At 40.5% G+C, this 72,089-nt stretch overlaps 1 pseudogene; it reads right to left on the reverse strand.

Moving 5' to 3' along the window:
• Positions 1-12,244: 12,244 nt before the first annotated feature.
• Positions 12,245-31,680, reverse strand: LOC100450622 (probable ribosome biogenesis protein RLP24; annotated as a pseudogene).
• Between the last annotated feature and the right edge of the window lie 40,409 nt (positions 31,681-72,089).

A 72,089-nucleotide genomic window follows, 5' to 3' on the forward strand; every position in this document is an offset into this window, starting at 1 on the left:
CAAAAATGAACATATACGTATGTTTATGCATATTTATTTATAGAGTAAATAAAGACACTGTCAATCTGTATATACAATATTAGAAAAGCTTAATTTTCATACTTTAGATAAAAATTAAATAAAAATATAATATCTATTTTTTTCTGTATCCCAGTATCTTATTTTTGTATAACTGTGAAGAATGTGTTCCTCATTTTTGAAGATCATTACACTTGACAGCTTCTAGACAATGCTGAAGGTTTTACATGAGATGGTTTTGGTTATATTGCATGGTATGATACTGGGAAGCTTTTATGTTAAGTCCTGTCCAGAATATTACATTTGGAAGGTGTCTTAGTTCCTTTGTGTTACTATAAAGAAGTACCTGAGACTGAGTAATTTATTTTAAAAAAGAGATTTATTTGGCTCACAGTTCTGCAGGATGTATAAGAAGCATGGCGCCAGTATCTGCTTCTAGTGAGGGCTTCAGACTGCTTCCACTCACGGTGGAAGGTGAAAGGGAGACAGAGTGTGCAGAGATCATATAGAAAAAAAAGAGGCAAGAGTAGGGGGAGCTGCCAGGCTCTTTTGAACAACCAGCTCTCGTGGGAACTAACAGAATAAGAATTCACTCACTACCACAAGGATGCCATCAAGCCAGTCATAAGGGCTCTATCCCCATGATCCAAATGCCTCCCATTAGACCCCATCTTCAACATTGGGGATCAGATTGCAACATGAGATTTGGAGGGTCAAATATCCCAACTACAGCAGAAGGAACTGTAGATTCTTGGTGGTCCACTCTCACAGACAAAGCATTACCTCTTCTGTAACATCTGTCTCCTGCTTTCATCAATTTTTACTTCATAGCCACTTCCTTAATGTTTGGACAATTTTACCACTTAGAAATATTTTTCTTTTAATGAGTTGAAATCTGTCAACCTATATCTTCCAACGATAAGACCTAAATTTGTCCCCTTGAATGCACAAATCAGTTTCCTTCCTCTGGCCTATGATGACTCCATATACATGTGTAGAGAGTTATATAGTTGCTTCCATGTCCTTGACTTTAAATTTTTCCAGTTATTTCAAGCACTATTTTCAAAGGCTTCCTTATTTGAGGATTGTGTCTTGGCAGCTCAAAAGAGAGAACATCTTTAAACAAATTTCATGGGAGCAAAATGACAATCTACAACAAATTGGCCAGTGAATACAGCTGAACAACTTTTAAAGAACAGATGTGTTCATTATGTACAATATTAATTAGAAAAATTTAAAAAATCTTCAAAAACAGCAACAACAACAACAACAACAGAATAGTTGTGTCTAATGTTCAGTTTTAGGTTGTTTTCTTTTCTATACTAGGTAGTAATCACTTCTTCCACCCCATTATCTCCAAACACTCCACAGTTTATTGTACAGTAGTCTTGCATTAAACGTGCCTTTGGTAATACAGGAGAAGAGATTGGATTACAGAGAGATGGCAGCAGATGCAGAGACAAAATAATTAGTATAGTGATAGAGAATTCAACAGGAGAAAAATTTACAGAGTATTAACAAGGGGATCACGAGCATACAGAAAATCCAGAGAAATTTTAGGAAAGTTGCACGGAAATTTGAACTACATCATTTGGATCCTAAAAGACAGGATATAGTAGATTGATTGCAAAAGTGGCCATAATGCTTTCCTTCCCTGTATGTATACCCTTTCAATGTGACTTTGTAACTACTTCCATTGAGAAGCAATATCTATTTCCCATCTCTTGGATCTGGGCAAATCTTGTGACTTGCTATTGCCAATAGAATGCTTCCACAGCAATGTATACACCATTTGCACTGCTTCCATTATTCCTTGTCTTACTTTCCTTTTACCTCAGTTTACCTGTCCTGTGTTTACATCTACCAAATATAGCATCAACACTTAATTTCTTATCTGTTTTGCTTTGCAGAGGGTCTAGATTAAGGTGTAACAAAAAATTAAAAGGAGATAGTTCAAAATTCTACCAGTAATGAAAAAAACCCCAACAGGAATATCCAGTTATCCTCTAAAATCCCTAAATTATAGAAGGCAAGCCAAACCATCATTAATGATGTTTAATTGATGTTTAGTATAGTTTGAATTAAACTTAGGTCAGATGTCTCATAAAATAGAAATCTTTTTATTATGGGCTCCTTGTTTATTTGACAAAACTCAAGAAACCCTCTTTTATCCATTTGGTCATTACCTTATGTCTATTTTGTGAATCTTGGAATATAATTTTACTATTTTAATGATTATGAGAATGCATAGATGTTAGAACTTTCACTTCTGTGGCATATATTGTTCTCCAATATTTATGTTAAATGAAACTATCCACCTTCGCCCATTAAGATATAATTCCATGGGACAACAGTATCCATTAAGATATAATATATTTTATCATGCCTTTAAGATATGTGTAGAGTAAGAATAGATTTTACCTATAGTGGTAGAAAAATGAAGAATGCAACTGCTATTATAAAAGTATTGTCTTCTTTTTGTATATAATTTTTCTTTTAGTTCTTGGTATCATAATTTTTTAGTGGTTAGAGGAAAAAATCCATCAACTGTTTACCCCTACCGATGCTTATTCTATCAATAAAAGAGCAAACATACCTTCTTTTTCCAAAGAATTCGGTATTTCCCATGTGGTGTCTTAGAGGGAAGTACAGCCCTTCTCTGGTGGTGAATGTTTAGGAAGGGTTGGAGAAATCCTCTGAGACAGTGGGGACCCTGGGGGCCTTGAGGAGGGGTTGAGCAATAGGTCTGTGCTAGGGAAGGAAGGGGAGCAGTGGACATGTGCTTGTGCAAGGTGAAGGACAAGAGAGAAAAGAGGGAGAATTGAAGAAGAGGGAAAAACAATAAACAGCAAAAACGGAGAAAGAAAGAGACAACTATGGAGGAAAGAATCCCAGTCTTAGCTCTCTCATGAGCTGTAAGCAGCCTTAAAACATCATTTGTCATGTTTCCATACTGGGGAAAGTAAAATCATTATCCTCATTTTATTGGTGGTGAAACAAATGCCTTTTTGATAAAGTGACACATGACTTCTCCTGCCCCCTAAGTTTTTTTTTGCTATGGTTTCTTCTTTAACATAGAAAGGAAGAAATGATACCTATATCTCTATTTATCTATATCTATATCTATATCTATAGAGAGAGTGTCTGTGAGGGCACATTCAAGGGATAGCTATCTAGGAATCTCAGTATTTATTCTCTGAGGCTTTAACTGTAAAATCAATTCAAATCAACAGATATTTATTTAGAATCTATAAAGCACAAATTCATTTAGTAAGGAGTTAGGAGGTTATAAAGTAATGGAAGTACATATCTCAAGCCCTAGATTATCCAGAGAAGTCCTGATATAAAACACTTTTACTCACTATCTCCATAACTGCATCTGTCCCTGTCAGCCTAAGTAATCAGTTTTGGTTTAAAAAACAGTTAAAATCACATAAGACACCACCTCTGTCTTTGAATTCATCTGGGGAACATCATACATGAAGTGCTAAAGGACAGAAGAAGTAATCTGAGGTGGCAGCCCCACGTGGATGGGTGGGATTGGAGAGTGGAACAGGCTAGTTCTCCTGGAGTGGCAGAGTCTCTCCTTTCCAGCCCTGAGTGGAACAGGCTAGTTCTCCTGGAGTGGCAGAGTCTCTCCTTTCCAGCCAGTGCTGAGCAGTGGGTGGTTTTGGTTGCAGCCCTGTGGCTTGACTAAAAGTATTCTGTAGTGTAGGTAGGCATTCACCTTTGTTAGAAGCTACTGCTTGTCTTCCAAGATGGTTCCAACATTTTACACTCCCACCGGCAATGTTAGAGAACTTCGCTTACCCTACATACTCACTAACTCTCATACTGTCATTTTAAAAACATTTTTTAGCCATTCTGGTGGGTTTGTAGTAGTATCTTACTGTGGTTTTAATTTGCATTTCTCAGATGAACAATTACCTTGAAAAACTTTCTATGGCCTTATTGGCCATTTGCATATCTTCTTTTATAAAGTACCTGTTTAAATCTACCACCTACTTTTATTGAGTTACTTGTCTCATTATTACTGATTTGTAAAAATTCTCTGTATATTATGAATACAAATCTTCTGTCACATATACGCCAGCCATACTTTTGGATGCAAAAAACAGAACTTGACTAGTGGTGACTTAAACAATGACAATATCAATTCTTTGATATAACAGAAACTCTAGAGCCATGCAGCCCTTGGCTAACTAAGCAGATCTGCCATCCTTAGCAGTTTGGCTTTTCATGCTTAGCTTGTGAGCTCATGTTGCAAGATGGCTGTAATTGCTTCAAGCGCTATGGCTGTGATTGCTTCAAGCACTATGCCTGAATTCAAAGGCAGGAAGAGTGAGGGCAACAAGCAGGCAATATGAAGAGGTCCTTGAGTGATCACTCCTTCTTTCAGTGGAGATAAAAATTATTTCTCAGAAGCACCCTCAAACTTCCTCTTAATTCTTATTGGCCAGAATTAGGTATCCTGCACACACGCATACCAGCAATAGGGAGCCTGGGAAATAAGCACTGGCAATGGTTTACTGTACTGTAGCCATGATTAGATTAGACAATCATGATTCATGCCCTGGAGCTGGGATACTGCATTAACACAGGTGCTATTAGCTAGAAGAGAGGAATGCTTGTTGGGTAGGTACAACCTAACATGTAAATATTAAATGCCAAAAGCTATGTGTTACTCTCCAATGCAGTGAGAGATCCTTTAAAAAATCTGTAAGCCCCTGGTAGGCTTATCGACAAAATAAAAGTTAGGAAACCAAGTTCTTCACTTAAATCCATAAAACAATGCCACCATCCCAAACTCCCATTAAATAGCTGATTGTAGAGAAGCCCTGCAGGCTTGAAGAGCTACATCAAGTTGTTAGTTCTGATTACATGTTATTGCTGCAATAGGAAGGCAGAATTAATAACTACATTGTCTAAGGGACAAGGCCAAGTGACTCCAGTAGAAGAGTTGAAGGCAAATGGAGGTTAAGAGCCATTTGCTGGGTTTCCCTGAAAGTAGAGCCTGAGCCAAGGGCATTTTAGGTAGTTTATTTGGGAAGTGATCACAGGAAACAGTAGTAAAGGGCTGGGGAGAGTGAAATAGAGGCAAGGAAGGCATTGCAAAAACACACTAAGAGTCGGCCATCTTTGTGGGTGACTATAGCTTAATTGTGCTGGGAGCCTCAGGACCTGAACAGAATACATGGCAAAATTTCATGCCCCAAAGTTCTACAAGTGTAGATCAGCTTTGTTGGCATCACCTTGACTGTGATAGACCTGTAAATTCATGGGCCTCATCCTGACATCCTGAATCCAAAATGTGGTGGGAGTGGGGAGGGGGGTGGGTCAGTATATTGTATTTCAACAAGCTCATCAGGTGAGTCTTGTGCATGTTCACATTTGAGAATCACCAGTCTACTCCCTAGAGAGAGTGTTGATTAATTAGCTCATGTGCCCACTGGTCATACCGTGGGGGGTTAAGTCCCTTCTACTTTCAGATTGCTCGTGCATTACTGTATCCCTTACCTCTCATCAGAGAAGCCCCCAGAAGAAAATAAGAGATTTCAGTGCAGCTTAGGCATGGCCCTTCAAGGTACACCCACAGGGTGCTGGTTTCTACAGCGGCGGCTGGAGTAAAAGGTGGGTCAGAAGAGTGTTGCATGAGAGATATCTAACTCAGGAGAGGAGAACCAGATTTGGCCAGCTTAGATCATGACAGCTCCTTCAATTATCTGAACTTCATGGAAGGAGTCCATGAAGTTTTTAATGCATTAAGCTCTTTCTAAAGGGCCCTAAGCTCCTAGGAGAAAACACACTGTGTAATTGCACAGGACTTCAGTGTACAGAAAACATTAACAAGACACATGAGAAACAGTACCTGTTTATGCTGTGGTATATCCTTGAGGCAGGTGGAGTGTTTCCATCTGTTGAAGTAGCCTCTGTGATGTCCCCCTGTTGGGATCAGGTTAAAGAGAACAGATTTCTCACTTTATTGGGAAAAAAGCTTCTCAACAGCAGATATTTATTTGCCCTCCCTCAATTTCTTTGGGAATTTAAAGCTGTGCAGTTTACCTTCTCTATTTCTTTCATATTGCCCCAAGAACACTTGATTCTCTGCCAGCCATTTGCTTTTGTTCCAGTTTTTTCCTTTCTGCTTTGACCTTAAAAAAGTCACTATGGTCATAATTTTATTTGAATCATTTGAAAAAAGGAAGAAAATTTTACCATAAGACTAGAGTTAATATGGGCTGGTGGGGCAGGGATGATGAACTCAGGTGTCAGGTGGAGAGACTCACCCTATAATTCCTCTGTAAGTGATGTTTGATTCAACACCTGGAATTTCAGATTTTTATTCAGAATTATCATTAGGCTGAAGAGGCAATAAAATGAGTTGCAAAGATTAAGACAGTAAACATATTTGCAGGCTTTCTCTATTGTGGATGGCAGGTACATTAAAACTCAATTACAAGATTTCAGCCATTGCAATATGGATCTTAAGAGTCCATGTGAATAGTGGTTTCCCTGGGGAAAGATGGCCAATCTTTTCTTTATTTTCCCCATCTTAGTTCTTCCATTCCAGTGCACAAGTCCTAAACACCAACTGTGTCTGGTGATGATGCTTAGTGGATACCTGTCACTAGGTCCTGAAAGTGCCCACTGTACTGGTCCCCTGGAATGGACTGACTTAGTGCCTGAGAAACCACCACCACCACACACTCTCTTAATTATAACTCAAGGAACTCCAAATTCTTAGGTTTTATTTTTAGTGTCCTTTTCAGACGTTTTGACATTGGCATTGGTGCATATTTAAGCCTCATTGTAATTCTTTATTTTGGTCCAGAGTCTTGTACTGATTCTAATGATCTCCTCCTTCTGCCTGGCTCTGGCTCTAGAAATTTTTGCTTGTCTCTGTCACCTTCAGTTTATGCTTATGGGGGAGCCAGAATTAAAATATGATTGTTTTGTCATCAAACAGATATTTATTGAGTGCCTGCTATGCTCCAAGCATCATATTAGATGTTAAAATATAAAAATGAACAAAACGTAGTTGCAGTTTTGATGCAGGATTTTTCTTGGCCACTTTGCCAGCCAGGGACCTCCAGCCAGAGATGCCCCTGCTTGGGCCTCCCTAAGCCCTGGGCCTGACTCAGGAGGTGGCCTGCCTACCAGGCCCACCAGGCTGCATCTGGCTTGTGTGCCAGCTCAGCCCACTTGTGTTATAGCTTATACCTGTATTCAGTGGTTCTGGCGTTCTTGTCCCATGTCCAAGAAGAATGAGGTTATGCTGACAATTCAAAGGGTGAGAAGGGCAGAAAAGAATTTTATTGAGCAATGGAACAGCTCTCAGTTGAGAGGGGATGTGGGAGTGCTCCCCTACCCCTGCAGTGAGGTGGTTTCTCTCTCACTGTGGCTGGGTCCAGGGCTTTTATGGGCTCAGAATGGGGAGTATGTGCTGATTGGTGTGTGAGTATGCAAAAAGGCTAAAGAAAAGGCGTCACTCAAAGGTGGGCATGACAGTGTAAAAAAAAAATTAGGGAAGGTTAAGTATATGCAAAATAAGTAAAGGGTGGGGATCAGTCATAGGAAATCATGCCAAAGAGGAAGGCAGTTTCTCAATCCAGTCTGTAGATTTATCCAGGACTGTCTTCAGCTTGAAGATAGGGTTTCACCCGGGGACCTGCCCCTGTCTGCCTAGGCATTTGTCTGCTTCCTGTTGCTATCAGTTTTAGAAAAATTAGAATGTAGGAAATAAAGATCTGAGCATCACTTACCATCACAGACCAATGGAAGTTATACAAGGGAGGAAACAGCATGGTGCTTTTGGTGCACAGAAAGGTGTCCATTCTTCATGGAAGAGGAGAGGAAGGACTTGTGAAAAGTTCACAGTGAAGGTAAAAATTGAGCTGGGCTTTGAAGGATGAGTAGGAGATTGTTGCTTGAACTACAAGGGTAATTTTTCAAGGAAGGCAGATCAAGTGCATAACATCTTTGGCTGATGCAGAAGAGTCCAGCAGTGTTGCAGTATATTGTGCTTTAGGAGGAATTGAAGGCAGGGAGACCTGCAGGGCAAGTCAGTGGACAGGGTCTGAATCTCTTCCTCCAGTAATTAAGAGGTCTGTAGTAACTTGGGGGAGTGGCTGAAAGACCTAAGTCATAGAATTTTGAGGAGTGAGAGAGGTAGAAAAGTAGACAGAGTAAATATAACTTACACTTTTACATATTTTAACAGAATGGAAGAAAAATGGATGGTTGTATTTAGGGAGAATATCCAAAAGAGTCCTCCTACCTCTTTTTTGATGGAAGAAGGATTTAATAGAAAGGGAATATTTGAAAGGAAAGGAACTAATTCAGTGCATGAGTTCCAGAAGACGAGGAAGAAAACTGGATTGAGATTAAGGGTGAGTCTTAGAAAGAATTAGGAAGTACTTCTCCATGTAGAAATTGAAGAAAGGAAGAAGAAGTTGTGGATAAATGTACTTATGCTTCTGGAGGGGAGGATGGAAGAAAAACAAGGGAGTTCATGCCTGGTTACTTCTATGTTATTCGAAAAGCAGGAATCAAAGATGTTTGGGGTGAGAGTTGTGGAGGAGAGTGTTAGCATTTTAGATCTGCTGCTGTTACATAGAGGAATGAGATCTGTATAAGGGAAAGCATACATTTAAAAATTCTAGAGCCTTCACATTTTAAGTGTGAGAGAGCAAATCTTCATATGAATAAGGGAGCTGAATGAGAGAGACTTGGCCATTTTTCCTGAGTTTCAACTTCCCTGTGGGATGTGTGTTCATTGATCTCTGCCTCCCCTGTCTGGCTGGCCTCTAGGAAAGGGCCAGCACTACTAGGGTTGTCGTCAGATCAGGGATAAATCTTATTCTCCAAACTCCCTTGATCACAACTGAGGCAAGTCAGGGTTTTCAAAATGGATGGATCATTCATTTACAAGTGAGATCCATTTTAGAATGGATCATTCGTTTACAAGTGAGACATAAACAGAGACATACAGGAAAATATTAGAAACAAGAACAGGTTGCAAAATTGAGGTTTCTGAAATTACCTTTTTCTAGCTCATTCCTAGGCTCACAGGCTCTTTCACCTTCCAGAGCTTATCCTGGAAAACGAGTTTGCTGTAGTCTAGCCTCCAAGACTGGCTTCTTCCCTAGCTCCAGCTTGCCTCTATGGATTCATGGTTTCATAGAATGGCCCACTGTGCAGACCCTGTTGCCTGGACCCCTCAAATGTCCCCACAGTCGAGGTGGCAGAGAGACTCACTCTCTGCTTCCATCTCTTCCCATCTTCCACTGGGAAGTTTTCTCTTTAAGAAGAAGTCCCCTTTCCCTGTTCGCTGGCAAACCTGTTGAGACTGAATGAAATGAACGAGATCAACATTCTGAGCCACTTTCTAGACACAGGGAATCACTTGGAACTTAGTAGAGGCCCAGTGGTATAATGCTATAATAAAAATATTACCCAAACACCAAGAGCTGCGGTGAAAAGATTTTACCTAGAAATCCAAACATTGCAATTTTTATACAATGAAATTATTCTAAAAGGCTTTATAAATAAATTCTCTACTTTAAATCATACCACTTTAATAATTCAAGGTTAGTTTTTTAGTTTACGTCCCCTAAGGTTGTGACTGATCAGTCTATGCTTTCACGGTTGTTCCATCTGACAGATATGTTTTGACAGGAAAATTCTTTTTGAATAATAACTGTAAAAATATAAACTATTTTTCTTATTCCTAAATCCTACACAGTAAGTAAACTACAGAACTGGACTGAAACTCAGCTTTGTTTGGCTTCAAGTTTGGTTTACAGTTAAGTTAAATAAGAAGTGCTTCTACCAGAGACCACGGTCCACTGCCAGCAGCAATAATTGACAAACATCCCAGCCGCTTTGGGAAGGTTTAGTGTATTGTCTCAGCCATTGCTCCCAGTGCATCATTCAGACTTATCAAAACAGTGAAGTCCTTGTCCTCATGGAGTTGATGTTCAAGTGATGATGACTGTGGTCCCTGGGCTTATTCAGGATTTGCAGTCAGCTTCCTGTCCCATTCATTTCCCAACCAACCACAACCAGGACTTACTGTATCTGGGAAGTCAAGTCAGGTTCCACAGATTACAGACTGGGACGTGAGAGGAACAGGGCTAAGTCTCTTATTGTTTGAAGATTATGATTAATGCTTAAGGCCTAAGAGCAGATTGGAGGGATGGAGCTGATGATGGGATAGAAAACTGGCACTTTGCTGAGCCTGGACCAGGAAGCTCTTCTCCTGTGGTGCAGAAAGAGAAATTACTATGGTCTCAGTTAGTAGTGGGATTTTACAATAACTTTTATGTAAGCAGAAAAATTACTTGTGTACCATTTTTATTTGATTTCTTGGAAAGCACAACATTCTAATTTTAAACATCGTTTGCATCAATTTTCTGAGTCTCTATAATTTTCTGTTTACAAATTTGCAGATCCTTTTAAAAATATTCACTAACAGAAATAATCTTGACCTGATTTTTTTAGTATCATGGTTTTAATTGTTTAAACATTTCAGGCAAATTTTGAACCCTGAAAGTTTAGTTCTGAGGAAAAAGTGAACACACTAGGAATCAAGAAAAAAAAAGAAGAGGAAGAAAAAGAGGCAGCAACATGACAAATACAAGATCAGTAATATGGGTCCTGCTGCTAGGGTGTTTTTGTTTTTAGGATATGTCTCACTCTGTTCCCCAGGATGGAGTGCAGTGGCATGATCACGACTCACTGCAGCCTCGACCTCCTGGGCTCAAGCAATCCTTCTACCTCAGCCTCCCAAGCCCCTCGGACTATGGGTGAGCACCACCACACCTGGCTAATTTAAAAAAAAATATTTTGTAGAGGCAGGATCTCACTCTGTTGCTCAGGCTGATCTCGAACTCCTGGGCTCAAGCAATCCTCCTGCCTCAGCCTCCCAAAGTGCTGAGATCACAGATGTAAGCCACCATGCCTAGCCTATGTTTTCACCCTGACTCTGAGGAGACAGTGCTTATGGAGAAAATAAAAAATTTCTGGGCTCTAAGTCTCGTTGGTTATACCTTTTAGCTTTCATTAACTGATTATGTAACCAATTTATCTGAGTTTCAGCTTCTTTATTTGTGAAATGATGGAGCTGAACCATATGACCACAGAACCCTTTCTCTTTTCATATACAAGAAATTTGGATAATTCCTCTTTGGGCCTGAAATAACAACATAAAGTGTGAAAAGTATTTATGTTTAATTAAAAAAAAAACTTAGTTGTGTTTAATTCCTCAATTTAATTTTGGTTGACTAAAACCTCTTAGCTTTGGATTTCCTAGGGCTCTGGAATAGTACCTGATAACAAGTCTGTGTAAATGAAGGTGAAACTATGCGGTCATTAGTGGCCTAAGGCTTCCTTAAGTGAGTCAGACAGTCCGGGGACCAAACTGCTCTATACCAGACTGGCTCTCGTGTTAGGTATCAACTCCTAGAACTCACCTCCTGTGACAGAGGGCCAGATACCTGCCACTATTTCTTAATCATTGACTTAACCTATAAAGACACTGGAATGGAACCAGAGCATTTCTTTCCAGAGGAGAGGCACTGGCTGTAAAATTAATCAGCAGATTTGCTTTGTGACATGCACCCCTCCCACAGGGGAATACAGTGCCAAATACTCTTCCATATTACCGTTCCTGATGCCAAAAGCCAGGTAGGCTTCCTTTATGAGTGTGGCCCAAGGATTACTTAGTGGAGAGAGACCTTGGCTGTAAGTCCCATCAGGTTCTTGGCCTAATTGATGGATTAACTTGAAAAACTCCCTTCTCATGCCTGGGCTCCAACGTTTTTTTCCCCACCAACTAAATGAGGAAGTTGGGCTATTTCAACGTTTTCCTAAGTAGATCAACATTTTCCAAAGAGTGTTACACTTGAAGAGTTAAATAAAATAAATCTAATAAAAAAGGGTTCCATGGTGAAATGTTTTGGAAATAGTGCATCAAACAATGTAAACAGCTTTATTACTACAGAACTTCTTGTGTCTTCTACTGTGCAGATGTGATTTTGACTCTCATAAGGGAGTTAAAATGAACCTTTCCCAAAATTTATTTGAAAATGATTTTTATTGTTAGTGAGGGAGGATTGTGTGACAGGTACTGGGGTTCACCAAGGTTGTTTCAGCATTATGAATCCAGGAGTAAAAGGTGGTGCAGTAATCATTTTAGAAGAGGGGTTGAAACATCTATCAAACCCTAATATCCTTCAAGGTCCCTGTGAAGATCCACATCTTCTGGGGAGCCACTCTGTATTTCTCTGTTTTCCAACAGGAACCTTCTTCTCGACTCAATGAAGAGTTCATTGTCTATGACCAAATGAAAAGGGAATTATCAGAGTACTTTCGAATAATTTGGTGCAGTTTTTCTTTGGCTTCTATTGACTCCCCAAGCTTCATATAATGATGTTTTTTATTCTCAATTTTCTGAAGTTCAGCCGCATGAAAAAGTCAATACATAAAAATCCAAACATATAAGGCATAATAATGAAAGGAGAACTATTCATATCACAGAGAACTCTTCACTTTACAAAATGATTCCTTTCAGGGTTTATTTTAAAGAGAAAGGAAGTTGGAGACACTGAAGGAAATTCATTGATTGTACTTTTTTTTTTTTGGTCTAAGTTCTGCAGGAACTAGCCTTTTAGTAACTTTAGGCTTTAAAAGTATTTTCTTACATGACTCTGTTTGGCCTCCTATTAAGATTGAGGCCCTATTGAAAGCCAGTTGTTGATTCAGCAAATGGAGGCTTAGAGATGGCATACCTATATCCTCACACTGCCTCTGGCCTGCTCTCTGGCTCCCTGCTGAGCAAAGAGGACTTTCCCACCGGCAGAGACTACTGTTTGAAGGCAGCCAGACTCTCCTAGAACTTCATTATTCATTTTCCCAGTGTTGCTTGCAGCCTGGAGACTTATTTATTTTTCAGATATTATTATACTTAATTAAAAACCTTGGGAAATAATTTTTTTTGGCCATGCATCTGAAACATATGTTCTATTTTGCCAGCTGTCCAACTAGCTAAGACTTTCTATCCCCTAGTTGGGAAAACTGTTTCTACTTTAGACAGCTACAATGAATCAAGATGTACACAAACTTGATTTTAAAGGTGTTTCCTGCCTTGTTAACCCAATCATTATAAGACAAAGGAACAGTTGGATCGTTGCTATGTTGGCAAAATGCATTAGCTTTCTTGTAAGGGTGATTTGCCACTTCAGGGATAATTAGGCCACTTAAACGCTTATCTTTGTTAGTCAATGGACTGGGAAGTCTTTATCCTTATCATGAGTGATGTGGTTCAAAGAAAATCTCAGTTCTAAATGGAGAGGCTGTTTCAGCACAAGTAGTACCTACTAGGTTGCTGGACATTTTAATCTTTAGAATTTACCAACAGCCTGGTTTATGTAGCCCCGAGACTTATCTCTAAAATATTTCTTCCTTCTCTCATTAAGTAGAATCTTCTGTCACTGGTTACTCTTGTGTGTGCGTGTGTGTGGCAGGGGATGGGGAGGTTAAGCAATGGTGTTTTGTAAATTCATAAATTTAGGGGAGGAGTAACCAACTGAAACACAAAATCCTGAAAAAAAAATGTCCTTTCCTCGGTTCTCTTCTGCTGCTTTTTTGAGAAAAGGGAATGTAGCATTGAGTAAGGGGTGGAGAGGAGACCAAGACATCCCTGCATCCCACCCACTTACCCCTGTAGCTCAGACTTGAGGTGAGATGCAGGTGACAGGAGATGGGTGTGCTTGGCTAATTTCTCCTATGACTGTGAAACATTATTACAGTCCCGGGGAGTAGGGGATTCCCATCCTGGCCCTGGGTCTGTGATCATGAGGCTAGCTCAACTTCTCCATTTTCTCATGGTAAAGTGTTGCTATATCCCTGCCTTGCTTGGGTTACATGTGTCAATGAAGAGTCAAACTTTGTAAAACATTTAAAGAAATTTATTCTGAGCCAAATATGAATGACCATAACCCCTGACACAGCCCTCAGGAGGTCCTGAGAACATGTGCCCATGGTGGTTGAGGCACATTTTAGAGAGGCATGAGGCATAAATCAAATATATTTAAGAAATGCATTGGTTTGGTTCAGAAAGGCAGGACAACTCAAAGAGTGGGGGCAAAGGGGGGCTTCCAGGCTATAGGTAAATTTAAACATTTTCTGACTGACAATTGGTTGAGTTTGTCTAAAGACCTGGGATCAATAGAAAATAAATGTTCAGGTTAGGAAAAAAGATTGTGGAGACCAAGGTTATTTTGATGTCTTATAGTGGCTGACCTTAGAGACAATAGATGACAGATGTTTCCAATTCAGACCTTTAAAAAGATGCTAGATGCTGACTGAATCTCTTCAGGATTGGTAGGGCCTGGAAGAAAAAGATCTAACTATGTTATTAGAGATTCTTTACAGATTCACATTTTCCCCCACAAAGGACAGCTTGGCAGGGCCATTTCAAGATCTGGCAAATAAACATGTTTTGGGGTAAACTATTTTGATTTTCTTGCTTGTCTCATAATGTTATGCCAGAGTCAGGATAGAAAGAAAGTGACAATATATAGGGCTAAATAAAACCTATCTGATGAGAATTTATGGTTTGTAGGGCATGACTCCCCAGACCTTTTAGATAGGAATTTGGGCAAAATTAAAAAAAAAAACTGGAGCTTAGTCCTCACACAGAATGTTGTAAATATATGTTAAAAAAAATATATTTATACAATACTTTTACAAAAACATGTATTGTAAATAAAGCTGGCATTCTAGTGAAATTATATATTTGAAAATTATAGATTATTATGATTAATGGGCAAGGAGCATGAATTTTTCTTTGCTTCTTTTATATTCTGCTTGACTTACATGCAAGGAACACAGGTATTAGAACTGGACCCATCTGGTTTTGAATTCTGACTTTGCTAATTATAGAACTCAGTTTCCTCATCTATAAAACAGAGATAGTGATATCTCTTTCATGGGGTTATTATGAAAACTTGGAAAATTCTATTGCTTTTAATTGCATTCTCTGGATTTGTGACAAGCAACATTTTCCTAATATCTTTTCCCCCACTTTGGGTCAGTGGGAGGATCTGTGGTGATGGTGATGTTTTATATCTTGATCTGAGAGGTGGTTACATATGGAGAATTTATTTTATAAAAAATTATTGACCTGTACATTTAAGGTCTCTGCCTATATGTTATTTGTAGTAAAAGGTTTGCTAGATAAATACCATTTTTATTTAAAAAATTCAATGCTGGATGGCTAGAAAGTTTCTGTAGGCCATAATTGAAAGACACATCATTATTCCAGAAATCCTAAAATGTAGACAAAAGAAGAATACAACTTACAATTCAGCACTCATGTATTCGTGCATTCATATATTGTTTTCATTGTGATATAACTGATAAACAAAATGTATAGAGTTTAAATGTACAATTCAATAAGTTTTGATACCTATATACATTCATGAAATTAGAGCCCCAATCAAGATATAGACCATTTCTATCACTGCTTCAAGTTTCCTTTTGTTTCTTTCCAGCCAATGGCCTACCTAGAGGAAACCAATTGTTCTTTATGTCCCATTGAATTAGTAGCGCTTGTCCTCATACATCTTAAGTAGAATAATGCAGCATATATATGCTTGTATTTGTCTTCCTTCACTTGTCATAATGTTTTTGATACTCATTCAAGTGTTGAATGCACGAATAGTAGATCTTTTATTTTATTAATATACCAAATTAATTTATCTATTTCCCTGTTATTGAATATTTGGGTTGTTTCTAGTTTGGGGTTATTATGAAGAAAACTGTTCAACATTCCTGCACAAGTCTTTCTTGAAATGTGACTTGTCTAAGAAATCTTTGCTTAACTTCCGGTGATAAAGATAGTTTCCTGCATTTTCTTTTAGAAGCTTTATCTTTTTCTTTTATGTTTATGTCTATGATCTATCAAATTAATTTTTGTGCATACTGTGAGGTAGGGATCAAAGTTCATTTTTTTCCAGCTGCACTTGTTGGATGAAACCTTTTCTTTCCTCATTGGATTACCTTGCCTCACCTATTGACTGTCAACCAGCTGTAAGTATTTAGGTCTATGTCTGGGCTTTCTATTCTGTTTTGTTGATCTCCTTACTTACTCTTATGCCAATAATACATGGCCTTGATTACTGCAGTTTTAGTGTAAGTCTCATTATGTAGTGAATATCTATGTATGTATGTATGTATGTATGTATGTATCTCTCTATCTATCTTTAGGTAATGCTAATGCATTTATAAACCTCTCTACAATGGAGATGAACTGCATCTAGCGTCCTAGGTGGTAACTTAATTTTATGTTTGATGAGAAAGAATCACTCATATTTCAAAAATCTTCTAGGGTAATGTACCTTAAAATACAGAAGTGTGTATGATACTCAATAAAAAATGTAATGCTGTTTATTAGATGAATTCCTAATGGCTTTGTTGACATTTCTATCCTTACTAGGAAGGCAGTTCTGAGTGGTAACTCTGACCATATCAAGTAGTGGCTTTGGGTATAGAGTAATTCGTGACTGTGTTTTTATTTATTTTACATTTTGGTCCCTGGTGGAACTTATAGCAGACTTGGTTGCCTTCCCAAATATCTGTCTTTCCCTCTTTTCTTCTTTGCTGTTTTTTATACTTCATTTTCTTCTTTTCTTCTGTACATTTTTTTCAAAGAAAGTTATGCTACAGTCTCAACCCAAGGTAAATACAACTAGCCTTAAGGTAATTAGGTGGTCCAATTTCCCTTTTGTCAGTGATTGGTTGAGATATGGGAAAGTGATGCATTTCTAGCCAATGAGAGGTGATGGAGAAGCAACTTTGGGATTTTTGTGAAAGAATTTCCAGGTGACAAAAAGAAAACTGGAGGTTGGGGGCAAAGTAGTAATTTATATGCTGCTTCTGTGGCTTCTGGATGTTGTTATGTCAGACTATGCTGCCTGGAACTGTTGTAGCCATCTTATGATCATGAGGTCTACAGGATAACTTGCTGAATTAAACACAATGGAGAGAAGAAAGAAATCTGAGTCCTCAAAGCCATTTCTTGGAGCTAAAAATCATGTCCTAATCTGTCTCCGATCTTCCAGTTATGGGAGTTAATACATTTTGTTCATTGTTTAAATCATTTGAGTTGGGTTTTCTCTTATTGTTTCCCAAAGCATGGTATCTGATAAAATCATATTGCATTTTAACAGCTCTTTGATGAGCTAAGAACTCATACTGAAAATGTTAAATGAACAAACCTTTAGCTTAAGAACTAAAGTATGAGGAAAAGCATAATTTATGGTTAAATTCTAGCTCTTGGGATATATGATTCTAAAAAGAGGAAAAACGCTTTATAAAGTATGAAAAACATTGCATGAAGTTTTTATTGCTAGGTCTTGGAATACAGTTACTTATGATCCAGGTAACTGTGGATGAATTGAGTAGAAAATGGAGATTAAGAGAAACAAAACCAGCTGCAGATACTGACAGAACATCTATAATCATACATTTCCCTTGCCTCATGAGCCATTGGGCTGAGAGAGTTGGGTAAGGTCTGAGCTTGCAAAGATATCAAGTGGCTCAGCTAAGGGGGCAGAGAGCAAGGCAGGGCCAGACAGAAGCAGCTCCAGTTTCTCTATAGAAGGGGCTTAAGGGATATAGGCAAATTGGGGCTTGGAGTTGCTTTTGCAAATAACTTTTCCTATCTGTCATCTGTATCAAAGAATAGGGATAGGACAGTAGCCATGGAGTTAATTACCTCATTTGGCGCAATGACTAAGGCCAGGCTAGTTGTCCTGTGTTGGGTTGAGAAAATCCACAGTCATTAAAAGCAAGTCAACCTCAACATCTATAGCTACTTTATTTTAAAATGAAGTTATTATTTCAAATCAAAAATGCATAAAGAATTTCTGAAGAGTTTCAAAGGCAGAAAATTTCAGTTCAGGTTGGTTTGAAATCACAGGTAGTCTTTCAGTTTTCAATTTCATCAGAGGTGATGCTTCATAATTTGAACTTTTGATGCTGAAAATTGAACTGAAAATGAGACTCTCCTATAGTTCAACCACTCTGCCTTATTGGTATTATTATTATTATTACTAGGTTATCTTGTCCAGGGTGGAGAAGAAAGAGAGACCCAGTCTTTGCCTTTGAAATATACAACCACAGTTCCAGGAAATACCTTTTACAAATAGCCTGTGCATGGTGGGGGTGGGGTCTTCTATTGATTTGAGACATAGTCTTTTCCACACTCAGGCACAGGGTCTTTTTTTGCTGAATTTCTACATTTTAAAATTCTTCCAGTGGAAAGAGAATGAACACGGCTATTATAGAGGGAACAACTGCATGGAATTCACAGAGCAAATTGTCTGATTTTACTTTAACCCTTGTACACAGGCAGGGTTGGGAATTTATTGGAGGAGCTGTCTTTCTTGCTAACGTGTTAACATGATATTCCTCTTTGGTTAATACATTTAAATATTTACAAAGGTCTCTGGAAAAATAATGTGAAAAATTAGTTGCAACTCATGTTTACCCGGCCATGAGATGAATCTAGGATTTAAAAAAAAAAGTGTATCCTTAACTCATCTAAAAACTATAGACTAAAGAAAAAGACCCACAGTAAATACTTTCTATTTTAAAGTTAATATTAGTGACTACTGTCTTTCTTTGTGTTGTCAGGTTCTCTCTCTCTCTCTGTCTGTGGTGTGTGTGTATGTGTGTGTGTGTGTGTGTGTGTAGCAGTGCAACCTTCAGGATAAAGCTTTTTCTACCATCCTTGGTATACTTTTTAACTTGAGAAAACATACTACCAGCTTACAAAAAATCCAGGACTGCATCTAACTAATCACAGAAAATTGTATAAAAGAGCTTAGCCCTAAAGCATATGTGGGTCATACTAAAGTAGATGCCAGGCAGGACCCTGGGCTCATTGTTCAGAGCCTGTTCATGTCATGTTGCTGTAGTCAGTGGGATAGTGGGTTCACTCATAACATGCTACATATTGATAATGTTGAATGGTATGTAATTTTTTTTACCCTTATTGCCAATGTGAGACACTTCTGGTTTGACCGGTATCTGTGAGGGGCAATGAAAACGGTTCATTATTATCATGTGACAGACTTAAAAATATTGAAGCAGTGGTGCATCCCATGGGCCATGTCCTTCTCCACCCTTAGAGAAGTACCAAGTTTGCTGACTCCTTTCATACATCAAGATAGTGGAGATTGGGGTGAGCAAATGGAGAAATCAGGACCAGTGATTTTGGAAAGAGGTTGAGGGAGGGGAAGAGTCAGGAGAAGATGATGATCTTAAAGAGGGCTCGTGGGAAAGAGAAGAGAGATTTGGACCACTGTGAGTGGCATTCTGAGAAGAAAAATGGGAAAACATAATCTTTAGTATTTGTGTGTGTGTGTGTGTCAATCAATTTATATTTCCACTTTCTGAAGTCTTCAGAAAAGCTCCAATCAAAATTGCCTTTTGCCACTGTCAACAACAGGAGATGACCCAGTTTTATAAATGAAGGAGTGTTTATTCCACTTTACACCAAATGTTTTTGCCACTTGCCTTTCAAGCTTCCAGATTAGTTATTAAAAAGTTTCTTGAAATTATTCTCTGGTCTTGCTTAGCTATTAGGCAAAGGGTCCTGTAGCTTAGTGAAGGTCTGAGAGTGGGCACCTGGCCCAGATCTGGCTGATTGGACTTAAAAGAACTCTGTTGGAGGCTTCTGGAAGAGATGTTTTCTAATAGAAAGAGAGGGTTGTCTACAAAGAAACGGTTTCCTTCTGTCCTGGATGCCTCTTTGCTCCTGCTTTCTATGGTGTTGTGATGAACATGACTGTATTAGTCTGTTCTCATATTGCTATAAAGAACTGCCCAGAACTGGGTAATTTATAAAGGAAAGAGGTTTAATTGACTCACAGTTAGGCATGGCTGGGAAGCCCTCAGGAAACTTACAATCATGGCAGAAGGTGAAGGGGAAGCAAGGCATCTTCTTCACAAGGTGGCAGGAAGGAAAAGTGCCAAGTGAAGGGGGAGAGCCCCTTATAAAACTATCAGATCACTTGAGAACTCACTCACTATCGGAAGAACAGCATGAGAGAAGCTCACTCACTATCAGAACAGCATGGGAGAAACCACTCAATTACCTCCATCTGGTCCCTCCCTTGACATGTAGGGATTATGAAGATTGCAATTCAAGATGACATTTGAATGACCATGAAGTGGCCCTCCAGGGGTGGAAGGACAGCCTGCTGATGGTGGAATGGGAGGGTGGAAAGCCTTGGTCCTTTATGGCATTGTTGAGCTATTGAATTAGTTCCAGATTATCTACTTTGGAGCACTGGTTCCAGTCTTCTAAGTGCTGTTTCTAATTGGTATACTTCTCTGTATTTCTTGGCTTTTGTTAATCAATAATAAATTCCCTTATGGTTAAGCCACTGACGTTTAACTCTGACATGGAGCCAAAGGCGTTAGTAACTGGCACACAGTACATTAGAAACTTTTGCCATTTGTAACCACTTCTTCATAAGGTGTGATCAAACAAAACAGAAATATATTGGAAATTAGAGCTTATAGAAAACTGCAACTGTCATCCATAACATATAGTTTTCAATGTCTGTGCTCATCAGAATCATCTGGCTTCATGGATTGACTTTATAATAGGCAAATATCACAAATGAAGTCAAATCATACATTTTAATCGGTAAAATTTTGCAATTTGCCTGTTTTACATTGGTTCCAATTAAGATTTCATTTGAAAAAAGCTAAAATAATTGAAAACCACAGCAAAAGCCAGAGGGAAGCAGGGTAGTTGAATTCGTGTTTGTGTATATATGCATGTACTAATCACTGCATTCATCTGATCATTTAAATTCATTAAACCCCTCCTATGTGACATTGACTGTTCTGTGGGCTAGAGATTGAGAACATAATAGAACACAGACTCTGACATCTATGTCAGGGACTCCATTTTGGTAAATGGCAACCACAATTCAGTAAGATGTTCAGGCTGAAAGCCATGTTGTCATTCTTGAATAGTATGTTTCTCACACATTCTATTTGTAATCCAGCAGCAAAGCACTTTGGGTCTCCTTTTACAGCACTACCTGACTCTAACCTTTTTTCATGTTCTTCATTATCCCCACCCTAGTTCCAGCCAACATCATCTTCCACACTTATCCTTCTCTACGGTTTCTTCCCATATGGTAGGCAGAATGATTTTTAAAAAAGAACATAAAGGAGGTCATGACATTCTGTTCTTTTTAGCTCTTCCATGGCTGTATAGTACTTTTCTTATTTACTTTTTAAGTGATTTTATTTTATGTGCAAATAATGAACAAATGTTGTACCCATAAATTCTACTTTCCAAAATCAGGAGCGTTTCTAAAAGAAAACCACATAACAGCTTTTAAAAGGCACTCGGATTCCTCTGCTTCTAGATCATTGCTAGACTAGAAAAATAAAGTTTGTTCTACCAGGAATCACAAGTTAGAACTGAGTATTCTCCATACTGGAAATTCTAGAGTGTAGGGTCACTCCAGGCAAAGATTATTCAATTCTCATCCCCAACTACCTATCAGAAGGGTTAAACAAGGTCAAAACAGTCCAGCATAATTAGGCTTCATCAAACAATGTCATTATGCTCTTCTAAGATGCAAATAAACCAAACAGGAAATACTAAAATCAAAATAATATTTGACACTGTCATACAAATTGTTAGTTCCTTGTTGTATCCTCCCCTTCTATAACATTAATAAAGAGAATATTTTCTGCAGAGAATATTTTATTTTATATATCACTAGCCATGAATTTTTGCCATTAGTTATTATACAAATGCTGCCTAGTGCCATTATCCAAATGGCATAAGCATTTTATGTCCACAACTCACTTCTATAGTTATAAGTAGAATTTTTATGATTTACATAAGTACATCTATCAGTGAAGATTAAACACTGAGATGTAATCTAACATCCATGTATCTGATGTTTTGTATGAAAGATATATTTTAATCTCTTTTCATTTAAGTGATCTTATGTAAAAAATTAATAATTTAGCAGTTCAAAGTCTCGAAAGGGCATTTTCAAATGTACATAAAAGATTACAGAAATGTTTAAGAAGCATCTTCATGTCCACATCCTCTTGTAACTGCTGTACCATTTTCTCTTCCAACTGCTTCCCTTTGCCTGCAAGAGGGGCTCAGATAAGGTGGATGTTTTGCTTGACTTATTTGATATCCTGAACTTTCTGTAGCTCTTTATTCTTCTTCAATCTGTTCATTATACATTTAGCTTGGTGTTTCTGTTTGATCTCTTCAACTCTTCATTGCATCAATAGTTTTCTTCCATGGCTCTCACTGGTATGTGATAGGTTCATTTCTATGTTTTTCAAATTCAAATGAATTATCCACTGTAAGCTCTTCACCAGCTGCTTTCTGGAATGCTTTGGTCCACCTAACTTTGCGAGGATTGAACTTCTTTTTAAAGTTTTTATGACATTTAAATTTACAAAATCTGAACACCTTACAATCGTTGCAGACAAACATCATGCAGTGGCCAGGGTAGATGGGCCCCGAAGAGAAATAACACTTTTTTTTTTTTTTTTTTTTTTTTTTTTTTTGAGATGGAGTCTCCCTCTGTCACCCAGGCTGGAGGGCAGTGGCATGATATCGGCTCACTGCAAGCTCCACCTCCCGGGTTCACGCCATTCTCCTGCCTCAGCTTCCCAAGTAGCTGGGACTACAGGTGCCTGCACCATGCCTGGCTAATTTTTTTGTATTTTTAGTAGAGACGGGGTTTCACCATGTTAGCCAGGATGGTCTCGATCTCTTGACCTTGTGATTCACCCGCCTCAGCCTCCCAAAGTGCTGGGATTACAGGCGTGAGCCCCCGCACCCGGCCAGAAATAACACTTTTGATATGCATGTTGAACCCACGTGGCTCCCCACTGACCAAACGCAAACTTGAGAGTGGCTGTATATTACTATTAAAAAAATCCAAATTCCTGTTCCTCGCATATGAAGTTTCTTTATGATCCAGCACCAATTCTCTCCCAACATAATTTTCTACCCTGCTGTTTCTCATTGAATTCAGTCCAAGCATTCTGGCCTCCTTGGTGTTTGCTGCACACTTCAACTATGTTTCCTCCTTAGTAACCTTGCCCTTGCCGATCACTTAATTCAGGTCTCTGCTCAAAGTTACCCCAGGGAGGTTTTCCCCTGACTCATTTATATTCTTCTCTATCACCTTACACTGTATTGTATATCTATTAGTTTGTAATCTACCTCCTTCACTTGAACATCAACTCCATGACTGCAAGGACTTCACTGTTTTGATGAATCTGAACAGATGGATGGATGGATGGATGGATGGATGGATGGATGGATGGATGAGCTCTGGGTGAGTTGCTCCATTCTTTTCAGTCCTGATTCTTCCCTGACTGGTGATGTCTTCCAGACCAGTTTTTTTTTCCCCTGTGCCTCTGTATTTGCATCTGTGAAATAAGCGGAAATTTCAAGCCGTGGGGTGGGGAGATTTTTAATGGCAGGCTTGTTGGTTCCCTTCCTTTCCCACTGCTTGGGTGGCTTTCTACTTCATGCATCAGGCCAGCCTGTTGCCAGGCAGGATAGGAAGCTGGACTATGAGCAAGTGCTGACTAATGCAGGCATCTCTCACCTTATCCCTGAGACGAAAAGCCAGCTCAGTCAGCCTGGGGCAAACAAACACATGGAGTCAGCAAAGACCTCTTCTGGGCTTGCATCTTTTTGGCAGCCTTCCTACTCCTGTTGACCCACTTCCTACCAGCAACATAATGAAATCCTGATACCATGTGCTTTCACCCTAAGAGGGTGGATTACAAAATTTAATTCATCCACAACTATCCAGTAAATATTTATTCCTCTTTCAGGCATCTTTGCATGGATTTCACAAAGAGCAGTCTATTTTCACCCTAAAACCATACACTTCTTTTGTCCAGGTCCAGTTCCTTCACAGCTGTGTGAGTTAGGGCAGGTGTCTCTATCTTTCTGAGCCTCAGTTCTTTCCTCTGTAAGATGTGAACACTAAGACTCATCTCATGTCATTGCAATGACAGTTAAATAAAGTTACAAGTAGAAGGTACCTGACACAATGCATACAGCAGCCCCACAATAAGAAAAGACTGCAGAGAGAAGGCAGTGGATAACTCAGTGAGATTTTGGTTCACCTTGACTTTTAGAATCCTTTAAATTTCCTCTGTATGCTATTTCTGTTTAAATAAATAGCCAATCTTGCTTAAGAGCACGGAATTGGGAAGTGCTAGAACTGAGGCTGAGATAAATCGGAAACAATAGTTAAAAACATTAATGCATTCACAAACCTGGACCCATTTCAGCAGAGCCTGTATGTAGCCTGCACACTGTTGGCCATTGGAAAAGCTGCTGGACCCACGGCCTGGCTTTTTTCCCCCACTACCTGTGATGCTTTCCCTCCAGGGTGGGACGAGCCTGCTGGAGAGTGGGGGCTGGCCTGGACTACATGGTCCTAATCTGTAATCCTAGCCCGGCTCTGGAGGACGGGACTCCCTTCTTTCCATCCCCAAATGGCAGGGACGAGGATGGAGGTGGGAGTCCAGCTTGGTCATTCATGATGACGTGTACCAAGCCTGTGAGAAATGGAACAGAATGAACACACACAGATTGTCCTTCATGGAGCTCCGCTTTTCCTTATATTTCATGGTTTGAGCTCCTTTGTGCCGGTGTGAGGTGGGGTGGTTTGGGGCTTCTGCCAGGAAACAGCTGGAGTCTTGCCAACACCTCTGCTGGATGCTGGAGTTTGCTGGCAAAGGAAAACCTGTGTTGAAAGGCCAGAAATCTGCCGTTTCCTGTATGTAGGTGAACCAAGCAGTTTTGTTTACCTGGAGAACTAGTTTTAGAGCCCATGGCAACCACAGTTTTTGGGGTGGAGTTACTCTGAGATGTCCAGTCAGACCGAGGGCTGGGAAGTCCCTGGATCTCCCAGAAAGGGAGGCTGGCTTCTGGGCCAGGATGAGCAGTCTGGATTGCAGCCAAGGGGAGAAAGGAGAGAAGTCAAAAAGGAGGCTGAGGCATCAAACTGATTTCCCCCTTGGGGCTTTTGCCTATGTGCTCTCCACAGTGCTCGCCCTCCTCCACGTGCGTGGCTTCCTCCTCCCTCTGGTCTTGCCCTCAGTGTACCTTATCCCTGAAGCTTGGCTGGAGCCCCTCCTTCCTGACATCCAGTGCCCTCCACTTCGTATCTCTACAGTGTCCCCAAGTGTTTCCTTCTATATTCAATGTGCCTATGGAGGTCTAAGTCAATATCCGGCAAATAAAGAATAACTTTTATCTGATTAATTTCCCAATTCATCAATGTGTCTACTTTGTAATCAATTTCCAGAATATAACAAAGCTGTCTCAATTCAACATAGACTGTAAAAACTAAGCAATTCATGGGCTAAAGCTTTCATTTGGCAAAAAGAACATTAAGATAGGGGCCTGGGAAATGTGTCCTCCTCTTGTTATAAACAAATGCTGCTTATCTTCAGGTATAGAATTCTCACTCAAGGCATATCTGTGTGGTTAAATGCGGGCCATTTTCTTAAAGTTATTATACATTTAGTGTGAAAGGAGTTACAATCATCATTTTACTTGAAGCCTCCCCCAAGCAAATGATGAAGCCCATTATTAGCGGGACAAGATTAACTTATTTTTACAAGAAACATATGGCAAGTTTAGGTGGAGTGAAAACTTCTTGCTTTAACCACCCATGTGTGTTTATAATTAAAGAATTTTAAAAAGAAATGCTGTAGAAATGTTAATTGCTGAGTCTGTATGTTTTACCAGGCTGGGACAATTTCTAAACACAGTAATCATACTAATCACGGAAAGATTGTTCCGGTTTGGTAGAGAAGGGAAGCAGCCAAGCTGGCCACACAACTAGCTCTTCCATGGACCATTATTGTTTTTTCTTTGTTTGTTTTGGTTTTGGCTTTTTTGTTTTTTTGTTTTTTTTTGAGAGGGAGTCTCGCTCTGTCACCCAGGCTGGAGTGCGGTGGCACCATCTCGGCTCACTGCAACCTCTGCCTCCCGGGTTCAAGAGATTCTCCTGCTTCAGCCTCCCGAGTAGCTGAGATTACAGGCACGCGCTAGCACACCTGGCTAATTTTGTATTTTTAGTAGAGGTGGGTTTTCGCCATGTTGGCCAGGCTGGTCTCAAACTCCCGACTTCGAGTGATCCACTCGCTTCAGCCTCCCAAAGTGCTGGGATTACAGGCGTGAGCCACTGAGCCCAGCCCCATGGATCATTATTGATCACCTACCATGCCAGATATTTTCTAGGGGTTAGGAATTTAGCAGGGACAACAGAGATAAACCTGCCTGCCCTCATGGAACTTTCATTCCAGTGGGGGAGACAGACAATAACAAAATAAAGTATACAATATATTAGAAGGTGACATGCGCCATGGAAAAATCGGCAGAAATGGGGGGTGGGGTATGCTCTTTAAAATGGGCCCATCAGGGTGGCACTTAGGTGACATTCAGGCAAATGTTAAGAGGTCAGGGGGAGGGGCACGCTAAGCAGAGGGAAAGGCCAGTGCGAGGGTCCAGGTGTTTTGAAGAAGAGCAAGGAGACCAGTGTTTCTGGATGGCAGTGAGCCAGGGGCCGGGGTGGGAGGGTTGGGGGTAGGAAATGAGTCAGGGAGGGAAGGGGTGCTGAGCACCGAGGGCCTGCATCCAGTGGAATAATCTATGTGCTTTATTCCGAGTGAAATGTGAAGCCAACCCAAGGTTTCACAGAGGAGCTACATGATCTGACTCACAGTTTTAAAAGATTCCCGGAATGAATTATTTGACAACCTGCGTTAGTTTGGCCAAAACACCCAAGTCAAAAAAAAAAGGCTTGCAGGCAAGGTCACCCCTAGGTGTAGTGGGGAGTCAGATGCAGATTCCTGTACATGACACTAACACCACCACCCCTTAAAGCCTCTGTGTTTTACTCTCAGGAATGTCAAAAGTTAAAATCAAGGGTGAAGGGGTTACAAGCTCTGGAACTATTTCTGCTCCAAGAGGCCCAAATTCCTCACCTTCCTTTTTTAAACATCCCTGATTGAAGGAAGAAGGTGGAACTGGGGGGTGGGTCAGGGGAGCTCAAGCTGGAATCTTCATGCTAATGTCCTGCCAGGATGCTCCTGGTCACAGCAGATCTCACCCTACAGGATCTTATGCTAAGATTGCCTGAGTCACCCCTCTCTTCTAAATGTTTGGTATTGATGCCATTATACCAAATGATATATTTGGTATATGAGCAGGCATTTTTATACAACCTGGGGCACTTTGTCTAACATGGGATGTTTGAATTATTTTAAAGTTTGAGAAACAGCCAGGGAGATGTGGTTTGGATGCAAAATGGACTCTCTGGGGTTTTTGATTTGTCATGACAAAAATAAGGCAACAATTCTTGGACCAGACTTTTCCAACAAGTGGGAACAGGACAACGTTGGATGTCATCAGTGAAGCAGAAGAAGTATCCAAAGGCTTAGGGAGAATAGATTTATTGTAGGAGACTGGCTCACACACACCCTAACTGCATCCCCACAGAGGGTCCAGAGGCCACTCCCTTTCCCAAGGCTGCTGAGACACACTTGTGAGAGGAAGCCCAGCATCCTTGAGTAGCTCCGTAGTGCGCTAGGAGTGGCACTGGGCATGGCTGCCATTGGATAGGACTCTGACTTTAGTGCTGATGATGAGAGGGGCTGGCAGGGACCAAGAGGCACTATTTAATTATCAAAGACAAGATGGGTGGGGCTATTGTAAAGGTTATCAGAGCTGAAGTAGTCATCAGAATAGTATTGAGGAGAGCAAAAACCACCTGGTGACCATCAAGGAGGCTATCTGGAGCCAAAAGACTCCTTATTTGAGGAATTTAGAAGTAATTAGACCTCCCTATTATCTGAAGTCCGCACCTGGTTCCAGGCCTCTTTTCAACCTAAAATTTATAAGTAACTAGAATTTCCATACATCTCCAGGAATCCATGCATGCTGAAATTCATTGTGCAACTCTTGCTGACATTAAGGCACCAAAATGTCTACAAATGAAATCATTTATCATGCAAACTACCATTTAGCTCCCACTTTAAGGTCCATAAATACCCTTAAGAAAAAATCCACCGGCTTGCTCTCTCCTGTCTCGCTGAGGAGCCCCGCTGCACTCTTCTGCAGCATTCTTTCTTTTTAATAAAACTTTCCTTCTTCAAACCTATACTGTCATCAGTAAATTCTCTTATCAACTCGTGAGATGATCACTTTCTGATGCTAGGGCTCTGAAACCTCGCCCAGCAAGTATGACTCACAGCAATCACTGTCTTGGTTGTTGATCATGATATTCCTTGAGCAGAAATAGATGGCCAGACTAAAGCAATCTCACCTGTGTTGCATAGATGGAAAAGCTCTAGATCTGCCTAGTGGAATCACCACAATAGTAGGTCCTAGCCCCTCACCCAATTCATAGCTTTGAACCAGTTTATAGACTCAGTGCCTCTGGAAAAGAGAGGAGGACCAGTCTCCTTAAGGAGATCCTGCAACATAGCCAACAATGGACACTGTCAATTGTCCTCCCAACCTTCCTGCAGGGACCTGTGGCTGTTTATTAGGGTGACTGTTAATGAGGGAAGGGGATATAACCAGACTTTGGGGGAACTGCTAGACACTGGAGACCCCAAACTCTGCTACTGTCACTACTGTCTGCCAGTTATGTGACCAGTGGAGTTTGGCTCTGGTTCATCTCTCGGTGGACCTGGAGTATTCTGCAAATCTACTCTGTGGTTATTTCTCCAGTTTCAGAAGTCAGAGTTGGAAAAGAAATGTCATCAGTCTGGGCAGAGGTCCCACACTGGTTAGAACTCTTTAACCTATTAGCTTTCAGGTTCCCAAGTGCTGAGTGCCCAGTGCTCAGGGTACTTCCCATACACAAATGGTCACACACAGACAGTGATGTCTGAGGGGCTGTGTGTGAAGAGGTCAGCCCACTCTGGTTGTCTGGCTGCTTGCCCATGGGGCCTAGCATGCTACACAACTGAGGCTGAGGCAGGGACTCTGTGTGAGCAGGCAGCAAAGGGCAGGGAAGAGAAAACCAGTCTCAGTTTTGCCATCACGCCCACGTGGCTTACTGGGCACATCCCTTTGTCTTCCTGAACCTTGGTTTGCTCATCTCTAAGAAGTCGGGTTTGAAGTTACTGATTCTTTGGCTGCGTATTGGAGTCACTCAGGGAACTTGAAAAGGACGAATACTTAAGCCCTACGCTAGAGATTTTGATTTAATTGGTCTGGGGTGGGGGCCAAGCACTGATGTTTTTATGTCTCCTCTGGTGATTCAAATGTGCATTCAGGGGTGAGCCCTGCTGGCAGAAGTCTTCCCTGAGGTCTCTTCCAGCTTCGACGGGAGGAGTCTACAAGATATTCCTTCACTGAGAGAGAGTCTGACACATTTGAAGTTAAAGTTACAAAAAGCCTTTGGAGGAGAAAAACCTGAAAACCTCTGTTTCTAAAATTAAAACCTACCACCGTTGTTTTCTGTGGGAAAAATTTGACTGGTCAGAGCACAGGGAAGCTGGGTTGAGGAATGGTCCTGCTACGGTCTGGATGTTGGTATCTCTCACAATTTATATGTTAGAATCTAAAAACCAATGTGATGGTATTCATCGGTGGGGCATATGGGAAGGGACTAAGTCACAAGGGCTCCACACTGGTGAATGGGATTAGTGCCCTTATAAAAGAGGCTTGAGCAAGCCCCACTCCCCCTGCACCATGTGAGGACACACAGAAGGCACCACCTACAAGGAACAGGCCTTCACCACACACCAAATTTGCTGATGTCTTGATCTTGGACTTGCCAGCCGTGAGAACTTTTAGCACTAGATTTCTATGGTTTATAAATTACTCAGCTTAAGGTATTTTGTTATAGCAGCCTAAGCAGACTAAGATAAGTCCAAATCAGTGTTTGGCTGCTCAAAGATTTGTTCATAGCATGTGCCTGTGTTCTAGACATAGGTCGAAATCTGCCCTTGGGTTTAATCTGCATCTTGCCATACCCCTGATATTATAGATTTAGAAAGATACCCATCCCTTCTGCTTACTGATGGATGCTCTAACACAGCATGTGCCTGTGTTCTAGACACAGGTCAAAATTTGCCCTTGGGTTTAATCTGTATCTTGCCATACCCCTGATATTATATTATAGATTCAGAAAGATCCTGCTTACTGGTGGATGCTCTAACTTCTGTGTCTTATTCTTTCTTTCATCTTTAGCTAGCCTTTGATGAATGGTTGTTCCTATTCTGGGAATGGTAGAATTGGTTCTGGCTTCTGAGCCTGACTTAAACACACACTAGCTGTGTGCCCTTGAAGAGGTACCTTTTTCTTCCTGGCATCGATTTCCTCATCTGTTAAACCTATGGCTCCAAAGTGTCTTCTGGATAAAATGCTCTATGCTAATGCAATGTTATGAAACTCTGCTGATCCATCCAGAGTAGAAAGCTGAGCTGTCTTCCTGAAGCAAAATGGAGCCCAGACTTTTGCAAATTGATTATTCTCACAGGTACCAGAGGTGGATTTGTGGGGAGCATCTTTCCAACTTAGTCCACCCCAAAAGAACTGTCTCTTCTTTCCACCTAGCCCAGTCAACAATGAACCCAGCTTTGAAGCACTTGGAGCAATGGCTGCTAGATGGCGCTGTTTCCCCAGATTTGCAGGGAATAGTCGTTTCAGCAGATGGCTGTTGGAGAAGAATTAACAATTAATGTCCACTGTATCAGCCAAAGCCGGCAGAAAATATGTTATACTCCAGAAACTACAGAGAGCTAAGATTCCTCAAAGACGTTCGGCTGTTAGCTTGGTCCTCTGCTGGCCAAAAATGTAATCCATCCTCACATTGGTCCCATAAATAAGGGACATTAATCACAAGGATAAATAAGGAATATTATTTGTATGCTTATTTTCTGTCTTATAACATTTTCTTCTGAAAGTTTTTCCTCATATTTTAATTAGAAAACAATCATTACTGGACTAGAGGGTGATTATAAGGTAACCAATTCTGATGTGAGTTCACTTTGTGACTGCTTAAAAAAGGAAACCACCAGATGAAACACATGGGCTGCCTCTCCGAATCCATATGGGCGCTTGCGGGGAATCACAAACCGAGGCGCGAGGGCTGTGGTAGTAGGCAGATTTCTCCTGTTTTCCTAACCTTTATTTTTCTACAAACGAGGCTGTTTGAGTCAAGAGCTTGAACACTGCAGATGTCATTGTCTTCATCAAAAGGCAAAGAATTCCTTTGTCACACAAAAAGAGAGTTAGGGGAGCCAGTAAAAGGGAAGGGCAAAGAGGTCGTGTGGCACATTCTCAGCGCTGCTTCTTGCATTTTTCCCCCTTAGTGTTTGCAACCTTCTTTCCCACTATTTCCAGTCCTGCCTTGCTGGGTACTGAAAGGTAAACTCCTTCTAATGATGACAGAGCACAGTGGGAGGAGGGCACTGTAAGATTCTGCTCTCCTGCGGGGATCCTGACGACCTTCTTTGCTTGTAGATACGGCCACATTGTGGGTAGCTTGTAGATACGGCCACATTGTGGGTAGCTTGTAGATACAGCCACATTGTGGGTAGCTTATAGATACGGCCAGTGGTGCAGTGGCCAGGTTGATTAGCAGAACCACAGGATTCTCTTGCGGCCATTGGTCACACTCTGAAATATAAAACCTATGCCTTCCGTAGTGTGCCTCTTCCCCTTACTTTTTGTCTCTTGACTTCTTCCTTGCCCAGAAATAGCAGTCTGTCAAGTTTAAATTATTAACTGCTTTACCCTCCCTCTGCCACGCTGTTTGCCGCTCACATTTGCAGGCTGGAGAGAAAAAGAATGAAACCTATGTATTTCCCTCAAGTTTCCCTCCTAGTTAAATTTTGCTTTTTGTGAATTCATGGTGTGCATAGTTTAGATTTAGAAAAATATTCCCAGTGCCAGCTCCTCTGGTGTGCATTTTTTTAAAAAAGCACACATTTTCAATCAACAGCATCAACAACTCAGAACCCAAGCTGGTGGAGAAGGGTAAGTAGGGGGCTGCCCATGGGGAAGCAGAGCATCTTCCCTCCTGGCAGGGAAAAGCAAGGCCCCTTGACCCAAGGTGCCAATTACTATTTTAACCATCCTCCCCCACTGCCCAAGAGGCAGCTGGAAAGGAATCAGCACACTGGGAGTTCCCAGAGTGTCTCGCTGGCTCCCCAAGGCTTCCAGGCATTTGCCCATCTGGTGAGGCCTCCAGAGCAGGGGGGTTAATTAGGCGTCATCTGGCCACCTGAGAAGGCTTGGCGGGCCTCCCTTGGCTTCCCCCTCCTCCAGGCAGGACTCCGCTCTGACAGCTGCGGATCTCTGGAGTTTGTTTGGTTTAGCAGCTGCCCTGGCTAATTATTGGATAGCAGGGTCCCCAGGTGGCTGCCTCAGACTGGAGGGGGTGGGGTGGGCAAAGAGAGAGTCGAGGAACAGAAAGGGGCTGGGAGGGGAACGATATGAGGGGTAGTAAGAGAGCTATCTGAGGAAGAAACAGAGCAGTTGGATAAACATTCAATTCAAATCTCAGGGGCTGGAAGATGAGGAAGGGGTTTCCTGACTCCTGGCGGAAGAGTTGATCCCATAGGTGGGCCCACCCATGAGAGATCACCAGCCCCTACACACACACCTCCTGCCATACGGTGATATTCTGTATTCATCCCAATTTCTTCCCTTTTAGCACTGTCCTCTGCCTAGACTTACTCCTTCAGTCTAGGAACTAACCAAGAGTTTTTCATTAAGAGAACATGGCCTTACAGTCCTAACTGGGGGTGGGGAGGGTAGGTGTGAACATTTTTTAGAAAGAGGATGTTGTATACAAAATTATTGTTTACTATTGTTGGAATTTTAGGCCTCCAGGCATGTAAGTATTTTAACCCTGGTGTCCCTAAACCATGACAAGTGCCCAGAGAGTTGAACACTCATAGGCAAGTCGGTCTGCCCACCACTTCTCGGGTATTTTCTCTTTGTCTTCTGTGCAGGCACCGCATGACATGGGACAAATAGGAAGAATTTGGGGATGAATTAAAAGGAAGCAGAATAAAATCCACAAGGGACTGTATTGCAAAAGATGCTACTTCCAGGTCACTGAAATCCTGCTGTCAGTTTGAACCCTCACTTGCTAAGCAGCTAGACTGAGACACTGAAACACTGAATTCCATAGTTTTCTCTTTTGTAATGTAGGATCATTTGAAGCAATAAGGTGGAGGTGGGAGGGTACTCCATGGACTGGGTCAAAATGAGCTCCAGTTTCATTTCTGGTCCTGTTATATCTGTGGTATGTTGCTTTGGATTAAGTCATCGCATTTTCTCTCCAGTCCAATGTTCCTATCTTGACACTGAAAATGTGAGAATACTTTTTTCAGTATGCCAGAACTTAACCATTTTCTGAGAATATTAGAGGTTAGAATTTTATGTTTCTCTATTTTGTTGAACTGTACCCAAGAGGGAATGGCTTTTTGTGTCCTCCTCACCCCCAAACTGCCATTGTGAGACTCAAGACCATTTTGTACTAGGAAAGGAAAACTACTGGATGGAGAACAGCTGTTTTGAGACTCATCACATGTGCCCCAAACATCAGAAAGGTGGGAGCTCTGCAGATGTGCAATACTTGTTGACAGCTGTAGTAATAATTGGAAGGGTGGTTGGGATTTTCATGATGGCAGGAAGATAATCTTGTTAAGGTTTTGACATCTTGTCTGGTTCCCTCACAACTGCTTACCCATCCCTTGCAATTCCAAGGCTGAGATGGGAAGCCTTAGCCTGGAATAGAAGAGTTCAGAGATTTGGATCCATCAAGCAAGATTCACAATGATGAGCAATTCTGTTCAGAGAACTAGAACACTGATGCCATTAGCTGGAGACTGCAGTCATCTTTGTCCCTGACTCCCTAAAGCCCTGGGGGCATAAATCCCAGGCACACAGAATGGACCCAGTGGGAGCAGAAAGGAAAGCAAATGAGGGGTTTCTTTCTACTAACTGGTGTCAGCTTTCAGCAGGGTGTAAAGTAGTGGAGATTGAATTTCTTCAGTTTGGGGATAAGAGTCATTGTTTTAAATTAGTCTGGGACCATGATAGACCCCAGAGGATAAATGTTACATTTTTCTGCAGGTCACTAAACATCCTAGCTTTGTGTTACAGCTCCAGTAGAAAATGATCAAACCTTTCATTAAAGTCTATAGTTCTTCACAGGAACTCTAAGGCCTCTGAGAGTTGATTTGGTCCAGCTTGTCACTCTGGTAGGTTCCCCTCCAGTGTCTCTAAGGAATGGAAACCCATTGTTTACTTGACTACCCCTCAATAGAAGGAACCCAGTACATTCCATCGTGGGCAGTTCAAGTGCTTAGAGGACTGTTCCTTATTTTGAGCTGAAACCCTTTCCTTGAAACTTCTGGTCACTAATCCCTTTTCTGCCCTTTGGAGCTACACAGGATAAATATAGTCCCCTTTTCAGATGAAAGCTCTTCAGATAGTTGAAGCCAGTTATCACATTCTTTAAGTTTTCCTTTGTACAAAATGCACATTTCAAGTGTGAAAAGAAGCTATAAATACTCTCAATATTTCCAATAAAGGGAAATTAATATAAGGCAATTAATAAAGGCAAAAGTGAGAAAACCCGAAGATTAGTAAATTCAGGAAGTGACTTCCATTCCTACAGAATGAATAGGAAGTGTCCTGTTGCCTGGAATCCTAGTGGGGTGGGGGTGGGAAGCACCCAAGGCAGAGTGGGAACCATGGCAGAGGTACCATGGACAGCGCTGATATTACCAGGGGGAATTGAGCTGCTGGTGCTGGAACATCTGAAGGGGCACTGCCTGGTTAATGCTGGGACCACCATGGCTGCTGCTGGCATCACTAACATGCCGCATCTCAGCAGATGAGACCGGTACTGGCTCCAAGGAAGAGGTTTTCCATGCAGATGTGGAAACTGCCAAAAGACCTTGGATGTGAGCTGCCACCTGCTGCTGGAAAGATGTGGAGAGAACGTGGATTCAGGAAGAGATCTGCTTCTTCCCTCCTCCCATATCCCAGTTTCTTGACATGCTTTCCATTGGCAGACCTAACTGAAAGCCACTGGCAAGAGACTTGCAGAAATTAACTTTCCAGAGTCCCAGGGCCTCCAGATTACAGAGAAGAGGACAGAAGAGAGGGAATGGGGCCTGAGACAAATACCTTCATAGTGTTCTTCCTAAAATGTAAAACCAACAATTGAAAACTAAACTCTACATAAGACGGGAATAAAGCTGAGCGATGTAGCTAGCCTTACCCTTGCATTGAGAGTAGAGTGTTATTAAAATCAAATACGCGTGGCATAAACACTGTTCTCGGTTACTGAGCTTGCAGTCAACAACATCCTTTATTTACATGAAGCAGGTGAGTCAAAACCTGTATTTTTGAAAATGAGTGTTTGACTGAAGTACAAGTCTCTAGTGGATATATTTGTATATTCTTTTTCTCTCTTTCCTGGCATACTGCCTCTTTCTTCTGGTAATGGTGCCCTTCTTTTTCCCTTGGGAAATTGCCCTCTTCCATCCACGTGGCTGTCCCTCAGTCACATGACTCCAGGAGCCCTAATCACAGGGGAGGGCACAAGAGACGAGCTCTGAAACTTGAGTAGAAACACTGAGGGACAGATGGATGGTGGATCTGAAGCTGTATGTGGCACTACCCTGCAGATGCAGTCTTTGGGTTGTCTACTGACATCCTGAAGCTACTCTGATTCTTGGCGTTCTCAAGATCTGGTTGTTCACCTTTTCTGTTATTGCATCCACTGCCCAGTGTTCTTCCTACAAAATCTTTTCTTGCTTTGGTTAGCTGGGGTCTATTACTGTTGCTTGCACCAAAGAACCTAGAATGACATGCAGTCTACTTCCTTATATTCCCTGTGGGTGAGAAGACACCATCTGGCTTAGGGGAGAGCCATGAAATACTGACCTTCCAGCCAGCATACCAGTTATTCCTCCATCCTTCTATCCTCACAAATATTAGAAGCACAATGAGTTATTGCCAACCTGGAAAGTGAACTTACGGTGACATGCTGGAGAGATTTGTCCTTATTGCAGTGGAGTTTTAAAATCTGTGATGCAGATAAATACATGGAAGGAGATTTTCATGCAGTCATCTTGATGTGGCTATTTTAATTTGGTCATATCAAAATGGGTAACTCAAAATAGCTTACATTTTATATCAAAATATTTCTTAAAATATATCATTTTTTATTCTCTAGTAATGGATGTCTCAGAGCCCTGTCCCATTTCTGGGCTTGACCTGACTACATTTCTAAAATTCGCTCAGAAATGGAATAAAGATCAGGAATGAAGTTTGTGTGTAATTTTGTTAATTGCTACTTTAAAAAGTTTCTTAACATTAAGTTGTTTTTTAGGGCTGTCAACTTGTCTTCAAAATGACTACATCAAAATATCATGTGCCTAATTTCTATATCGTCATATGAGTAATAAAAAATGTGCCAAATATATGAGCTGTCTCTCCAGAGCAAGAAGAGCACCCCTCCATCACTGCACACTGCTTTCTAGGTGGACAGAAATGAAAGTATAAATAGCCTATATCTCCAGATATTCAACTAGTTAAGAAACTCTTCATTATGTAACCATCTTTCAATCTATGTGTATCTATATTGTCCATAGGGATAGTTTGAGGATGACTTCTTGAAATCTCAACCCAGAAAACTGTGTTGACGTCCCATGGCAACTTCTCAACACAGAGATGAAGTTAGTTTGGTAAAGTTTATTTTGTAAGAATTATGTTGGCACAAGTAATTTTGTTTAGTAGTTATCTTTTAAAGATTAAAATATATTTAAACTTTTAAAATTTTGCTGGGCATTGATGTTTTACACCTTTATGTAATACACCCATTCCATGCTTTTTAAAAAATTGGAGCATATTCCTGTTCTCCCTAATCCTACAGTTCTCTCTGCAGCTGCCCCACAGTCCACACCTTTCTTCGGTGGAGTGGGATGAAAGTCATTCACTTGGTTCTGTGGACTTGAACTCATTTAGAGTGGCTAGGTATTTTCTTATTGTCTTCTTGCCTATCTGAGGTTTCAATTTCCTACTAACCATATTTGTTCTAGCCATCCCAGTTTGAAGATTGCTTTCCTTGATAGAGAAAGCAATATAGAAGTTGAATTGTCCTGTTTCTCTCTGTTTGCTTTCAATATGACACCATTTACCCCCAAGCACTGGGCTGTTCCATTCCTCATTCTTCTTTCTGCTCTGAAACCAGTGCAATGCCCTCTTTTAGTGCTCTTACACTGTCCTGTTAAGCCTCAGTGCAGTTTGGCTCCATTTTTTCCTAGTAGCATCATGGCTGGTTTGTATTGCTTTGTTATATGTGCCTCCTTTCATTATTTCATGCATTTCTTTAAAAAATCTGAGATCATTAGAGATCTCTGTAGAGCTTTTTTTTTCTTTTTTAAAAAATGCTTCGTTTTTTCCTTCATGATCAATGTCATTTGTTATTGTTCTGATTGAATTATTTTCTGTGAACCTTCCTTCCTCTTTCAGACATTTTAACTTTTATAGTGTCATCAGGAGTCATACCTACCTTTTCTCTGAACTTTTAGAAACCATTTTTCCTAAGGCCTAGAGTTCATGTCTAATTGTGGGCAACACTTCCTTCTTCGGATATTAGAAATTCTAAAATGAAAGGCTGGGCTCAGTGGCTCATGCCTGTACTCTCAGCACTTTGGGAGGCCAAGGCAGGCGGATCACAAGGTCAGGAGTTCAAGACCAGCCTGACCAACATAGTGAAACCCCGTCTGTACTAAAAATACAAAAAAATTAGCTGAGTGTGGTGGCACACACCTGTAATCCCAGCTACTGAGGAGGCTGTGGCAGGAGAATCGCTTAAACCCAGGAGGCGGATGTTGCAGTGGGCCAAGATCACACCACTGCACTCCAGGCTGGGTGACAGAGCAAGACTCCATCTCAAAAAGAAAAAAAAAAGAAGTTCTAAAATAATTATACTTTATCCAAGTGGTTTTTTGACTATACTAGGCTGGTTGTGCCCATTGTGCTAATATTAAGGTGATGAATTATAGTGAAAGAGATCAGATCTGTGTCAAATCTCCACAGACCTGCTGATGATCTTAAAAAATGTACTTGACTCATCTGACTTGTCTAAGAGATTTTTAAAAACATATGGTCAACTGTACAGCTTTGCAGCCTTGCCATTGAAACTGTAAGGTATATGAAATGCCAATAGCTCCATAAATGGTAGCCATTATTATTACTGCCTTATGTTTTTGATATTTTGGGAAAATTTCTTGCCCTAACATTTGCAACTAGTATATGTGTAGAAGTTAGTAATATAGTGTGAATAAGTTAAAGCTACAAGAGAGACATTAGGGTTGAAGTATAAATATATTGTTGGCCAATACATACTGGGCAAATGGCTGGAACATTCTGTGTTCCCATTTCTTTATAAAACAATCGTAATTCATGAGGTTGTCACAAAAATTTAAATGAGTGAATATATGTAGTTGCTTAGAACATCACTTGGCACATATCCAGCACTTCATTTGCTCTTATTATTAACGTGCCAAGGACTGGAATGTATGAATGTGGAGTTGAGAATGCCAGCAGTACTAGCATTTTTATGTATGTAAGCCAGGATATATGAAAGAACATTGAGAAATTCTTAGAGAGAAACAAGCCTATGGAAAATGAGTGAAAGAAAATCACTGAAAAGTGTTGACCAAAAAGTATAGATTGATATCATTCCATTGAGAAACATGAACATTTTTGGAGGTGATGGATTTAGAGTCATTATACTGTAGAAGACTGGACCACAAAGGCAGCTGAGCATCAACCATCAATTTTGGGGTGAATCTTGCTGAATCATTGGAGCCATCGTCTGAGCTGTCTATACACATGCCCCCTGTCCTTTTATGGAACTGGAGGTGTGCACCATTCTCCAAGATGGATGTTCATGTACATTTGGATTCTGAAAGGAAAATAAATCTTGGGCCACCAAAATCACCAAGCTAAAGGGAAAGTCAAGCTGGGAACTTCTTAGGGCAAACCTGCCTCTCATTCTATTCAAAGTCATCCCTCTGCTCAGTGAGCTAGATGCATATCTGATTGTCTCTTTTGGAAAGGCCAATCAGAAACTCAAAAGAATACAATCATTTGTCTCTCACCTACCTGTGACCTGGAAACCTCCTACCTGCTTTGAATTGTCTCGCCTTTCTGGACAGAACCAATGTACATCTTACATATATTGATTGATGTCTTATGTCTCCCCAAAATGTATAAAACCAAGCTGTGCCCTGATCACCTTGGGCACATGTTGTCAGGACTTCCTGAGGCTGTGTCATGGGCATGCACTCTCAACCTTGGCAAAATAAAAATTTTAAATTAACTGAGACTGTCTCAGATATTCGGGGTTCACATTTGGTAACAACAGAGGGATTCTGAGTGGAGATGCCCCTGACCTTTGACTAATCTCTTATTGATGCTTGGTACCAACATGAGCTAACTTTATGGCTCAAACCAATAGGATAATTTACTGAGGCCTGAGAGCACCTCCCTCCAGAGAATCCTTAAGCTCCCCAAATTTGATTGAGATCTAAAATTTATTTTGCTGTACAACTCCTCTTTTTTTTGGAGTTTTTCTGGCTTCCAACACTAGAAGGGCAAGTTTTTCCTGCTTCTATGATGATGAAAGGCAAGTAACTCCTTTTCCTTTATGAAGTTTGAGGTCACTTCCAACAGAGAAGATGAGTTGTTTTTTTTTCCTGCTTCTAGGATGATAGAGAGTAGTATTCAGCCTGAGACCAATCCCTAGCTGAATTGGGGTTTGTCTTGGCTAAAGTAACTGAATTGGGGTTTGTCTTGGCTAACTTTAAGATTAACAACCAGCTGGTCTTATTTTCTCCTTACTATTAGAATGCTCAGTAATCATATAAGTTGTGAGATCATTTGTTTGTTTTGCTTAACTGGTTCTTTTTGTTGTTTTTTTGTGTCTGTTTTTTGTTGTTTCAGTCTTTTTCCCATTGGGTTTGATCAACTCTATCCAACTTGATCAAATTGAAGGAAAGTTCCAAATTATGGAGAGCAGGGCCTCTGAAGTGGCTACACTCCCACATACACAAAAATGGTGGTGTGGTGGGAGGAGAAAAATGGCCAGCGAAAGGAAAGAAAAAAAAAGGGAAAGATTTTTTATTTTGACTACTTAAGGGGCTTTATTTACATAACAAGGCCACCTGTTTTCTAGCTAGGCCTAACTGAAAAAGCAATGGCTGTCACCCCATGCTGCAGTTTCATAGCTAAGGTTCTGCTTTCTTTTTTTCACCATGACAACCTGGCTTTGGTTCCTAAATCAAGCTCTTTCTGGTTTGATACTTGGTACTTCTGAAATAGCAGCAGTTTGTCCTAGCTGAAATATAGTAATGAGATTTAAAAAGATTTGTTTAAAGGAGCTCAATGGTTAAAAGTCAGCTTAATTTAAAGCTAACTTCCAAGATATGCATGTGTATGTGTGTGTGCTTGTATTTAAAAGGCCTTCATGTGTATTTTTTTCTCACCTAGGACCTTGTCCTTTTTTGAGCAAAAGTTTTTTTCTTTTCAGTTGACAGAATTCTGTTTTCTTCATTTACTTCTCTGTCACTCCTTTCTCTTGCATCCTCTGCTGTATGAGGGACCTAAAATAGTTTATAATAGCCTGGAGTTCCTTAAAGAAAATGGAGAAGGCACCAGGCTCCCTTTTGGGGAGAAACCTCTGTTTTTCCTTATGGAACCCCAGGAGTGTAAATAGACAAGCTTGTCTCAGCTCTTAAACTGTTTGCTTTTGTATTGTGTTACCTGACTTTTTTTTTTTTTTTGACTAAAATGTTATTCCAACAGAGACTATTCTTGTCTTTTTAAGGAAAAGTGTAGTTTTAACAGTTAGAAATGTCTTTGTTTAAGAAAATTTTTAAAAGTGCACTGTAAAAGCATCACGTGGTCTAATCTCATACTAATTCTCCCTCTTTGGAGACCCAGGATTCAGAGTGGGCTCTGCTCAGAGCCCAGAGATCCAGTTAAAATATAGGTAGTCCCTATCTAAATAAAACTGGTCTCCTTCTACAATACTATGATAGATTTCTATAATTTTATGTTTAATTGGCATCCATCTTTAATCTCCCTCTAGCACCACCAGACTTTTTCTCTTTGTACCTTGAGATATAAATTTTGCTATCTGATTTTTCACCTAAGAGTTTTTTGCTTCAGTATGCAGATTTAGGGCTATTTAGCTGACAACTGCCAGGATAATGAAACAGGTTATCAAGCGTTTGCAAGTCTAAGATAGGAAAAAAAGGAGGTCTTATGAATCTATAAGATGCACTTTTATCAGTATGCCTAATACATCTATATGTTTATGTGTTGTGTACACAGTGTTTCACTACTAAAAATATATAAAAGAGCTCTAATTAATTAGCTTAAAGAAAAGTAAAAGCATTTAAATCAAATACTTTATCGGAAAAAAGAAAAGACTAGTCAAACACTTTTTCAAGTTTATGTGACTAAGTAAACTCTAATAAATAAGATAGCTTAAAAATTGTCAGCCAAGTAATATTAGAAATGTCTTAATTGCCAGCATATATATTTGTATTTATTTATTGATCAAGAAATTTCACACTTATCCCTGCCAAATACTACAAGGTATCAAAATCTGGCATAGCGGTTACAAAACTATAAACCCAGCCCAAAACAGAAGGATCTTTGCTTGTGTAATTTTTAATAAATAAGACAATGATATTGGCCTAATGAAAACAGCTAAATCTTGAATTGTTTAGCAAAATAACCATAACTTCTCATCTTGTGGCTTTAGACATTCTAGTCCTCAGGCAGGAAGGGGGTTTGTTTTGGGAAAGGACTGTTGTCATCTTTGTTATAAGCTGACCTATAAACTAAGTTTTTCCTAAAGTTAGTTCATTATTTGGTTATTTTCCAATAAAAATATACTATAGGAAAACATTCTTTCTAAAAAGAGCATCCTTTTTAAAAAGGTGCATAATTTTTGTCTAATTCAAAGCTTATTTAAAGGTTATATGTAAAACAAGGTAAAAGGAACCAGGAAATAAGAGAGATGTAAAGAAAGTTATAGAAGTAAAGAGGTAGTTTTTGGTGAGAAAGCTTAAAGACAAATAATTTTATACAAGAAAGAATCTTGTATGATAAATTTAGCCCTAGAATAAAATGACTGTTTATTTAAGAAAGAGATATTCAGGACAAACCAGAAAGTTAAAGCATGTCATGAGTGGTCTGTGTAAGTCACAATAAGAGGATTTATTTTTTTTTAAAAAACCAAACACTTTTATATGATCAAGTTGTCTATAATTAAAGGGAAATTATAATGGTCTTTCCAGAGATTGGGTTTGATGTTAAAAAAAAAAACCACTTATACACTAAAGAATTGATTAAAACAATGAAATTTTCTTAAGGGGTTGGTTTAATAAATTGTGATATTTTAATTTTTTTAACCCAAAGTTCAACTTTTATTGCATCTCATTGTTTTCAGTTTTCTGTCCCCTTTTAAAAGGTGCAAAATAGTAACACTCTCCTTCAACTCATTTTCAGCTCATGTAAGTTTTTTTCCTCAGGTTCTGTTTGTTGTGGCCTGATGCTAACAAAGTTTTCTTAAAGGTCTAAAGGAAATGTTTTCTTCCAACATAATATTCTGTGCACTGCAGAAGATGTTTTCTTTTGCCTTTTGTTAACTGGCCTAACAGATTTTGTGTTTTATTGAAATCATTTCTGTGCCATTATTATTCAGTTTTAGTTTACTTATTAAAAAACTGAGATTAAAAATTTTATTTTTTTAATTTATTTTTTGAGATGGAATCTCATTCTGTCACCCAGGCTGGAGTGCAATGGCAAGATCTTTGCTCACTGAAACCTCTGCCTCCTGGATTCAAGTGATTCTCCTGCCTTAGCCTCCACAGTAACTGGGATTACAGGTACACACCACCACACTGGCTAATTTTTGTATTTTTAGTATAGACAGGGTTTCACCATGTTGGCCACGCTGGTATCAAACTCCTGACCTCATGTGATCTGCTTGCCTAGGCCTGTCAAAGTGCTGAGATTACAGGTGTGAGCCACCACACCCAGCCAAAACACTTTTTTCTTTTAAATTAAGTTTACTACATTTGTATATCTTTCTGTATGTGCTTTTAAAGTTTTTGTGGCATTGAGTTACAAGGCTTTGACTCCTGGGTCTAAAAAGGACACCAAGTCCTGCTTAATCTTAAACATTGACAGCAATTAATGCCTCATCTTTAGGCCTGATAGAAGATGCCAATCAAAATAAAATGTGTTCCTGAGACACAGGGTCAGAAATTAAAGCTATTTCAACTCCTTGAGACCCAGGGACTACTGTGGAAGAGGTAGGCATATGAGATTGTAAGGGTTGCCTTTGAGAGATAAAATAAATTCAGATTCTCTATAAATTAACCATTAATGTCAAAGGCACACTGATGTAAGACCAGCATGTGGGCCCCTGTGGCAGATTAACAAGGTTTTCTTAAAGCACTAACTGACTCCTTAATAAAGGCTATAAAGGTTATAAAAGGCCTATGGAAGTTATATCTTATGGTTAAGATTAAAATTTTATAGATTGTTTATAACATTCTGAAAAACAAATTTAATTGGCTTAATGTGATCTTATTAGGACTTATTGTTTGGAAATTTGTCTCCTCTCTGAAAGAATGAAGGTTTTCACCTTTTTTGGAAATCCTTGAGTTATCACTATTGTTAAATGAATGACTTATTTGACAATGACCTGTGATCCTATTTTGTGGTATCAAGTGTTTTATACCTTTGGTATTTGACAAACTTTTGGAAATCAAATTATAAATTATGTCTCTTTCTGACCTAGTTAATTCTTTAAAATATGAGGTTCTCTAAAATCCAAAAATGACAGATTTGACTTATTTGGTATAAAAATTATACAGGAAGCGTTGTCAAATAGGAAATGGTGTTTGGCTTTCTTTGGGCTGTATTTGTATAAATATGTTATTGGTATGTGTTCCAAAATTATAGGAAACTCCTATAATTCTGATATGACTTAGTATATATTATCAGCAATAATTATAATTGTTGTATAACTTAGCATATGTTAAATTATTGTGTACTACAGAGGTAAGAAATTTCCTTGTCAATTGTGTCTTTGGCTATAGCTGCCCTAAAACTTTTTGTCATCTATCTATGCACAATTATTGTCTTGTTTTGGTCCTCTTTAGAAAGTGGTTTTATAATCAGCTATAAAACTCTAACAGGTATTCTTGAATGCAGATTTCTGATAACTTTGGAGATTGTGAGAGCAGAATAGAGGGATAACTTTCTGTAATCATGGAGAGCTGAAATATTCATGAATATGAAGCACAACAGGAATTAACTGCATAGACTGAACTAGTAGAAGACTGAAGTAATCCTTTTGACTTTTTGCTTAAAATGTGGCTGATCCTTTGTTTCATTTTTCAGAGTCAAGGAAACTTTTCTTTTGAGGTATTGACAGGTTTTAACAATTAAATACACTGTACTTCTGTGAAAGAAATTTGGAGCTTATTTGTTTCTCTCTATCTGATTTCTCCAGAATTTAGAAACTATGTGTGAGTATTCTTAACTTATGGAAATATAGTTATTTACATAAGTGCAATAAGAATCTGTTTTCATTTGTAACAGACACAATTAGAGAAACTAATTATTTTACCAAGGCTTTCACTGGAGTAGTGTGCTTTCCTTTAAGGAATCAAACTTTACTTACAGAGCCAATGAAAGCCCCTTGGGAAAACTGGCCTCATACCTTGTTTTCACTGTCCTGGTACAGGGTTCCTGGCATGGGATAAGTAAAGAATATCGCTTTCTGACAGGCCAAGGAGCCCCAAGTCATCTTGAGACCTCAAGAAGAAAGGAATTCACCCAACTTATAGGTATTTAATGGTACAAATCCACGGCTGGGCTCAGCTTTAAAAAAGTCTTATCTGAGACTCCTTCTACGGAACAAAGTTCCATCGAAACCAATTTAAAAAGTCCATGTGAAAAATAATTATTCTTGCTGCACTTTATAGAATTAATCTGGCCAAGTGTAATAAAGCAAATTGGTACTACCATAATTTGACTTTAAAATGGGAAATTGGAGAGAAAAAAAATATGTTTCAAAACTACAGTATACCTTTTATTGATTCTAGTCTTGCCTAATATTTTTCAATTTTTATTATTTTCTACAGTTTGGACTGAACTCTAATTTTCCCTGGCTACAAGTCTCCAAAATAATGTTTTCAATTTTTTTCTTCCTTTTTCTTGTTTTCCTTTTCCCCCCAATTTTTCCTAATTTGAAATCACTGAAAACTAAGTTGTGTTTTCTTAAAGCCCTGTGAACTGAAACTAGACAACTTAGCTTCAGAAGACAATAATAGCAACCCATTCACATACATAAGCCAACTCTCATACCTGCCTACTGATGTATGGACTTCAGAGTAATGTGGCCTGTATCGATTTTCCAGGATTATTCTTTTGTTTGTTGTTGTTTTTCTTCCTTTCCCTTCTTATTTTCTCTTCATGGGACATAAGGCTTCACAACCTGCTAAAAATGAGTTTTCCTAATAACTCGGGCCCTACCTGTCCAGGAAAAAACTGTCCTAGCCATGAGAGATCAGATGAAACCTGAGACCAGAGACTCCTTTTCTTCTAAAATGCTTTCTCCAATAGATTGTAAAAAGAAAAGGGGGGAAATATGAAAGGAAAATACATCTTGGGGCCTCCAACTCACTAAGCTAAAGGGAAAAGTCAAGCTGGGAACTGCTTAGGGCAAACCTTCCTCCCATTCTACTCAAAGTCACCCCTCTGCTCACTGAGATAGACACATATCTGATTGCCTCTTTTAGAAAGGTTAATCAGAAACTCAAAAGAATGCAACCATTTGTCTCTTACCTACCTGTGACCTGGAAGCCCCCTCCTTGCTTCGAGTTGTCCCACCTTCTGGACAGAACCAACATACATCTGACATATATTGACTGATGTCTCATATCTCCCTAAAATGTATAAAACCAAGCTGTACCCTGACCACCTTGGGCACATGTCACCAGGACCTCCTGAGGCTGTGTCACAAGGCCAAAGATGTGCATCCTCAACCTTGGCAAAATAAACTTTCTAAATTAACTGAGACCTGTCTCATATTTGGGGCTCGCAGGGTAGGCATTTATACGTATTTATAAATCTTTCTCTTCTCTTTTGTTTTTTGTAAGTCAATCCAGCTTTGAAAATGTAGGACCTCAAAGGTTAAAGTATGATTAAAGTTAGGGAATGTAACAAACAAGAGACCCTTGATTTAAGAGAGGCCCTTAAAAGAAGGTCAGCTCCCTTCAGGACTATTTGCTGGACTCTAAGAACAAAACATTACTCAGGGTTGGAATAAACATGATTTCAAATGGGGGAACACCTCTTCAGAGAACAGCGTTGTTTGCCAGAGGGAAAGATCAGATACATAGATATTCCTCCTCCTTCGGTTTCAGGTAGTTTACTCAAAAACATAATCTGATGACCTTTACTTTCACAACATAATAATTTATGTACCCCAATGCATACCAAGTCCTTTGTCACATATGATCTTTCTAGATTTCCCTTGGCCCTGTAAATGTGGTATACTAACCCAGGTTACCCAAACATCCAACCACACCAATTTGTCAACATGGACTATGGTTAGAAGAAGCCCATCAGTGCTGGACTATCAGGGTCTAAATCCTGCCTCTTCCATTTCCTACCTGTTCTGTCTTGGCCAAGTTGATGTCATTTTAAAACGTGGATGGTAATAATGCCAATCCATTAAATTTTTTGAGGATTAAATGACTTAATACATTACCTGGCAGATAATAAGTGCTCAACAAAATTAGCTATTGTTTATCAAAGACTGTCAGGGAATTGAGGCTTATGAACTGAGAAACTTTTCTTTGTTCAAGAATTCCCCTTTCTGCCTTTCATAAATATTCTTGCATATCAAAAGTAATATTTGAGGTCAATTTTTAGAAGATTTTAGTCTAGCTAAACCCAGGTTCTATATAAGGTTGAGTCATTTCAGGATTCTTCTGGGTTTCAGAGCTGATTCAAAACACCATTTCTCTTTGGAAGCCTCTCCGCCTATTCCACATTTTGTGGTGAGGTCCCATTCTGGTTGCCCACTGTCCATTGGCCTAAGCTTTACATGTTGCCAGTTCATTTACATGATATTTTGTATTTCTTTTTCTTCATTGCATCTGAATAAATCTTTTATTCTAGATTATTGAAGGCAATATATACTCAGATTAGTTTTTTAAAAAATAATGAACGAATTTATTTCTTTGTGTAATCCAAGGTTGGCATATAAAAGGAAGATTATGTGGTGTGATTTTTAAAAATGTCTAAGTGTTGAAGTCAACTTGCCTGCATTTTAGGCTTGGGTCCTTTCCTTATTTGCTCTGTGATCCTGTACGGGCTCTCTAAACTCTCTGAACCTTGATTTCTTCATCAATCATATGAGAATCATTGAGAGGCATTAAGTGGTATAAAATACATGCCAAATTGCCTGAGCCAAAGGAGGTACTATCCCTTCTCTCTGTCAGTTAGAAAACTCTGAGCTCCATCCACCCCTTTGGGTCCTTAATCAATTGACAGAACGACCTAGTGATCAGTTAGTTTCTGATACATTTTTGAACTAGCCTTGAAATTTGGTTGGATTCTTTTTTTTTTTTTTTTTGAGATGGAGTCTTGCTCTGTCACCAGGCTGCTGGATTGAAGTTGCACGATCTTGGCTCACTGCAACCTCCACCTCCTGGGTTCACACCATTCTCTTTGCCTCAGCCTCATGAGTAGCTGGGGCTACAGATGGATGCCACCATGTCCAGCTAATTTTTGTATTTTTTGTAGAGACGGGGTTTCACCATGTTGACCAGGATGGTGTTGATCTCTTAGCCTTGTGATCCACCTGCCTCAGCCTCCCAAAATGCTGGGATTACAAGCGTGAGCCACTGCACCCTGCCTGGTTGGATTCTTAAGATCTTCTTTTCCTTTTTTGAATTTCAACTTTTATTTCAGATTTGGTGGATACATGTGCAGGTGTGTTACATAGGTGTCTTGCATGATGCTAGGGTTTGGAATACAATTGATCCCGTCACCAGGTAGTGAGCATAGTAACCAATAGATATTTTTTCAATTCTTGCCCTCCTACCTCTCTCCCAGTAGTCACCAGTGTCTACTGTTGCCACATTTATGTCCATGAGTACCCAATATTTAGTTCCCACTTCTAAGTGAGAACATGGTGTATGTATATATATATCTAAAAACTCCTCATCTGTCCTATCAGAAAACATCTCTGAGCAGGAGTTCTTAACCTTGGGCACACATGCAGACTTCTGGCTTCTGTGAGCTCCCCAGATTTGAAGCCAAGTCACATACCTATGCATTTCTTCGGGGGAGAAGTTGACCTACAGCTTTCATTTTATGTATATACCTGAACCCTCTTTCCCACTTTCCCTCTCAGCAAAAAACAAACCAAACCAAACCAAAATGAAAACCTTAAGAACCATATCTCCATGCTCCAGGCCAATTTCCACCCCAGCCATCAGGGCCTAGCTTTCTATAATAGCCATCTGGATGGAGCTGTGCCTACTAGTCTATCCCTTCATGGACCAATATTCTCCCACAATCTCACCAGTTTTTATTGTCAACATGTGGTTCTTCTTTGCCAGGCACAGTTGTATGTCATGGACAGGCACAGAACATGCAGACATGGCTCATCCAGCCTATCTTCAACTGTTCTTCCAGCTGACTTGGGCTCCTGCTGAGCACCTGTCTTGGAGAAACCCTGCTATGGGCCCTGTGTGGGCCCTACTAGGTGTCCAAAGATGGCAGTCCATCAGGCCTTCTCTGGTTGAAAGTTTTCTGCCAAGATTCCCATCAGGAGTTCTATTTTGCATGGGGACATCATGGAAAGTCTCCACAGGGGTCCAACCATCTTTCTTGGGGAAGGTCTAAGCCCTTTTCACAGCTTGGTTATTCTCCCTCTGAGAAACATGGCCACACTGCAGCCCCTTTGGACACTGAGCCTAATCTACGGTAGGATTTTCCTTCCTTCTTAGCAGGGAGCACAGTCTAAGCAAACAGGCTCCCTGGGGAATGATGGATAGAACTTGTATGCTGCCGTCTACTCATAGCTCCCTTAATTCCACTTTCCCTGCCCCCTAAGCTTGTGGGATAGGAGCCACAGGGGCCTATAATCATTTAATTACCTTGTTTCCTAAGCTCTTCTCTTTATAGGGAAACATCAAATAACACCCCCACCCCCAACCATGCCTGATTCTTTATTTATGAAGATCCTGTTTCTCCTCTAATGTGCTTTTACACTGTCCCAGGCTTTGGAATGTTTATAAATGGCTCAGTGCATTTGCTGACAATGCCTTCATGCATGTGTTCTTCCTCTTGGCAGACCCTCTCTGACACAGCCTTTAGACCCAACTAGTTTCATGTTGTGTGGTACTTGCGGGGAGGGCAGTAGAAGACTGGTGTAGCCAAGTGACTCCATCTGATGGCCTCTGTGATCTTTAAGCTCACCCAAGTCTTCACTTCCTTAGTCCTTTTTTGTCTTTCAGTCCCGTGACGAAAGCTTTCCTGGAGAAATCCAGCTTTGATACCTGCACTGCTGACATCTACTCTGCTGGTAAAAATGGCACACTGAGTCTGAAGATAGTGAAGTGCCTTTTGTATTCACTCCCATCCCTCTAACTGCTCTGTTCTCCTGCCTAGTTGCTTACTCAATATGAGGAGCATAGCAGCGCTAGGCTCTGGAAGAGAGCAGGCAAATATGGCAATATAAAATGCTAACAACAGCAGATGGCAGGACAAGTTTCCTTTAGATTCAGATGAGCAGTTGTTTTTTTCTGGTGGGCTTTTATTATTAAATTTATTTTCATCATTTGGCTAGATAAGCCTATCTTTGTATTTAGTTATGATGTGCCAGAATCATCTTGCTTTTAATATTTGAAACAAAGAGCTGTATATCATACCAATTATAAATACATCTACATGGCCTCATGTGTAATTGTCAACTCAGTTACATGGATTGTAGCCTTCGTGTTTGAAGGGAGTGAATGCTCACTTTATCCTAAAGAGTTGATAGAAGCCTAAAAGCTTGGAAACTTACAAGAAATAATCACTTGTATAGCTTTTCTTCAGGGGCCAAAAAATATTGGAACTTTAATTGATTTCAAACATATCCTTATCTTAGGCCTGGAGGTCCTGGATCTAAGCCCTATTTTACACGTATTCAAAGCTGGCACTCTTATCTTAATGCCATCACTTCTACCCTTGTGGATTTTTAATTTTTTATTTCTAACTTTCAATAAGAGGAAGCAAAGGTCAGCAGGTTCTTTGGAAATTAAATTTAAATGATTATTACACCTTAAACCTGCCCTGCTGCCCCCCAAGGAAGAATTCTTCACCCCCATGTTAGCAGCAGCAGCAGCAGCATCTCCATTATTGCTCATCTTCCTTCTCTGTAGCTCTTGCCATCAATGTTGATTAATTTCATAAGTAGCAGAAATGGCATAATACAGTATATTTCTGACAATTCCAGACCAGGAATCCTAGACTCACAAAATTCCAAGGATACAAAGGAACACCAGGAAGTCATCTAACCCAATCCTCTGCTTTCCAGGAAAGAAATGTTCAAACCATACAGAATGAATTTATTTTCCAGCAAAATATGCTTTGTGATGAGAGGGATACTGAAAGAATAATGGTCATCAACAGGAAGTTAAAATGAAATGGCTCTTCTCTTTTCACAGGATCTCTAGTTAGTAGTAAAGGACCGTGAGTGTTGGGGAAAAACGCCATCATAGATAATTTTGTGAACCCAGTGATAATCTTTCTATTGAAGAGAGATGTGCCATGAACCTGATTATTTTTGAAAGAACTGTCATTTTCCCAAGAGCTGGCATTTTCAGCCTCTTGAAGAGCACCAACCACTGTTATCACAGCTCAAACTTGAGCAATCAATCAGGGGTTTGAAACATTAAACTGGAATATATAATTTCAACAGGGATAATTTTAGCAAAATTCATCCTGAGCTGAAACAGCTTTAGTTAGCCCAGCTTCAACAAGGGGGCCATTGCCTGGCTTTTCTTGGCACTGGCAGCCCCTCCCTGCACTCACCCCACCTCCTCTACAGCCAGAGGAAAGGACACAGCAGGCCATGGGTTTATAATAAGACTCGGAGGGGCTGAGCTTGGCTGATTTACCAGGAGGTAGGTTGATGCCCAGGACGGTGCCCATTGGAAAGCTGCAAGTTGTGAGTAGTGGGATAACAGCTTGAGATGTGCCATTAAATGTCTTCCCATACATTTGCCCACAGTAGAATTTTTCTTCCACAGAAAACACTTTGACATTCTATTGGAATGGAAAGCAAGAGTTTATAAGCATTTTACAATGTCAGGATTTTTACTAGCCAATCTACAAATAGGTAGCATTTTGCCTCTTTGCTCTTCCCTCTCCTGCTTGCACACTATGTTCCTGAGGACTTTTCCTCTCTCTGGCAAGAGGCTACCAAAGAAGCTGGCCCAGCCCCTCCCAATACTCCAGATTCAACAGGCAGCTGTAGTCAGACTCAGTCAAGCCAAAGAACTTGCTTAATTGGTGATTTCTGCTGATGTCAGTGGTGGTGGTGATAAGGATAATATTGGGAATAATGATGATGCTAAATGACAAAGGTCATGGGTTTGAAGGAAGAGTGGTGTTTTTGCTGGTTTTAAAGTTTCTACACACTTGATTACAATTTAGGATTTCCATACCAAGTGTGAATCAGGGTTCAGTTAAATAAATCAGGATTGTTAGGTAATGACAGGAGACAATGGGTAGAAGTCATTTGAAACACCTTGAGAGAAAGAGGGCTGAGAAAGTAAAGCAGTTTATGCAATATCAGCTATGCACCAAGCTTGCTTGTTCTTGCTCTCTCTCCCTCTCCCTGCTCTGTATAGGGTTATATATGCAAAAGGCAGTAAAAAGACACCTAAAGACATAAAGCCTTTAATGACACCATTTAGGATCTTGATTAAATGCTCTGAAACTTGCTCTGTCTTTGGGGTTTCTATTACATGAATTAAATATCCCCTGTGTATTTTAACCCAAAGGTTGTACATTTTATAAATGATAAAAACTGAGATTTTTTAAGGCAGGTCTTTGACTTCAGGATGCAATCCCTCTTTATGAGAGCAAGTGCTCCCCTAAGTGATTAAAATAGTTAAATTTTATGTACAATGCAATACACAGACACACACATATGTATGTATATCACTCCATTTAATCATTTAATTATCATAATAAGTATAGAATTGGTATCATTTTTATTTTACATACAATAAGTGTGAACAAGAGAAGTTAACTAATTTGAAATGATTGTTAGTTGCAGGGCCAAGCACTTACAAGGACTGAACACTAGTGTCAGGGTTGGTCCTTGAAAGATCCATGCCAATCAGGACATGCCCTTCACCTTAGTGACTGATTTTGGTGACCCAGATCTAAGCCACTCATGGCATTCCCCTTGGCCTCAGAGAGTGGTTCAAGAATAGGCAAATGGTCCATTTAAGCAGGAAAAACCACAGAGAGAGGCCTGTTTGGGAGGTTCTCAGAAAGAAGCATCTCCGTTTCTCTGCAATACTCAGGTGTAATATGCAGATGTGAAGCCTGAAACTAATGCAGCCATTTGATCTTGTAAGATAAACCCAACTGGCAATGAAACTGACACTGCAGAAGGCAGAGAAACAAGACCTAAAGACATAGAGCCTTTAAAGACACCATTTAGGCTCTTGATTAAATGCTCTGATTCTCACTGTGTCTCTGGATTTTCCATTACATGAATTAAATATCTCCTGTATAGTTTAACCCAAAGGTCATAAAACTTGTAAATGGTAAAACTGAGATTCTAAGCCATGTCTTTGACTTCAGGATCCAATCACTTTTCTATGACTGCAAATGCTCTCCTAAGTGATTAAAATAATTAAATTTTATGCACAATGCAATAGAAAATTAACTTCAGCTCCTCAGCAGGGAAGTAATCTGATCAAAACAATGGGTGAGACAGATGGCCCTGATTTGGGTATTCAGAGTTAACTGGGGAAGGACAGGAAGGAAGGTAGAGGAATTGTCTTAAAGTCATTGTTGCAGTGTTCTGGGGATTTGCTACAACAAATTAATGTGTGTCTTCAATAAGTATTTGTCTGAGCACTTACCCTGTGCTAGATACTAAGAATATAGTGTGACAAAATAGACATGCTCCCTGCTTACATGAAGTTATAGTCAGTCTGGAGCAGGGGTTGTCAAACCGTGACCCTTGAGCCAAATACTGCTGCTGCTTGTTTTTGTAAATAAAATTTTATTGGAACATAGTCATGGTCATTATTTTATGTATTATCTGTGACTGCTTTGCACTACAATGTCAGAGCTGAGTAGTTGCTGCAGAGAATATATGGCACACAGGGCCTGAGATTATTATCTGGCCCGTTACAGAAAAAGTTTGTTTATCATTAGAGGGAGGAGACAGACATTGATCAGATTGGATCATACAGTTTGTAAATATCGGGTGATAGATATAATCTATTATATTTAATATATCTATTATATATAATATCTAATATATCTATTATATATAATATCTAATATATCTATTATATATATAATATCTAATATATATAATATATATTATAAATATTGGGTGATATAAGCTATCACCTAATATTTAGATTGTTATAGATTATAGATTGTTATAGATCAGATCTGATTGTGATAACTGAAGTACCTGAGGAAGAATGAGCTGAAGGTACTAATTTGGGTGGGGGAGTTCATTTCTTGGCAGAAGTGATATGTGAGCTGGGGTAATAAATGGGTAGGAATCAGCACTGTGAATGCTGGAGGAAGAGTATTCCCTGCAGGGTGTGTGAAGCCTGGAGATGGGAAAGAGAACACTGGAATAGGTCAAGGAATCGAGAGAAGGGTGATGTGGCTTGAGCATGGTGAATATGGAGGAATGTGTCAGGGGTGAGGCTGGGAGAAACCAGGTCAGATCACGGAGAACCTTACAGGCCATGATAGGCAGTCTGTGTTTTCTCTACATGGAGTGGAAAACCATTTCACTCATGGGAAGCTCAACTTGATCATTTATCTTTAATGAAGAAGAAACTATATATATATTTTAATATTCAGTATTTTTGGTCTGTTGTCTTTCAACAGTTTTGGCTCAGTAAATAAAAGTGAAATAAACAAAACTTTTTATAATATATACAGTCAGCCCTCTATATGCATGGTTCTACATCCGCAGATGCTACTAGCAATAAATTGAAAATATTTGGGAAAAAACAATAAAAAACAATAGTATAACAATAAACATACTATGAATAAAATACAATATAATAGTGACTTTCAGAGCATTTACATTGTATTAGGTATTAGGTATACAGGAAGATGTGCATAAGTTATATGCAAATACTACACCATTTTATATCAGAGACTTGAGCATCCTCAGATTTTGGTATCTTTGGAGGAGGAGGGTGGGGGATTCTGGAACCAATCCCCATCCAATATGGAGGAACAACTATAATTTTTACATCCCTATATATTTTTCAAGGATAAGGGAAACACATTATGATGGACTTCTCTATTATGGGTAGACGTAAGATAGGAAAGAATTTAGAGCATTACAGGGGATGCTAATTAATTGATGATATAGTGGCAGTTATAGAAAACACTGTCTAGACCATGCTCATAAAAAGAGAAGTACTTCTCTTTGTTGCTGCTCTGTCTAACCCAACCTCTGTTTACTCAACCAATAAAGGGAGTGTGGAAGGATGGTGTTGAAGGAGGACCCCTGACTTCTTAGAAACAGCAACCTTCTATTCATGCTCAGAGTAGATGGCATTGGCTTGTCCACCTGGCCAAAGCCAGAGGAAATTTTCAGTGGGTCCAGAAGCAGCATGGTGGGACTGAGAGCATGGAGGTTGGCAGAGTCGAATCCTCTTCTCTTCTCTCTTGAGACTCTCTCCCAGGGGGCTCCATGGCTCCATCCAGAATCTGTAGGGAGATGAGCTACAAATTTCTATCTCCACCTCAGAGCTCTTTGTTTTAACCTAACCTATACGTCTGAATGCTGCTTGGTATGCGTCTAGGATGTCTTAAAAGCAGCTTAAACTCAACATATCCTTAAGTCAAGTTAATAGAACAAGCTGCTGCCTGCAGAGGTGGACAGCTCCCCTTAGGATGAGGCACCAAGATTGACTTTCCGACTCTTCAGCACCCTCTCCTTCCCCTTTTCTCCGCCACGCATCTTGCCTGTTATTGTGCTTTGACCCCCCTCTATTAGCTGACTAAAAGCTTTACTGGCATAATATCCCTTATTTTCATCCTGCTTCTTTTGACTCCCTATTGTCTTCTACCTTAAGAAAAATCAAACTGCTCTGGTGTTTTTCTCAGACCACAGCTACTGCTCTCAATAGACCTGATTATTGCCAAAAACGTAATGACTGTTCCTTTAGCAGATTCACAAGGTAGATTTCCTTCTACAGGTCCATTCTGATACACAAATTTCCCTCACATAATTAATCTCAAACTTTGGTCTTACAAAAATTGAACTTTGACCCCACTTCAATACAGTGTCGCTGCTGAAGTAATGAAAACCTGATTGGCAGAAACCTCCTCTTGAGGAATGGAAAGAATATTGGGGCTCTCCTTGCTACAGTGGTCGGCTTGTTCTCTTCAGTGACACAACTGCTTGCTTTTCAGAAATTGTTGAAACTCCATTCAAAGGATCTTCCCACCTGGAGAGAGAAAAAAACAAGTCTTATTCCTGTTGTGATGAATTCCCAGAGTATAAATAGTATAAGTAGAAAGGGTGACCTCGAACTTATCTATGACCCTATAGGATATCATGAATGATACAACTTCTGCTCTGGAAGCCCAACTAAACAGTTTACATTTAGATTCATTAGCTAATGTTGTCATGAGTAATCATGTAGGTCTTAATTTCCTCTTAGCTAGCCAAGGGGAAATTTATGCTGTAGCAAACACCTTTAGTTGCACCTAGGAAGAACAATCTATAATTTAGGCTAAGAAAAAAGCCTTTTGGATCTCTAGAAAAGACCATTTGAAATTTGGGACATGTTTTCATTGCTTGGGTTTTGTAATCTAGGTCCCTGTCTTCAGGGCCTATTACAAGAACTAATAACCATTTTTGTTTCTGTTTCTGGTAATTGCCTGTGTTGCAGTGGGCTGATGTATCTTGCCCAGAGTCGTAAATGCTACTGTGCAGCCACCGTCTTGTCAGATGATAAGCAACTTGTCCTTCAACAAAGGGAACAAACCTGGTCCCATACCTGTGGGGTATAGACCAGATGGCTAGTACAACCACCTAACCAGCAAAAACTCAGCAATGGTGAGACACAAACATTCTAGATGAATATCTTGCAGCTTAACCTTTTCGCCTTTGGACAAAAGGGTGGCCTGAGAATGAGAAAATTAGCCCTGACAGCAAGGAACTCACCTGGTTTTATGCATTAGGCTATCACTTTTCTAGGCACATCCTGTTATTTACAGCTAGGCTGTGGTGTTCCCTTGTGGCACATAAACAATGTCAAAGCACGCCAACATCAGGTAAGGCCACTCAGACGGGACAAAAACAGGATCCAAAAGCATAATCGTCCTTAACACAAAAATGAGCAAACATCACCTCCTCCTGGATACACATGCCTATTTTATCTTTACCAATCATAATCACAACTTTAGCTTCATTCAGCCATCTGGGTAAGAATTACGAACATACCCAATTATAGAAAGATCCCTGCTTCCCAACAGCATTCAAAGCAGAGCAAACTCCCATTTCCTTGTATCATCTCCAAATCACCTAATAGAAGCCTGAGTTCTGTAATAAGTCCCTCCTAACAGTCTCTTTCTGAGATCTTCTATGCTTCCCCACTGTGTGCATTCATTCTCTCTTGTTGCAACAAGTCAGTGTGCCCAGTCTTATTCAGCTGCAGGCCTGTACTTGCTGGTCTTTGGCCGAAAGGCATCAACATTTTCTTGTACTATGTCACATCTCAGTAAATGTTACTGTCACCTCTTCCATTCTAATAAATGTACAGAGATCAAGAAGTCACACTTGACATCTTCCTCTTGGCCCCATCCTTCATCAATCAAAAGTCCTACTGTTTTTACCACATAAATAGGTCTCATAAGCATTTCCTTCTCTGTGTCTTTAAAGCAAACTTAGTGGTCCAAGCTACATGCATCCCTCATTTTGTCTACTGTAATCATCTTTTAACTGGTCTTCCTGTAGCCTCCTTGACTTTCTTCAACCTCTTGTTTTCCACACTGCAGTCAGAGTTTTTATTTCTAATGGGAAATTTTAAAAGAGTCATTCTCATGTTGAAAGTGCTTTAATATTTCCAAATGCTCTTAAAATAAAGACACAGTCACTTAACATGGCTGACAAGGCCACAAGAAGTCTGGCCAGTTCTTGCTTTTTCAGCCTCATTTGTATGCTATTCCCACCTCTTTCTATTCCAGCCACGTTGGCCTTCTCTCATTTCCTTGAACACCACGTGCTTTTGGCTACTGTAGGGTTTTTGCACATGACCTGTCTCTGGAAATTCACTCTTCTCCTTCGGTTAATAAACTTTTCTTCACTTTCCAGATCTCAGTTCCCCTGTATCTTAGGGTAGCCTCCTTTACCAACCTGAGGAAATCAGTTTATCTTGTTTATAGCTCGTTGCACCATGCATCTCTCTGTGGTAGCTCTTTTAAAATTTGTATTGGTTTGATTCTTTGAGTAATCCTTATCTCCCCCAGAAGACTCCTTGCACTTAGTAGTTGCTTAATAAATGTTTTTGAAGTGAGTGACTAGTCTCTGTTCTGCTGCTGGGGAGCTGCATCATTTTGAACACGTTATTTAACCTTGTTATTTGTATTAGTTTGTGAGGGCTGCCATAAGAAAATAGCACAAACTGGGTGGCTTAAACACAGACATTTATTTTCTCACAGCTCTGTAAGCTGGAAGTCCAAGATTAAGGTGCCATCAGGGTTGGTTTCTGATGCAGGTTCTCTTCTAGGCTTGTAGGTGGTGCCTTCTCCCTAGGTCTTCAGATGGCCTTTTCTCTGCGCGGATCAGGGGAGCCCTACAGTGTCTCTTCCTCTTCTTATAAAACACCAGTCCTACTGAATTAAGGCCTTGCCATTATGACCTCGTTTAACCTTAATTACCTCCCTAAAGGCCGCATTCCAAATACAGTAGTAACATTGGGAGTTAAAGCTTCAACATGTGAATTTGCAGTGGGGGAACACAATTCAGTCCATAGCATTAGCCTTCAGATTCTTTGTCTGTATGAAGAATAATTATGCAGGCCTGCTCCCGGCAAGATGTTTTAAGGGCAGAATTAGACAATGAATGTTAAAGCTCCTTCAGACATAAAGTGCTAACCCATGGAATGGGGTAGGAGTCCACTGTTTGACCAAGAAGGACTGTGATTAATGCCCTTTCAGTGTAGAAAACATTTATAGGTAAAAAAGTCCATGCTGGGATGAGGGTGAGGATTGTTTTAGATCAACATTAGAAACATTTTTCTCTAATAGGTAGAGTCAAGGTGTTTGATAATGAGCTAGGATTCTTGGAATTGTTAGTCCCCATGTCTGGATGGCTCTTGCAGGACATTCTATGGGCTAGGAGGCTGGACCAGGTTTCTTCTAAATTCTTTTCTCCCTTGAAGGTTTGTTCCTTGTGCTGTGTTACAGGTTGCCTTTACCTCACCAGGAATGGGCCCTGAGCTCATCTAATTTGACCATGTATATGAGAAGTCAGCAAACTACTTCTGAAAAGGACAAAGTGGTAAATAAATATTTTAGTCTTTGCAAGCTATGTGCTCTCTTTTGCAGCCACTTAACTCTGCCATTGTGGCACAAAAGCAGCTTTAGACACTACATAAACAAATAAGTGTGGCTGAGTTTCAAGAAAACCTTATCTATAGACACTGAAATCCAAATTTCATATGATTTTCATGTGTCACAACATAGTATTCTTTCGATTTTTCTTTTCAACTATTTAAAAATGTAAAAATCATTCTTTCCTGGTGAGTCTGCAAATATGCAGTGCATTGGATTTGACCTAGGGCCATAGTTTGCCAATCTTTGATGTATATCATTAACTCTGAACCTGAAATATCATTAATTTCCTGGCTATCCTTAGACCACCAAACTACCTTGATTTTCAGGCATGGTTGGAAAAATCTAATCTTCTCTAATTTGACGTACTGGCTAGACAGAACGTTTACTTTATTGTTTCCATAAGTTTCATTTTACTACTGGCTGTGAAAAAATTACTTATCCCTTTGCCAGGTTATAGCAGCTGATGCTAGGCTCTTAAGCCAAACCTGGCCTTTTCCACATTCCCTCTGCTTCTAGCCAACCCTAATTCTGCCATATTCTTGGAGTCACTTAGCTGCTGCCAATGCCAAGCCCCCAACCTGTAAACCAGCCTCTTCCAATAAGTATTTCCAACCTCTAGATTTTAAAAATACCCCAGTGCCACATGTGGATTCAATTACAAAGCACAGACATGCATCTAGAAGAAGAGAAGGGCAAAAATTGACTGATGTTCCACCAGCAGCCCTTAGGCCACTTGGCAAGAATGACTCCATTCGATTTAAAGATTGTGTTAAATGACAGTGTCTCATTTTCCCAAAGATCCTTAAATTAGAGTGTACGAAGGCTTCTTCAAATGCCTGACCAGACATAATTCTGCCATGGATGTTTTTAGTGCTGGCAAATCATCTCGTGATCAGGTCAAGAGATGTATGGAACCTTAATCTCTGAATTTTCTCCTGGCTATGGAATGGTTAGCTCTGTACTCAAACTGTCCTCTCCTTAATAGATATGAGACTGGTCAGGGAATGTCACAGGTGCCTAGAAATGACCACCTACAGTTCATGATGTGTGCTGTGCAATGGAAAAAGGTAGAATTGCTTCTAGCTGGCCAAGGACATATAGAATATTCCGGCTCTAGAGCTTACATGTTGCAATTTTAGTCTCAGGGCTCTTCTAAAGAAAATATCAAATTTGTTTATTGATCAATCTTTATTTATTATATCCCACGTTTAATGTTCTACAAAGCTACCAATCACGTGGCTGCACGCCCATATCCTATTGAAAAAGTGCCAATTTATGTTACCAATGTGTGTGTCCATCCCAGGTAGCATAGTTACAACAAATGCCTGGAGAATTCCTGAAGCCACTCTTTTCCAGTCATACCTCTATGACTCATTCATTCATTCACTCTTTCATTCATTCCATCCAGCAATAATCCTGACTTACATATTGTTTTCATTATTTTTACACATGTTTTGGTCATTCACCCATTGCAAGAGAAGTACTAGACACTAGGGATAAAAAAGATAAACAGACATAGGCCCATGTTAAAAAAAATACTATGCATATTTAGTTGTGGGGGAGTAAGGCATTTACAAAATGTGTTATTTTAGTGTGGAAAATGGCATAGCAGAGGTATGGACTGGGAGCTTTAGGACTAGTCAGGAAAGCAATGGAAGTTTGGAAGCAGGATAGGTTATGGAAAGCTTCAGAGGCGGCATAGGGACTGGGCTATGAAGAATGAGTGGTCCACCAGGGAGAAGATGAGAAAGAACATTCTAGGCAAAGTAGGCAGCACAACCCCCTTACTATTCCCAGAACATGCTTTCTTTTCTACAACCAGGCTGAATCATATCCTCACTTTGCCTGTAACTCTCTCATTTCATTTGGACTCATCTTTCTTTGTATACCTTTTCTCTCTAGGCTGGCATACAATGAGCTAGGAGTAACTAGTGGCAGACAAATGTTATATATAGGAAGGGGCTTAAAAGCCAAGCTAGCCATTTTTGACTTACAGTAATGGATAGGTTTCTAAGTAGAGACAAGTCAATGTGAGCAATATTTTAGAAGGGTTTGCATGGCCATGGCATAACATGGTTTGGAGGCTGGGTATTAAAGTCACCTAGGATGCTATGTTGGTGATGTATGCATTCTGCCTCCCATAGAACTGTGCAGGCTACATTTTGAGGGAGCAATCAGCCCAAAGTGGACATCTGGCACCTGGTGGAGGAAGAGTATCTACATACCCCCACTATAGTTCTGATAATGACTGAGAACCAGGCAAGGCCCTGGAGGAGAAGCTTAACTTGCAGCTCACTCAGCCCTCCTGAGAAGAGCCTGGAATTACTTAGCAATCAGGGAAATTTGGCCAACATGGCAGATGGGCAGGAGCAACACTCCTGCTTGGCCTGAGGTTGAAAATGAGGTAGGCTGCCATCGTGCTGAGCAGGAACAGGGAAAGCAGAAGCTCACAGGAAGGATGCAGTAAAAGCTGCCAAGGTGCATGTCAAGCAGGGCTAACAGAGTTCCAGAAGCCTGAGCCAGCAAGAAGTGATAAGTAGATACAAGGTTCCCTGCAGAACTCTGGCAGATAGAAGAGTGTTATCAGGAAATACCCTTTTCTCATCATGGTGGGGAAATTTGTTACTTGTCTGGTCCAGATATTTCAAAAGCTGGTTCCCTGAAGGCATAATCCAAATTAAGACATCAAGTGATGGCAACTCTGCAACACTTCTGTTGAGCAGATAAATAGGCTCCAAAATGATTTTCAGATACCTGGGAGATAGTGCAGAGAAGTGGGGGTCAGAAGACCTGACCCCCTAGTTGAGCCCTAGCTCAGCTCATCCCTCCATGTTTTTGTGACTTTGAGCAAGCCATTGAACTGGCTGGACCTCAGTTGTCTAATGTATAAAAGAGGTAGTAAAAGAGGCCAGCTAAATCATCTCTAAAATTTCTTTCATTTTGCAATTCAAAACACTGTGATTAAGTGTGTGTGTTTTAAAGAAATTAGCAAATTTAAAGTGATGGGAATATCCAAATCACTGTTAGTAGGAACAAAAATTAGTATAACTCATTTGGAAAGCAATTTGGCAATCTACGTTAAGAGCCATTCTATGTTCATACCCATTGACTCAATAATTCCTTTCCTAGAAAACTATTCCAAAAAGTGTTCTGAGATTCAGAAAGAAAACAATGTGCTTTGTATTATAATTTTTTTTTTTTTTTTTGAGATGGAGTCTTGCTCTGTTGCCCATGCTGGAGTGCAGTGGTGTGATCCCGCTCACTTCAACCTCTGCCTCCCAGGTTCAAGCAATTCTTCTGCCTCAGCCTCTTGAGTAGCTGGGACTATAGGTGTGCTGCACCATGCCCGGCTAATTTTTGTATTTTTAGTAGAGACGGGGTTTCACCATATTGGCCAGGCTGGTCTCATACTCCTGACCTGGTGATCTGCCCACCTCAGCCTCCCAAAGTGCTGGGATTACAGGCGTGAGCCACCACACCTGCCCTGTACTATGATTTATTTTAAGAGCAAAAATTGTCCAGCAATTGGGGGACAATGATTCATTGACATTCCAAATGGTAGATATTTTTTAGTCATTAAAAAGTAATTATCAAGGCATATTAAATGATGATTTTAAGTAGTAAATAGGGAAATTATTGAATAGGGAAATGTTTATAATATTTAGTTTTAAAAAAGCAGGGTTCCAAGACTAAGTTCTCAATGATTTAAAAAGCATAAACAGAATGCAGGAAAATATTAATTTTAAATGTTTGAGATTATTGATTTAATTTTTTCTCATTGTTCTCTAATATTCTAATAAACATATTACTTTTATTATGATAAAAACTGAAATAAGTCAAGTTTGTGATTATTAGTTGGTCATATATATTAAGAAGCTGTCAGAAAAAAATAGAAATCACCACAATTATAGAACTTCATTTGTTAATATAGAATGAAATTATGTACCACGCAGCTCAGTGGTTGATGGGTTACTGGAAAGTTTCCTGTACTCATAGTCAAAAGCTCTTGATATAAGTTGTAGTTCTTACATAGCCTAGTTGTATGGTCTTGAGTAAGTTAGTCCCATCTCTGAATCTCAGGAATGTTATCTGTAAAACAGAAATTAAAAAACATTTATTGATTATCTACCATGTGCTAAATATTTGTGATATGAAATAGTGATGTTGAGTTAAGCAAAGTATGATTCATGCTAATAAAAGATTCATCAATAAAAGACACATCAGTAGATGTCTTTGCTGAGTCTTTGAACTTGAGCGATGAGTGGGTGTCAGTAAAATGACACTTTAGCTAGAGGAAACAGCCAATCCATTATCAGGGACCTCCTCTTGAAGTGTTTCATGCAGGGAGGTGGCCTGGCAGCACGGAATAACAGAAAGACCATGGGCATGGTGTCATTGGTCTGTGTTCAAATCCTGACTTAGTTTCTTACTAGCTGTGTGATCTTAGGGAAGTTGCTCAACCTCTCTGTGCCTCAATTTTCTTCATCTTAAAGTGGGGATTCTATTACTTATTTCTTATGAGTATTGTGTGTAGAGACAACTTTTGTAAAGTACTTGATAAAGCAGTGATCCATGTCTTCAACAATTATGTATTGAATGCCCAGTATGTGTTACATGTGGCCACAGAGGCTGAGAATAAACAATAACCAGACAACTTCCTGTGATCTTCCATTTAAAATATGTATTATTATCACTCATAATATAATACTATTATTAGAAAGAAGTTCTCAGGATTTTCTATGCACCACATTGTCCCATCAGTTTTCATTACTGCTGTGATTTTCATATCAGATCATGGGGGAGGGAGGTAGAGATCACATGCTGATGGAAAATGGCCCACCCGGATACCCTGCTATGCCCTTCCGCCTTCCTGCCGCACTGAGCCTCACTGAGGGGAGAACAGATGTTCCACTGATTGGCTGGGGTGAGGAGGATGGGATACTGCAGTGGCCTCTGGGAAGTGGGATGCTCACAAACCCTTTCTAGCCAAGGATGGCTGTCACCCTGCCCAGAACTGGGGAGGTGGAGGAAGAAAAAAGAGCCAGACAGCAAACTCCTTCCAGAGGGCTCGTTTGAAAAGTGGGGCAGGGGAATAATTATGGCAAATGTTTGAGCAGCCACAGGAGGAGGTGAAGGGGAAGGAGGGGGTGGTGGAGGGGAGAGTCTGGTTAATTATGGAACAGATGCCCAGCAGCACCTTGGGGTGAATGCATTAAGAAGGGGGAACTGTCATCTCATTCTCCCTCTCAAATTTATTCACAGGCTCCTGTGGCACCCAGCTGGGGCTGGTTTAGTGTGGGTTTTGCCTCAGTTGGAGAGATCTGCAAGTTCAAAGCCTTCTCCTTATTTCCAAATGGGATCTCCCTCAGGCCTTCTCTCTCTTCCTTCCCCACTCCGCCTCCCCATTGTGACTCTCCACACACCCCACTGTGCTGCCTCTGCCTGCAGATGACTTTCATTGTTTTGCCTGTACTGGTTCAGGAAAATGGCCTCCCAATCTTCAGGCAAATAGGAAGCCTGGGGCTTCCAGGCATCCTCTGCCTTCCCCTGTCTCCCCTCTGCTCCTTGGCCTGGCCATGGCTGGGAGCCAAGTCCAGCCAGCAGGGTCCTCTCGCAGAGGGTGCCTGAGGGAAGGCTTCAAAGCCGAGCACTGTAGACCTGGGGCTTCTGCTCGCAGCCCAGAGATATGTAAATCAGGTAGCAGGGACACAAAGAGCAGAGGCCCATATTCTAATAGTTTGGCTTACAGTACTGTTCGTTACCCAGATACTGCATGGTTTGCACCCTGGCCACATGGTCTTGGGGCCTGAGGCAGAGAGTAGGAAACAAGACTGGGCCTGGATTGTCCTGGGTTCTCCTTTCCTGCCCTTCAGTGTCTTTCCCACACCTTTCCCGACTGCATTCTCTCAGGCTGCCAAATGGAGTTAAAACCTGAAAATCAAAAGAGGGAAATGACTTGTATGTCACCTGCTTTCCTCCCCTCAGCATTTTCAAATATGACTCACCTCCCTAGGGGCCCAGCTCAATCCACTTCTGCTATGAATAATACTCTACCTCCGCAGCACCTCTCACCCCTCTCCCAGCTTTATTGTCCCTAAGTGAGCACTGGCTTATCTGCTAACACTTTCGTCAGAAGATCCTTTCTCTCTCTGGCTAAATGGTAAATTTCTGAAAAAAACTATCCCCACTTCAGAGCCCACCCTGACACATGGTAGATATGGTGCTCTGGGCACACATCCTGCCCTATTTTGCACATGTTCACCCTATGAGGGACGTTTATGGTTGGTCAGCAAAGTAAAAATGCCCTTAGTTATCAGGGAAGTCCATAATCTCTAGCATGAGCATCAAGAAAAAGTGGATGGGGAGATAAACAGGTGATAATTTTTCCATATAAATTAAATGATTGAATACTGTTAGGGTTCAATAATTTTATTGATTACTGGTGGCAATCCATACAGGTCTAGAGCAACCTCAATTCTTGCCTCCTCAGAAGAAAAGAATTCGACTTAGGGGAATAAAGCAGAAAAAGACATCAAGGCAAGTTTCAGAGCAGGAGTGGACGTTTATTAAAAAGCTTTAGAGCAGGGGAAAAACAAAGTACACTCGGAAAAGACCGAATCAGGCACTTTGGAGGTCAAGTGCAGCGTTTGACCTTCTGACTTGGGGTTTTATATATTGGCATACTTCCAGGGTATAGCATCGCTTTTCCCATGATTCTTCCCTTAGGGTGGGCCGCCTGCATGCGCAATGCCCTCCTTGTGCTTGGGAGATGAGCATGCGCAGTGTGTTTGAGGAGGTGTACGCATGCTCACCTGAGGCTTTCTTCCCTTTTCCGGTGGAGTGCCCCCAGAAGGTCCTGTGCTGCCATTTCGTCTCTTAATGCGCATGCTCGAGCTCCCTCGCCCAACTCCTGAAAGCTGCCGATCAACAGTTACCGGTGTTTTTTTTATCTGTATAGGGAGACTGCCTTTCTCTGATGCTGGCTGTCACCAATTATTATTTTATAGAGCTAGTTAACAACCGCCTGACCAGCACCTGATGGTCACCTGACTTTCGTGGTGTGGGTATGGAGGAGCCCTTTCCTGCCCTCCTCATAGGCTGGCGAGCTACCTGCTGTAGCAATACTGTGAGTAATTCAAAGCAGACAACACAAATGAACTCATTGGAAATGAAGCACTTAATGCATTCTTGGCTTTATCCTTGTTCTGTCATTATTCTCGTAATTTCAAGATATGGGTTATCAATGGGATTCAGAAGCGACCTTCGAAGTTACTTAGTCCAATGTCCTACCCAAAAGATAGTTTTCTGACTTAGCAAAAGCTAAGGTAAAATGCTAAAGCAGTTTGTACGCAGAAACACATAAGGAATGTGAAATTGGTGTGAGGCATTTGTCATGCTGTGGAGAAAGAGCAGGGTCTGAAACAATGGGATTTGTCTGGCACCACACTCTGAGATCCATAACCTTCCATGAGAGCATTTAAAGCAGGGATTGCAAATTGGCTCCTGAAGGGTTGATACCCGCCTCCTGGGGTGTTTGGTTTGGCCTGCATATAATTGATTAATTTTTAAATATCAGTCAACATCTGTAATTCAGGAGAGTTCACCTAAAACAAATCAGAATTTGAAGTTTTGTTTTTTTCTTCCTTAATGGAAGATCTGGAAATAACTGTCCTGCCATTGTACTTGGAAGCAATTAGCTAAAGGAATTTCCTTTAGACCTGGGATAAGCTTTAGGTTTACCACAGTCCTCACCACTCCCTATTAGTCTTTGTCACTAATGTCAGGTGCAAGTTGCCACTTACCCTTATGCCTGTCTTAAAATTTTTTCTCCTCCCATTCTTCCTTCGTTTCCTCCTTCTCTTCCTTCCTTCCTTCTTTGAATCCTTTCTTCTTTCTTTTTTTTTAAGTAAAAATTGGCAATAAAAGTTAGATTAATATTATATATTCTTCCAAATGCTACTGCATGTATCTTGTGCTTTCTCTCTGTACCACTTGTATTGATATTACTTATTTCATGCCTGTCTTTGCCTCTGGCCTGTGAATTCCTAGTGGTAGGGAACTGCTTGTCTTGCTCACACCCGTACCTGGTGCTGTGCCTAACGGTCCACATTGAATATGTAACTGAACAGCAGGTTAGTTGCTTGCTGCATGCAGAGTCCAGTGAACAGGAGCAAGGTATGGTATAAAAAAGTGATTAATTCTGAAGCTAGCTTAGGGGAAGAGACACAGATTTCCTGCCTTAAATGTGCCACTTTGCTTTTGGAGCATAAAGTGGGCACTTTTATAAGGCAGAGGAGGAAGCGAGCAAGGACAGGGTGTCCCCATGCTAGCTGGATGCCTTATCTATTGGGCAGTTGAGCTGGCACCTTCCTGGGAAGAAATAAGTTGTAAAAGTGGCCAAGTGGGCATGCTTTCAACATGCCCTCCTGGTGGGTGAAAGTCCTGCGGCACCCTCCTGGAGGGTGAGAGTTCCATGGTGGGCATGCTTTGTTCTGCAAATCAACTGTCAACTCCAGAGGAGAGATCTCTCTTGGAGCACAGAGTTAGATGAACTTCCCCTATAGGGAATATCTGGTGAAGGTGAGGTGAAAGGGTATATTGGCATTTCTAAAGGGCTAAGTAGGAAGCAGGGAACAGGGTGAAAGGGGAAAGGAGAAAAGAAGAGATAATAATTTTTTAAAAAGTAGCTCATTCATTTTTTCTTAGAAAAAAATGGGGGCACTTGGTTATAAATATATATTGTTGAACTGCTGTTATATTCTCTTACTCTTACCTACAAGTAGAGTAACGAGATATCTCATCAGTCAGAATGGACTAAACAAGATAACAAGATGAGTGGGATCCAAAAATTCAACAATATACATGTGGGTAATTGGGAGGTAATGAAAACAGTGCTTTTCAGTTGGTCTGTACTGTCACAAGGAGCCGAATGGAGAAAGTCTAAATGGTCACAAATCAGTCACTTCCTCACTGCCTCTTCCCACCAGAAGATAAGAAATTCACCTGCCTCTGTTTGAGAATGGGGATTAGGCACAGCATGGGAGCCAGTCATTAATCGAAATGTCTGAATACCCATTATCACAGCAAATGCTTCCTCGGGACCCACAATCAAAGGCTTTTAGTGGATACTGAAATTCTGGCTGGTAGTTGTGGAATCAAAACCCTGCATTGTGACTGGCTGTTTTTGAGGTGCTCCTACAAATGCTGCAGCTAACATTATGCAATTCTCTGTGTTGTTTTGTTGCTGTCTCCTTCACTTGCTTTTAAGCCTGAGACTCGGAACTTTATCTCCTGCCCCTAAGAGAGTGCTGTCCCTGGGCACCTGCTCAGAAACACTTGCTCCTTTGTCCAGTGTAAACTCTCTTGAAGAAGTCATTCTCCTGAGACTCAGAACTTTATCTCCAGCCCCTAGCAGAGTGATGCCCCTGGGCACGTGCTCAGAAACACTTGCTCCTTGTTCCGGTGTGAACTCTCTAGAAGATGTCATTCTCTACCTGGCTCTGCTTTCTGGCTTTGAGCACTGCGGGGTTCTGCCTTCCTCTTGGGTCCTGGACACACCCTGAGTAGGGAACTCAGGAAAGAGTGATCAGCCTTCTCATAGGCTTGAGTCGGAACTCTAGTATATGTCAGGGGTCCTACTTTTTTTCTTTGAGGTTTAAGGGCACATGATTGCTGAGAGGCTCCTCTTGGAATCTAGTACCGTCTGTTATTCCTTGCCTGCGATGAACATCTGGTTTTTGTACTTGGTCACTCTCTCCTCTTTTTGGCCTGTGCTAAACCCCTGGGCAGGGAACCTGGCTAGAGCACTTGAGAATCACTGTCTACCCATCGCCAGGCACCTGCTTCTATCCTGGCACCTGGCTGAGGCTGCTGGCTTACAGGTAGGCATTCAGTATCTGCATAACACCCAACCCTATCTCCTTTCATCACAGGTGACAACTCAAAGCTGACCTGGAAAACCAAAGGGAAAGTGACTGAATCCATTTTGGCTCTCTGCTTTACTATTGTTTTAGTAATAATTTTTTGTTTTGCTTACTCTTTATGCCCTTCTTGAACATAGCATCTGTGGGCATTTGAGCAAGTTAGTTTTAAGGCCAAAGGTAGCCTAGCTCTCATGGTGGCTGGAGGTGGGCTTGCAGGAAGCCATGATAAATACTGACAGGGCAAACGCTTGAGCACAGGTACAGCACACTGCTTCAGTGACACCAATGATGCTACTACATACCTGCCTTCCACCAGGAGCAGTGATTTTGCATCAGAGAGAGCAGGTGGGTCAATTTTGATAATCCAAGCCACCCAGCAAACTTTGATAGCTTCTACAAGCAGTCAGGAGAAATCCCAGCATGCTAACTGGCTGGTAGGCTTTTCCTAGGATTTAAAGGTCACCTGGGGGTTGCTCTTAATCCTTTCTGATAGAGCATATGCCTTCCACTTCCCTGCCATGTGCTCCCTGCCTCCCCAGATCCTGCCTTGTCAAGAACTGCCTGCTTCAATGGTGGCCTTATCAAAAGTCACACTGATGCAGTTAGTACATTATTGTTGCCAAAACCTTTTGCAAGACCACTGCCTCAGCTACCTTGAGCCTCTTCCCACTGAGCACATCCCTTCAGTAATGCTGCATTTCTCTGATGAGTTCCCCCTCTGCCCTGCTTTCTTCATGTGTTTAATTTGTTTGCTGTGTACTTTGAACCCATCCCCTGGAAGACATGACATAACACCATCTCTTTCTATTTAAACTGTTATTCAGGACATGTTTGAAATGTGCATTATTCTTGGGCATTATTGGAGATCAGTGCAAATCATCTTCATTGGACACCCTGGAGACTGCAGCCGAGTTGCATGTACTTATAAACTGGGTAGTATCATTTCCTGAAAAGCAGGTTTGCTCTGCCTTCTGGGGGGGAAATGACAGTTTCATGGAACCTCTGAAAACAATCATGCTTTTGAAAGGGATCACGAGGCCATTTCATTTGTCACTGGATGCACATACTTCAGTAAGTCTGGAAAATTTCTCATGTGGTTTGATTCACATGGGTTTGAAATCTTATTCAGACACAGACTTTGGCCAGGTCCCTGTAGAAGTCATAGGAGAGTTGGGGTTTCAAGACAAAACAATAAGAACAACAACAATCATAAAACCAACAATCCCAGTCCTTTCTGCTTAGTGGGGGTGGAAAGGCCAGTGTAGAGAACTTCTTTAATCCAAGGACACCCACACCAATTAAAGCAGACAGCAGGGAACCAGGACAAGCATGGCTGTGAAGGTAAGTCAGGTGTAACTTTGGTGGCCTGCAGCCCTTTCTATGTCTTTTCTTTCTGTTCCAAGTTCCCATTGTACCCTTGGGCTACATGAGGGACCTCTTGTTCTGGAGTAAGTGATTCATGTGTTGGGTGGTAGCAGTTTGCCTTACTGCCCCTCCTAGGAACACTTGCTATTAGAAAGATGAATGTGGGCCAGGCACGGTGGCTCACACCTGTAATCCCAGCACTTTGGGAGGCTGAGGTGGGCAGATCATGAGGTCAGGAGTTCGAGACCAGGCTTACCAACATGGTGAAACCCCATCTCTACTAAAAATTTAAAAATTAGCTGGGCATGGTGGTGTGTGTCTGTAATCCCAGCTACTCCAGGAGGCTGAGGCAGGAGAATTGCTTGAACCCGGGAGGTGGAGGTTGCAGTGAGCCAAAATTGCACCACTGCACTCCAGCCTAGGTGACAGAGTGAGACTCTGTCTCAAAAAAAAAAGAAAGATGAATGTGGAACCTCAAGGGGGATGTTTCTGTTCATGGAGATCAAAGATTGTGGTCCTTGGGTGGGGAGACATGTTGAAACGGGAAGGCCTTCCCAAAGCCTCTCCAAATCATACTGCACCATGAAGCTCTTCTCAGCATTTGAGTAGGTCAGGCTCTGTGCCAAAGTGAGGTGGACCGTCTGGTTCTGTTTCCTTTGCACTAGCATTCCACATGTTTCAATAGTCCCTGGTGGTGAAGAAGGGTTTTTGGAAAGCACTTACTCTTTGAGGCTTCTGTACAGGTATGTACTAGACAAATGTCTTGACTTTTGAAAAATCTGGATTAGAAAAGATTATTGAAGTCAGTTTGCTCCAAGAGTTAAAAGTGTTGGTATAAAAGTAGCTGCTAATGCCATTGGTTGGTAATGGGTAGAGTTTATGTACCTCTGCCATGGGTTCTGGCTTTGTTCTATTGATAGAAGTTCTTATGTGGAAAGTTTTAAATGAAAGGCCTTTGTGGAGAGGAAAAAAAAATGAATGGCTGTTTAAAGGATTTAAAGAGGAAATATATTTCTATATGCATTTAGCTCCTTAGATGAACATCTCACATGGTCAGGGCCCAATAAACCTCAAACCTTAATTTATTCATACATTAATAAGCTTATTATTTTATTCATTTAATTCAGAGTTTGTGAATGTTTACTGTACCATGCAACACTATGCCAGGTACATGGAATAAAATGGGTAAAGGATTCTATATTATGTATGTGTGTGCATGTGCACATGGGCACATGTGTGTGCAAGGCATAAGTCTAAAAGTTATGATTCAACGGGATAAGGGGATGGAGGGAAGGTAAGAGTCTATGGGAGTGAGGAGGATAGAAGCACCCGGTCTAGCACTGGTGGAGATAGTTGGGAAGACAAGCCAATGAAACCGATGCTTGAGTTGAATCTTGAAGAATGATGAAGATCATTGATGGGAGAGGCTGTAGCTTGGTCAAAGCATAGGGAGCATTTGTATAAAAGCACAGAGGGAATGAGGCTGTTTAGGGAAACTAAAAGCATTTTTGTAATTGGGAGTTCTGAAGGATGTTAGGATTTTGATAAAAGAGAAGACTAGAGAGGAAAACCAAGTCCAAACAGGAGGTGCTAAAGATTTGAGACCTGATCTTCCAACTGATTGAAAATTGCTGCAGATTTTAAACAGGACTGTGCATTTTTGAAAGATCATTCTGGAAATGGTGGGGGCTGGGTTAGAAGATAATTAGATGAGAGCCAGAGAG

The sequence above is a fragment of the Pongo abelii genome, chromosome 17 (genome assembly GCF_028885655.2).
Source record: "Pongo abelii isolate AG06213 chromosome 17, NHGRI_mPonAbe1-v2.0_pri, whole genome shotgun sequence".
In the NCBI taxonomy this organism is placed as follows: domain Eukaryota; kingdom Metazoa; phylum Chordata; class Mammalia; order Primates; family Hominidae; genus Pongo; species Pongo abelii.